Source organism: Ornithodoros turicata, unplaced genomic scaffold, assembly GCF_037126465.1.
Source record: "Ornithodoros turicata isolate Travis unplaced genomic scaffold, ASM3712646v1 ctg00000960.1, whole genome shotgun sequence".
NCBI lineage: Eukaryota > Metazoa > Arthropoda > Arachnida > Ixodida > Argasidae > Ornithodoros > Ornithodoros turicata.
The window spans coordinates 138,372-210,460 of record NW_026999428.1 but is presented as its reverse complement, the minus strand read 5'-3'; the positions used below and the strand labels follow the sequence as shown (position 1 = coordinate 210,460).

Genomic DNA, 72,089 nt, shown 5'->3' with positions numbered 1-72,089 from the left:
TCTAAATTTAGAGATGTAATTATTCACCATAAGTCCATGTCCTCCTTGCGTTGCTCATTCTTGCCCAGCAGGGTGACCGCTCCATCTAGCAACGTTTCTACGAAGGAACCTCGCTGAAGTGCGTCATTCAACGCCCTTACCAGAGACGCTCAAGTACCGTTTGTAGAATTCTGCCTGAAACCAACCAACTCTCCAGGATGGGACAAGCGTAACTTTGTCCACATCACCCGCGTGACCCGGAAACCCCTCTGACTTTTTGTATTGTTGATTGTGTGAGTCACTAGGACTCACAACAAATGTGTGTTGACATTAAGCAGGAGAAGTACTTTTCCCGTGATACTGCCCTTTGTATTACAAAGTATAGGATGGGACATGCGTAATGGTCGTCCACATCACGGTTCGCACAAATAGTACTGCTCTCGTCCTTATAACGAAGAACAGGCACTTCCTATACCGGGATGCTCTGCGAACGACGGTCTTATGGGCCGCTTCGAGTTCAGTGGAGTCCAACATTGCTGCTGCCTTGGCTCTGCTCCGACGTCACTGCCTCGATCTCCTGAGAGGACCCACCTACACTCGACCGACCTGGTGCAGCCCCAGTTCCGGTTCCCGAAGACCCAGAAGATCGAGGAGGGGACGTTATCGCCGGCACGTGGATGTGACACCCGCTGCGGGACTTATCTTGTTTACCTGTGGTGGCAAGGTGCGCCACCGGTTCCTATTGGAGGTGTGGCCTCCGGTGAACTGAATGAAAGCGGAGGGAACCATTTTGCCCGGCTGTCTGCCGTGGGGGCTCAGGCTGAGCACGTTGGTCTGGCAGTCGGTAGGATGTAATAAACCTTGCTGTCTTCTGGTAAGCTGAGCTTTGTTGAGTGTCTCCTTCGTGCACTGGAAAGACAGGCATTACCCCGAGTGTGGGATAGCGATCATTCTTTCCCGCAGTACTGAGAGCCATGTCTAACCCGTACCATAGTAACCCGAGAATACGCAATCTGCAAGAAAAAATAACCACAGCCCAGCATCAAAGAACAATCAAACTCTCATACGTCCCAGCCCACACGGGAATAACGGGAAACGAGTTGGCCGACCAACTTGCAAACGAAGCCCAAGATAATATGACTCAGACACCCTATACAAAAAAATTAAATAAAAAACTCCTGGATGAAGAAACCCTGACTACCTGGCAATACACCTGGGAAAATGACGAAGCAAACAAACTTATTAAAAATGGATATAAAAAATATCACAAGCGACCAATTTTGCACAGACCTCTCACTATGTTACCCAGATGCTCACAGAGCACGGTAAGTTCCCCAACTACCTTAGGAATTTAATATCGACCACAGTACCTGCAAATGTGGAGAATCCGAAGCCGACGTCATGCACTGCATGACTAAATGCCTGGAAAACTCTATACCTAGAAGACAACTGGAACAAATACCGGGGGGAGGAACTTTAACTATAGCGAGCCTACCTAAGGTCCTCGCCTCTGCAACGACACTAGAGATTTTTAAATGCATGGCATAAAACATAATCAACTGGATCAACTTGCCAACGTAACACACAGACACATGGAGGCCTCGCTCCCACCAAACACAAAGGCGGAAGCATCACGCAATACGGCGCGAGGGACAAGGACCTCCATGTCTACACCCACACTATTTATGCGCAAATATACTTCCACTCACAAAAGAGGACCACGACCGAGGCCCCAACTACCTCGCACGGCAATGTGGAGCACCAGGGCCTGCGAAACTACGGCATCCAGGACCCACATCCAACTGGGTTGTCTCATGAAAGTGAAAAAGTGTAGCAGTGTGTGGCAAAAGTATAGTAGTGAAGAGCGTAGCACAGTGAAATCTACAGCAACTCCATGGAACTCACAGCAATGGACCAGCTCCTAACAACTTACTAACCAGTACCCATGTCTAAGTAATTCTGTAGGCAATTAATTCTATAAGCAATTTCACTCAATAAGCAACACTACTCTGTAAATATTCGCGCAGCGTATGTGTGATGTACTTCGACAAGAGTTCAAGACCCAATAAAAATAACCGCTGAATGAGTAGAGTCCAAGGCTGCGGTTGAGCTGGATAGTAGAACCATCACCCCCTCTTCTCTTTCCCTGTCTCTGTCCTTTTTTTATTCTGAAACTCTCTCCCTCTTTTCCTGATCACTCATCATTGCCCTGCGATACCCTGGAGGTGGTACGGAGCATGATGAACTAAAAAAATCGCTTCCGCCTTCCCCTCTTCCTCTCCATCAGAGCGGAGGACCAGCCCCACAGACTGACTCCTTCTAACCTTTCACGCGGACTAGACTAGGACTACGTAGATGCCACCTCTAGAGCAATCCACCGAATCCGGGGGAACGCAGGACAGGATATTGATTGATCTGACAGCACCTGACAAGCACAAAATGGACAGAAAGGAGTGGCGACTCCGAACCGAGACAGACGGTCCCGAAGCGGTAAAACGCCGTGTGCCAAGCGCCATTGCAGGCTAGCCCGACATGCGCCCTACCAGCCCGCGATCACAAGACGCCAAGCAACCTGCGGAGGCACACCAAGTGCCACAGCCGCCGGAGGCTCCAATGGGGAATAGCCCCAAGAGGGACTTGTACAGACGTTTGACAGTCCACATAGAAATGCGTTCGCCAGGGCAGGACTCACGCAGGCGCCGCATGGAGGACACATACTCTCTGAGGTGTGGTGCGCAGACTGAGATCGAGGCCTACTTTGCGAAACAAAAAGCAAAAAACCTGATGTCAGGTATAGGTACATCAGGTATCAGATATCGGTAACAGATCAGATTCCGTGTATTGTCACGTTGTATGGCCAACTGTTGGATGGGACAAGCGAAAACTTGTCCTCATCACACTTCAAAAATAGTACTGTTCTTGCCCTAAAAAACGAAGACCAGGATAAACTAGTGCCTAGCAGGCAGCCCCATGGAGCTACCTATGCAGGTAGCCCCTTTTACACAAACTCTATCTTGCATATCAGATAACAATAATCCAAAGGGAGATCAGAATCAGATTGATGTTGTATTGTCATCAAGCAGGAGAGCTACATTGTCATGAAGCAGGCGGACTACCTATGGAGGTAGTCCCCTTTTCACTGACACTAACTGCAGGAGAGCTAGAGAACTATGGAGGTCGTCGTATTGTCATCATCTGTAGGATGGGACAAGTGAAACCTATAGCCGCTTTTACACAGACAAGCAACAACCAACGTATATATGTATTGTCATCAAGCAGGAGAGCCACCTATGGAGACAGTCCCCTTTCGACAGACACTAACTTCACGTTTACATCAACAACCAGCCAACAGTGAGTAGAGAAATCCAGTTCACCAGGAGAGTGTACTGTCATCAAGCAGGAGAGCTACCTTTAGAGGTAGTCCACTTTAGACAGACACTAACTTTATTGTCATCCAAGCCAGTCCTACAAGCTAGCCTGGGTGATAGAAAAATTCTTTCCGGGAAACAGTACCGCAAGCGATACTGCCCCGACGACCTTGTTATCGTCCGCGCCGTTCACAGGCACGGCCCACCCAGGGGAGCCTGGGAAATAGAGAACCTATATGGAAATCTAATTCACCAGCGTTCTGCTCTAACAGCATAGCTAGCGCTTCTGAAAGATGTAGCAGTTCGATTCTTACGGTGTGGGGTTCCTCATTCCGCGTTCGCCAAATTACCCCGTTGGATCAAACACCACAGTCAGCATCATCAAGATCAGAATTGTTGTGATGAACACATATGCGTGGGATGATATGTGATGGGCTATCCATCCAAAGGAGACGGTTGTGAGACTGTCGCAAGAAGAGTACGAGTCACAGGAAGAGCCATTATCAATGATCAGGCACTCTTCTTGGATAGAACAAGAAACATTGGGCAGGTTGGTATAATAGGACACTTATGAGGGGATACAACCCATTGAGCACCGTGTATTTTCTGTGGGAGACACTTGGGCTTATTGCTCGGTAACTACTAGATCAAAACTGATCTTCGAGAGCTTTCTTGAAACTTCATGAGGAAATGGGATTGAAACTGCGATTATTTATCGCTGTCTTTTCCGTAGAAGTGTCGAAATATTTGGGAAATTCGTCAAAATCAGACATTCAATTTTGGGGACTGCACAGTTCTAATTTTGTGTCCCCCAGACATGTATGTGCCATTGCCCACCCTTTCTAGAATAACTTCGCACTAATATTATGCCTATCCACGTCGCTGTTCCCTCAGAATAATCCTATATGTGAGGTATGTGAAACTTCCTCTCGTGAGCACACTTTCCATCGCATACTGACCGCACATCGCGGGCAGATGGAGAAGTAGTACCGCAGGACCACATAGGACCGCTATTCCGACAGCCTAGAATGAAGTGGCCGTACAGGTGGGAAGTTACGGTCAGTGGACGAACGTAGCTTGATTGAACAAGGAGGGGTGGGTGAAGGGAAACAGTGAGAGGGACTACAGGAGAGTAAGAAACAGAGGGTTCATAGACGGTGCACCTTCGAGAACCGTCTCATTCATGAGGTCCGGGCTGCAGCCAGTATAGTTTTAAGCGGTACATAGCGGGTTTGTGAATTCACCGACGGCTTGAACCGCCTTACAGCGCCGTCAACCCCCTGTGAACCTTCTCCTCTAGGCCACGAAAAAGAAAAAACAAGAAGATGTGTGTACCTCATGAAGTTCTCGTCAACGGAGAGAAATCTTTTTCTTTAGGATGCTGTTGGCAGTGTTCCAGGCAGCCGCTTGCTTGCGTCCGTGTTTTGCCATGTCGTCGTGCCGGCGCGGTCTTAATGGTGGTGTTATACGCGTTTCATATTTCCAGACTGCAACGTGCTTATGTGGAATGACACCGGTATGTACCTGGATATCTTGTTATTTGCTACTTACTACACCCTCACAATTGAATTTTTTTGTCACTGGGATCAAGGGAAACGATGTAGCCTCCGGTGATTTCCAGACTGCAGTGTGCTTGTGAAGGCTTTGGTATGTAGCTGCATCTTTTTTACTCGTTGCTCGCTACACGGTCACCATTCATATTCTTTATCGCAGGGATCAATGGAAAGTATTCTGTTTTCGTTGGCTACCGTTTAGGGCTAGACTTAGGCACGCCGACAAAACTTTGCAGGTTATGGTATCTGGCATCAGGAGGAGCTTGGGAAACGGAATGCAGATAACAGATGAGCGTGGAAGTCTATCTCCCAGAGGCGAGTTTGTTGATGGCACTTGTTTTTCTCTTCCATGTAGATACTTACAAACGGTCACTCCGTCGTTCATTCTGCCAGGTTGAACATACAGGTAATTGATTAGCTCGTTACTTGAGCTTTGTGTCATATACGCACATAGACGTGAACACTGCCTCATTGCTTGCTTTGAGAGAAATAAACGTATCGAAATGACTCGTTTCCTTTGTTTGTGTTTGTGACGGTTGAAAATTCCACGAGAGGGGAGGGTAACTTCTGGAAAACCTCCAAAATGAGAGGGTGATTTGTACCTCTTGATCTTAGCGGGTTAGTGGTACCCTCTAAATCAGGGGTTACATTATTGCATTTTTTTACCCTCTGAATAAGCGGTAGCCAGACGGTAGCAGATATAGAGTGAAGTCATTGTTTCCTTCTCCTGGATAAGGCCGCAATAGTTAATAGATAGGTTTTGATGATGGAAGGCGGATCTGGCACACGGCTTTCAGGAGGTTTATGTACGAGAGGAATAATTTTTTTAAAAGGTCCGAGTGGCCCGCTAAACGGAGACCCGTCACAAAACTATCCTCCCTAAGGCACGCTCAGTAGCCTCCAGGCAGGTCGCGTGCGCGTCAAATGTTAAACAAAGAGCTTGACCCACCTGTGAGCATGAGTGTGTATGGACAATAGGTGTTGAATTCATCACTGGATAAAGGTTGAGAGGTGTTGACAGTAAATTATGCGTTGACACGCTTTTACTTCTGAGTTTCACGTTCTTGTCAGTCACAATGGAAGCCTGTATCACTGATATGAATGAAGAATGCGGTCAGTATATATAGCGCAGAATTTATTTGACACGTATACTCTTCTGCGAGAGCTCAGGGCTCCTCAGGAGAAGGGGGATATTACGTTTGTTACATTACGCAGCGTAGGCATCACAAAAATCGATATGAATTTCAAGTGCACCACATATATGTACTATTCCAGTGTATCGGTAAATACATACCTCGTCTGCACTGGTGTTCACATCGTCAGACGTCACATGTTGAAACACTGGTGCCGGGACTGCAGTCTGTGTGAGAAGTTTCCGACCGTCTGCTGCTACCATTTCGTACAACTCGTCAGAGAAATGGGTTGAGCAAATACGGCTTGGCTTACGTATGTCTTGACCAAGCGCTTGCAACAACTTTCGTTTCCGTGCATTTTCTGTTGGAATCTTGTGGTACACAACGTCCCTTGTCGAAAGAGCACACTTGGTGTATCCCCGAACATTACAGTAGATACCTGGCATCGCTGTCAGGTGAAGCTTTTTCTGCAGGAAATGAACTTGTTTGCGTACACAAACCTCGCAAGGCCACAATAAACGCTGTCGCCGTGCAATATGGTTGGGAGGAGAGCAAACAGAGGGCGCTGACAGTATTTTGGTATACCGTTTCTTCGATATTTTCAAGAATTGTCTCAGTAATTCTTGTGATTCTAAAAGTAGTGTTTATTGGAGATTAGTAGCCAGTCGTAAGTTCATTATGTATTACTTGGGTATCACGTGACAGGAGTACTCCCATCATGACTTTTTTAGCTGTTACGGGGCGCAACCTACTGTCCGATTTAATTTTTCTAATTTATGTTGTGTAATAATTAACCCACTTTGAGCGTTTAGGCTCTATGTGAGGTATCACACAGGCAAACACTACCAGGTCGCACACAGAAACGGGGGGGTCAAATTTCACATTACAGTTCCTTTAAAGAGCTCAGCTGCGACGACATTCGAATCCTTTTGGAAATCTGTCTGAACATTCTACGTGGAAATATCCCACCTTTGACATAACTCCATAACAACATGAAAAAACACAAAACAATCATCCGCTTCCTCGCTTAGAAGTCACTTCATAAGCGCCCCCAGCGGTTGAAAAATATATTAGGGACAACGAGGTGGACTCATTCCTATACTTCCACTGCTCCTCTCAGGGCTCTCAAGTCTCGTCGCGGGAGCCGCTGAGCGAGCGATATCCAAGGCCATCGGTCATGGCTCATAGGATAGAAATAGGTCAAGTTCTGAAATCCAATGATTTGGACAGTATAAAAGTGGGTAAATACTGGAGGTCCTCTATTACTCGCTCAAGCACGCTAACTATCGTCCTCGCCCTCTGGAATCCGTCAGTTCAGAACACAATTTGCAACCGGAACCCAATAAATTCAATTTGAATCTTCTACCCTCTGGCGTTGATAAAGCACACACGAAAGAACTGAAGAAAGTTTTCACCTGGCAAGCAGCTAATGTGCTAGTATATAGAGGGAAGCGAATCAACCACTCAAACATTGTGGCTCTCGTGAGCTACTTAGCATGTCATAGCACGGTCACCAAGAAACCCAGTTGGACCCAAACTATAGAAAAGTATAAGTGCTCTGAAAATACTTCGAACTGGGGCCCATAGGAGTAAATATGGGGCCCTATAGAGAGATCAAGGAGAAAGGGTTAGGTGGACAGGATCTGTAGCTGAAAAAAGAAGATGCTTGCACCCTTCACAGGTCCGACAAGAAGAAATCTACGCAGCGCAACTCATGGTTGGGATTTGTATCAGGCGGATCTCCTGGATATGCGTAAACATAAGAAATTTAACAAGGCCTACAAGCACATCTTAACGGTCATAGATATGCTATTGAGGTACCTGTACATGATCCCCGTTCACACAAAGCGCTCGCAAAACGCAAAAAAAAAGCTTTCCAACAAGTTTTCCCGTCATGGAATCCCGAAAAATCTCCTCATCGATCATGGAAGTGAATTTTGGGGTTCCCCAATTTGTCAGTATATTTACTCCTTACTAAATCACTATGCGAATTGAAGCGGCCTCCTGTGAACACATACAAAGAACAATTAGAGATAGAATAGGGAGACATTTCACTATTATGGGGAAGTTTAATTACATTGACGCGCTGCCGAAGACAGTGGCTGACAATAACAGTGATGGCCAGTAGTTAACTACATGTAGTTAAACTACTAGTTAAACTACCTGATTGTAGTTAAAAAGAAGTAATCAACTACTTGCAGAAATGTAGTGGCAACTACTAGTTAAACTACTATTTCGAGTAGTTAACTACAGTAGTTAGGTTACTGCAGGCGCCAACTACTTCCGATTTTGCCGCAAGCTTTACGGCACGATTGTCCTTCCGACTTTTACCTTGAGCCACTTCTTTGATGAGAACGGAGGTGCAGAGCAATTGTGCCGTGCATGTGTACTAAAACTTCACTTTTATCGCTGCTTGTGACTCATATTTAGGTGTCCAAGAACACTAAAGAATGGGATCGGTGTTGATGGACAACGTTAAGTAGTTATAAATGTAGTTAAGATACATTGCAGTAGTTAAAGAAGTAGTTTTAACTACCTCCCCTGAAAAGTAGTTGAACTACTAGTTAAACTACTCCATCGCGAAGCAGTTATAGTTAAACTACTGTAGAAGTAGTTAGTGGCCATCACTGGACAATAATGACTCGGTACATTCTGTCATGGGAGAAAAGGCAAAAAACGTGAACGCCAAGGATGTAGTAGCTCTGCTCAAGAAATTAAATTGCAAGACTACCCCGCGCGAGCGCAAGTTTAAAGTAGTGGACCAGGTGATGCTCGTGTTATTTTGCGGCGTGTTCGCCAAAGCCTATGATCAAAGGTGGACGGCCAAAGTGTTCAAGGTATCGCGAACGAGAAGCACTGATCTACCTGTAGTGTACTTGAAAAATTCAACGGGAAAAGAAATACTGGGATCATTCTTTGAGCAGGAATTGCAGCCCATCCACAATCTTTCCCTGTACGATATGCAGCTTATATCCACAGTGATTAGAAGGAAGAAACGGGGTATTGCACTACTTGGTTCGCTGGGTCGGGTAAGGCAAAGACAAGTTCTCATCCTCAAGTGGCGCTCCTCCGTGGTAAAGCAGTCCCACGACACTGGGCTTCACCCCACCGGTCACCCCACATGTATGGATTTCTATGGGATTTGTCTTTGTCGCAGGCAATTATTTAAGAACGAAATGGAGGAAGCAGATGACTGGTCATCCATGTGGCACGAAGAAATTACAAACCCCGTGCCTGAAAAACAGCCTGCGGCCCAACTACCGGTGACGCCACCCATGATACAGGAGGCATGGGGAGGGACGATTTCGTTTTGAGCTTCCCAGTTTCTTTTTAAACTAACGAGTCCCCGACTGCCAAACCAACTTTATTTCTCATTTCTAAAGAATGTACCGAACTTGTTCACACAGCGATTATAACAGTTTCGAATTGTCTCGGAGTCTCCCTTTAATGAAACAATGATAGTATAATGACAATTCTGTACTGCATATACACATTCATGTTGGTTGCCTAAGTTCGCAATACGCTAGGTCAGACTTTTGTGCAGCCCCTCAGCTTTTCCCTTTCCCCTCAGACGCTGTCGGTACAGTTCCCTGAGAAGCCAGCCCATGAGGTACATTTCTCCAGGGCGTTAGTTGTGACGCTGCCTTCGTGACCATGCCCACATCTATGAGGCTGACAATGGCAAGCACTTTCACACCACCTCCCTTTTCCCTCATGCAAGTAAAACAGCCTCATTGGATCGCTCTCAAATAAATACCACAACAACTGTACGTGAGGTCCACGTTGCTTTATCATTTTTACCATAGTGTTCTTACCCTTCTGCGAATGCCCCCCTTGTTGCTACTTTCTAATTGAACCCACGCTTTGTCACGTGCTTTCTCCAACCTTTTCCTTTTCTCTTGCGCACAAATGTACAGCCGCAGCTTATTCGCGGCACAAATACTTTCAAAATTTAATCGATTTCCGTACGACAAGGTATTTGATACGACGAAAGAAATCGCGATCCCCATGATTTCTGTTATTTTCAGGTTCGTCTTTAACATCTTTAAAACAAAGTAAATATTCGAAAACTGCAAATACTCAAAATCTCTGCTGTGAATGGCATTCAAGTAACACTAAGTACTCCATCTCAATTGGAATATTCGAGCGGCTCTAGGGAACAACTCAGAGACTAGGAGCAAAGATAGCATCGTTTTTATGTATTTGAGATTGTTAAGAAAGTTGGTCCAATTATCAGTGGATCTCCGTGCATCACTGGATCAGCTTGGATCACTTCCAGTCGTCAATACGTTTCTTCAGTGCTGCAGCTGCGAAAGAAAGAAGGATGCAGATGACTACCTGCGCTGCAAGACAAGCTACTACTACCATAAACGAATCCAACATTTTTCAAATCCGAGTCCGGATCCGAAGCCAAGGAAACTCCATGAAATATAAGCCTGAGCACTGAGTGAACACTCAAGACGACATGACAAAATGACTTAAATTTGGGCCGTCTTGTCATGTTTTCTTCAGTGTTCAAGCTTATTTACCATGGTAAATGATGTAATTGGCGAAGCATTCGCGCTTGTGGATGTCAAATCACGTCATGCACAGTTGTGTCATTTTTCTAATTTGCTAACACCATTTTTTGATGAGCGTAGGGGGGGGGGGAAGACAAAGGCAGGTAGGTAAGTGAACTGAAAGAAAAAAAGAAAGGAAAAGGGCCAAAGTGTCAATACACGGAGAAACAAAAAAGTTTTTGCTTCTTTGTGCTTCCATAAAATGGGGACCTGCAACAAAATCACTACAAAGGTTGTGGTATCTCCGTAATCTTTGGGATGCCAGGAATTATCTCTGCCCAAAACTGTGCAGATTTTACTCAAATGAATTTATAACGAGCAAGTTAACGAAGCAAGCTTCACCTCTGTGAAGCGAGAGGGCGCTGAAAGCAATACACTGCCGACATCATCCGGCAAGAGAGAAAGAAAGCATGCTTCGAAGCAGACGACAATGCTGGGTGACATCACGGTAACCTCCTCTGGACGAACCGCTGCAATATGGAGCTCTGTTTCCTGTTCTTTGCATTTTGGTTTCGGTTTGCTAATGTCCTCCCTTACGAATTAATTACTCGTGCAAAATGAATGCAAATGTTGTACTATTTGGTATCGCGGGGGTGGTTCATGTTCTATATGGTGCTCAACTAATCTTTCTCGAATCCTCGCAAAGTCTCCCTCTCAGAGGCACTATAAGCCAAAACTCCTCACGGAATGAGACACCGGTTCTCATGAGACCACATCAAAAGGAACAGGATCATCTGGGGAAATCAAACAACTCAGGGCAAAACACGTCAGGTATGTTAACCACTGCAACACACCGACACGCCTTTTCCCTTGAGCTAGAGTGCCTCAAGTACATGGGGGACATGTACTTGACCAACCATGCGATTCCCATTCTCTGTTACATCTTTCTCACTTAATTGTCTGTAAACAGCATAGACAACAAGAATTGGCCGAGGAAGACCACAATTAGGGAAAAACAAAAAACGTAAGTCTCTCACGCCTAGAAATTAACGTGTCTGTGTCGTCCCTGACTGAACCTCTGCATGCAAAAAGGGGATAAGTCGACTTATCCCCCTTTTTACTATTTTTGCTACAATGACGTCTACATAGCAGAAAGTACCTGCCAAAGAAAATTTCAAACCATATTGCAATTGATTGGCCTGCTAGAGATTGGTAAGAAACGGGAGATGCACGCGTGTCAATGGGACAGGCAATCCAAAATGCGCACCAATAGGAGGACTCGGAACGCAAAGCGCTGCGGCCTCTGCTCTTGCCTAACAGATGGCGCACCGGTAGCGCTCAGCTCGGGATATGTGAGCCGCTGTTGTCTGCTTCTTGCGGTAGAGCAACGACCTTGAAGCTGACCCGCAGCCTCTGCTCTTGCAACATTGGCGCTTGGTAAGGGCATGTGTGGTGGCGGTAACCTAAATTCCGATGACGCGGCGATACTGCGTAGTTTTGACGATTATGCTTTATGGATGTGTCATTACCAAATTTTTGGCCAGTTCAACATTTCGTTCTTTGCGTGAACATTGTCTCAGCTCACTAAAAAGGAAAGGAATGTTGCTGCTTTTGTTGTACTCCTCACACTGAAATAAATCATTTAAAATAATTGTAGGGCCATCTGTTAGGCAAGAGCAGAGGCCGCAGCACTCCGCCTTCAGAGTCCTCCTATTGGTGCGTATTTTTGAGGCGGAGTCCCCTTCACTCTTGGTCAGTAAAGTCAAGGATAGTCCTATCGGGAGTCTTGGCACTCGTAGAATTTCTGTTGGGGCATGCTGTCGCTTTCCACCAGCTTCCAACACGTTGGTACGACAAACACACGATGCTCCAACAAATACGAGTGGATTTAAAGGAGCATGGAAATCATTTGGAACATATATTTTTCACCGCTTGATACGAACATACTACCTTCATAAACTGTCACGCAAGATATCTCCTTTGAAAAGCACGAATTTCCTGAGAAAATTAGTTTGCAAGAATGCATTCCGCGGCGGCTGTCTCCCCCAAACAGAGTCTGGCGTGCGGTGACGTCAGGCGGCCGAGCACCTCATTGGTTGCCGTCCGCTCCCCGCCAGAATTGTCTGCTGTGTCCGGAATCGTGGCAAGACGCTGTTTCTATTTATTTGCGTTTGACATTCACTTCTGTTCTTACATAATTTGTCTCGTACGTTTTGTATAAAACAAGACTGCGGGCAGTGTAAAAGGTGTGGCTAGGCCTCTGTGTTGCTGTGACGGCCGGGGTTGAGGTGGATTGTACGCGGTTGTGGTTTCTGTTCCGATTGTCAATAGTAATGTGCCTGTGTGTGCAGCATATATATGATACGACTAAATACATTCCTGTCAGTTGGAGATTTATTCCATGTGTCATTGTTGTATATGCTGACAATGAACATTAAAAAAAGAAAATGCTTGTTTGGCCGTGTGTTTGGGGGTTTCCCACAGATTGCTAGCAGATGAACTCTACTGACTTTATTTTGGTATCCATGTTGTTGTGCTTGTGGAGACACTGTGTTCCTGATAAGTGCAAGTTACACAGCTATGCATTCATCGGTCCGCTCTTTCGCCTCGGAGATGCCAGTGTCCATGTGGTTCAGAGCCCATAGTGTTGACCGCCACACGGAAAAATCATGGTGGTCGACGACCTCTTCAAATGAAAACACTGGCCACTGCGCCGCGCTTTCATCACCATGCATTTGTAACCATTTACTATTCACTATGCATTTGTTCACACTTAGCAGCATCACTTACGAGTCTCTGGGACATTCGTGTGGCGAAATCGAAGCTGGCGGAGCCTTAGGCTCCAACTCCATAAAACGTTTTGTCAAGAAGATCAGCCTAAAGAGTGTTCAGTTCATCGCCTGTCCTTTCACGACGTCCAATGAACAACAACGCGTCCTGCTCGGTCGGCTTGCCGGCACCGTGACGCCGGAAAAATCGCAAAAAGAAAGAAAAAGACGGTGCGGCCACATGACGCCAGCGGCTGGCAGCCGAGTGAAGGGGCGTTTCTGCCGCGAGATCCAAAGCTCCTTCGAGCGCCAGGATTGCGCGCTACTCTCAAACTGTTGTGCGAATATGTATCACAGGGCTCAGAATCGTAATTTCTACTTCTCCCGTCATATTTTATTCCGATCATTTCCATGCTCCTTTAAGAAAAATCTTCCCAGAACAGCAACACAAGCAGTACTGCCCCGACGACCTTGGCATGGACGGTTTTCCCAGAAGTTAACAGCAGCACCGTGCTAGAACAAACAAGGCCGGAGCGGGAATCGTCGGGGGAATGTCTATGCAAGCAATTCCAAACAGCGGGTCTCCAGAGGCACCCGCTGTTCCAACGGGTGAGTCACAACCAGATGTGGGCACCCTCACGAGGGCGTGCCTCACCTCACAATATTTGAGGTGAGGTGAGGGCCAATTTTCTGGTGACGTTTGAGGTGAGTTGAGGAAAATTTTCAAGAAAAATTGAGGTGAGGTGAGGTGAGGAAAAATTTATGAACGCACATTTTATGAAAACTTTTCCCGTGCGTACACGGGATATTTTTCCTTCTTTCCACAGCTTCTGTCTCTCATCTGGGCGGGGACTGCCCTCCTCTCTCGCCGCTGATCTAACGCCCGACTTTGCGCGCCATTCGCATACCCGCAATTGAACCTCAATTTCCGCGCAACTTTTATCGGTATAACAATCGTTCCACGAAACGTTTTCTGTGATTGACTAGGCCAAATCCTCCAGCAAGAAGGAAAAAAAAGAATGTTACATTAACTAAGCAATTTAATGAGTTAAATTTCGAAAATGCATTTCAATAGCAAATTGATGAAACTATTTGTATTTGGTGACAAACTAAATGTCCAGAAGAAAGTCGTGTACCCTATATTTTTCCGTTAAGCCGTTTTCTTATAATGGTCAAATGACATGTTTCGTGCCGCACCCTGTATGCACTCACACTTGCGGTATATGCGTTTACATTGGTAGTCACTCAAAGCCAACGCGCATCGAATACACAATCTTCACATCGAATACACAAATAGCTTTAAAAAATTGAGGTGAGGTGATGTGAGGAAAATTTCGAAAAAAATTAAGGTGTGGTGAGGAAAATTTCGGGAAAAAATTTTGAGGTGAGGTGAGGAAAAGTCTAAAAAAATCCTTTGAGGTGAGGTGAGGAAAATTTTTCAATAAAAAATTTAGGTGAGGGGAAAAAAATTGTAAGAAAAATTTTGAGGTGAGTGAGGTGAGGAAAAGTTTTCTCCCAGAAAATTGAGGTGAGGGCAAGGCTAGTGAGGACAAACGCCCACCTCTGGTCACAACCAGCTGGAACCATGGGTCAGGAGTCAACACCGGAAATCACAAGACGGAGTCCTTCTGGAAGAGGGGAAGGGCTGCACAGTGAAGTAGTGGCCGAAGAAAATCTGGCAATTGAACAGCAAGCGCCGCCTTTCAGAGAGAGAGATTATGCGTTTAATGGCACAAAGGCCAAAGAGCGCCAAAACTATGGTAAGTGTGTAGGAGACGATGGTGGGAGACGATGGTGGGAGATGATGATGGGAGATATGTGGGACGATAACAACAAGTGATAATAACAAGTGATTGTGGACAAGTGGACGAGAGAGGAGGATGACGATAACAAGTGAGTGTGGCAGTTAAAAGCTATCTACAAGTACGAGCGATGAGAGATTTACATGATGATCGAGTTGGGTGACAAAGGCTAAAAGCGGAGCAATGCTAAACATCTGTATCTGACTAAGTAACCCACACTTGATCAAAAATTGGATGACATTAGAGTTCAATGTACTCACGAACTCCTTCCACGAGTTGTGCTTGGCCTCCTCCCTTGTGCGTTTGGCTGCAGCACGCTTCCTTTTGTATTTGTATCTGGAATGGAGTGGCGGAGGAATAAATCCTCAACGAGTCTGCCCCTCGAGTCCAAGTCTGAACATCCCCACAAACGGCTGTGTGCATTAAAATCCTCCATAATGAGGAAAGGAGGGCCAGCTGGTCTAAGAGATCTTCAATACCCTGTCGCTGCACATCTGCTGCAGGAGGAAGATATATTGAGCAGGGCGTAAGTGGTGTAGAGAGATTCAATTGAACATCCACAGCTTCAAATGTTGTTGTCAACGGCACCTCAACTGCAGCAACAGACCGGGATGCTAGAATCGCCACTCCACCTGATGATCGCGAAACCACCAGGCGATCCCTCCTAAACATTTGGTATTGTTGGAATGGATTTGTGTGTCCAGAGTTGAAATACGTCTCTTGGAGCCAGACGACAATTAGCCTGTATGCCTCCAGGAGGTCACGCACATAATCAACATTCAGAAGCAGTTCCACTGCATGAAAATCTTTTGTGTGTTCAGTATGTATATAAGTTCTTAGGGTGCTAGCACCCTTGCTGGAGGTGCCTTCGGTGGCACCTTCCGCAGCTTCCCCCTCTGTTGAACTGAGGAATTCTGAGGGGTTGGCGATAACTTGTGCAGTGCGCAGCAGTCATCGACATCCATCGACTGGGGTACGGTTTGAACCGAGCCCTCACCGCTCCCATTCCCTTCGGAAGAGGTACTGGCGACCTCCTTGTGGCCAGCCCTTGGGCAGGCCACGTTTCCCTTGGGGGACACATGAGCTGTGTCCCCTCACTGTGTTGGGAGTGTTGTGTGGGGACTCAGTCTGAGTCTCCACAGATTTCCGAGGTGGCGCCACTCCCATGCGCATAACCTCGGAGTACGAGCGCTTTCTTGAAAAGTGCCTTCGCTGCAGTATAAGAAAGATTCTGCTCAACTTTAACATTTCCTTTTCGTCCTTCAACTGTGGGAAGGACCTAGGTGGCTGCCACTACAGCTAATGCATTTTCACATGTCTGCGACTCATGGTCTCTCCCTGCACACTTTGCGCATGTTGTTTGTCCATGGCATGTCTGTGAGTCATGCCCAAAGCGCTGGCATTTAAAACAGCGCCTTGGATTTGGAACGTAGTGCCGTACATTACAGTTGAGGTAGCCAGCATGTATTGTACATGGAAGAGTGTCAAGTTGGAATGATAGCACCACATGTTTTGTTGGTATTTCTTTGCCGTCTCTACACATAATTATTCTCCGTGCACTCACCACTCCATGCTCTCTGAAACCCACCTCAATTTCAGAGTCTGAGCACATCAGGAGCCCTTCCTCTGAAATGACGCCTTTTACGATGTTTAGTGTCTTATGCGGAGTGACCGTGACAGGTATGCCGGCAATTGCCTTCAGGGACTGGAGGGACACGCTCTGTTCCCTTTCTTGGACCTCCACCTGGATGTCACCAGAGCAGAGCTTTCGCGTAGTGTAATTTTTGCCAATCGTCTGTTCCAGAACTTTAGCAGTTGCAAATGGAGACAGCTTTGACAGTGACTGGATCGATTCATCTGCGTGTATGACAAGGACTCTGGGGAACCATGCTGGCTGTTTCTGGTAGAAAAACTCGGTTGCTGGATTATCTTAGGGTTTGTTTGCCATGTGTGTTGCATTTGTGATTCAATGCGGAGGCCATGCCGCCCACCACTGAGCCCAACCAGGGGACCGTGCTCCGCACGATGGCACGTGCCATCACACTATACCCAGGCGCAGGCAGGTAGCTCTGCACGAGGTTGACCCTTGCTGCCGCGGCGACTAAGCTAGATAGCCCTGGCCGGGCCTTCCAGGACCACCTGTCTATGGGAAGCTGGGGCCAAAGCGGTGGGTTGTTTTCCCGGAGGGGCCTGCAAGGGTCCTAAACATCCTCCCAGGCCACTCAACTGCCAGAATCCACTTTCCCCCAGACACGCCGCCTTTTAGGAGACCACCCGCATATATAGACTTCGTAATGAACTGAGCAGCGAGTACTTTTGTTATGATCTTAACACTATGGGCTTTATAGTGAGTATGGTTATATAGCTGTCCCTCTAATGGGGGGAACACAGAAATGTTATGGTCAGCCTGGTTTGGCAGCGCCATTACCATGGTCAGCAAAGTTTTGGGAGCAACGAAAATTAAGTGGAGAATGTTTTGGGGATCATGAGTGTCTGACGTGTCTGCTTGACTGAGCAAAAAACTATTTTAAAAAATTTGGCGAAAAAATTAGCAACGTAAATTTTTGGACAACGCTGAACACGACGGTATCAGTTTTATACATAGGATACCTTCCTGTTGACTACATGACTAACAAAAAGGCGTGGGTGACCGCCCATATTTTGCAGCATCGGGTTGGCGAGATTCATGTTCGAAGGATTTGCAACTGAGCTCCACCCAACATTGCAAACAATGCTGGCAGTCGCAGCTGAAGAAGCCAATGCAACATGTATAGTAGTACAGTCGCGCCTCGTTAATATGACCCCCGTTAATATGGACGATGCGAATTATGGACAGTTTTTTTTCGGGAACGAAACTTTTGCCATGTATTTGAGTCTCGGTAGTATGCAAACCCGCTTTTCGGACAATGGACAACACAAAATGGTACTAATTCCATAGGACCCTATGTATTTTTGCCTCATTATTATGAACATGTTCTCAGGACGACAACCCCTAGGAGAATCGCATGACGAGGCCTTGTTCCAAATTTCTTTCTTTTGTCACTCAAGAATTCTGGGGGTTATTGTGCCACCCTTCCAGGGTAACAACCTTTACGAGAACACAAGAGGATGACGCGCCCTTCTTCGAAATTTCCCCGTGTCACTGAAGACACCTAAAGGTCAAAGGGAGGCTAGCAGTAGTGCAGGGGATGCTTCAGGAATGGGCATCATGATGTCATAGCTCTTATAAAGAGCAAGGGGACTTTATGTGACTTGAGTTTCTCCCGAGTTCATCATCGAGGACAGATCACATGGCTCGAGCAGGTCTCCAGACGGCGCTCCCGTTCATCGAATATAAGGGGGCAGATCTCAAGCAAATAAAATTGCTGAAATTCTGTTGACTTCGAGATCCAGGAGGTATGTGTACAAGCAAGCACTGATTACTGAGTTTTTTTTTCATAATAAATTATATTAAATATTGGACGATTTGTTATTATGGACAATTCACTTTATGAAAATTTTAGCGAGGAACGAAAGTGTCCATATTAACGAGGCACGACTGTATACCATTTTGTACACTGATATGTTCTACTGCTTCCCTATAAGTAAACATATATCTCCGGCCTCACTTGACCATGAACATGCAGTATGGCCAAGTAGTACACAGTTGCCAGGGTATCAGGCCCACATTCCGAGTGACTCCCTTTTAGTTCGCACTGGACTACATTCGAGAAGTCTCCTTTGAGTTCAAATAAACAGGAATGCGCTGCAGTAATTTCACGCAGGATATGTTAGAATGAGCAAAAGAATTTGCCTATGTACCTCCCAGCATAGGAGTGATCTTGTTTGGTGCTTAATACATTAGTGAACTACCTTTCTCTCTTGTCACGTTTCTCTTAACTCGCTCGCTTCTCCTCTCTCCATTCTATTATTCTTTCTTACTTTTCCTCATGACATGATTGTACGTTGAGTGGCACACAGGATAACATGGCCCACCTCCTCCAATACTCCGTCATTGATGATGCCATTCTCACTCGCCTTTTGGTTCCTCTCAGTTGCATCCTCCCAACTGTTACGGGAAAGTACCCACTTCCTTTCTCCACAACAAAACGTCAGCACAAACGGGCGGGGAGGTGAAGAGATGCTCTGGAGAGCGATGGCTTCATAACGCGCAATCGTGGGAACGTGGTACTTTGATACACGTGTCTAGTACTTATAAATCGATAAGCGATGTGCAGTATTTAAATACATTCTAATTAAAATACTGTTTAAAACAGAAATACGTGTATTTTGATTTTATATTTTAATACAGACTAGGAAAATGTATTTATAATAATAATTAAATACCAATTTTCTAGTATTTGTTCTCGTAAATACTTTATAAATACTCCTAAATACAGTATATACTGACTCATATCAGTCGCCTCGCATTTAAAGCTCAGCTCAGATTTTCGAGTGTTACAGAATGGAATGGTACCCACACGATGTGTTCATAAGGGAACACTGATTATGTGCGGAAAATAGTTATACCAAACTCCACGCGGTTTTTCCAAGAAGTGAATTTTTAGTTTCACTGACATTCCGTCTTGTGGCCCGCAAACCCTGTGTCGACAACACATTAGCGGTCTGCCCGTGCTCCGGCATGGCATGACGTTTGGCTTGGTTTCTTCTGCTGAGCCATCTACTGCGCAGATTGACATTGGGGAAGTGATAAACAGTTCGCTATTAGGACTTCACTGAACCCACGAGGAGTTTTGCTTGCTTCGACTGCAGAGCACTTGCTAGGCCAGTACAGACTTCCTGGTGTGTTTTGTGTTCTGTGCTGCGTGCCGAGAGTGCGTGAGCGTTTTGCTCCCGTCTGCAAGAACACTTCACCATGCAGTTCCAATGTTTCAAACCACAACTTTCCGAAAGGTGAAAGAAAAAGCTATTGACTGCAACAATCGGTTACAACTCCGAATGGGTGCCATCTTCGAAAGCGGCATCATTTCGCTCATCTCGTATCTGTTCATTTCGCTCATACGAATGTTACGGAAGCAATGCGCAACTTGTTTCACAAGAAGCCGAAGATGTCTCGTCCGGGATGCTGTGCCAACCTTATCTGCAGCAGGAGATTGCAGGGGCAGGACTAGGCATCAGATAAAGGTAAGACGTGTAAGTCAGTAATGCGGTGCAAATGCCATCACATAGAAAAGAAAAATACGCTATCTGTCAGTTACTGCTTCATCCTTTAGAGATTAAGCCCCAGATGGTGTATTCTCAGTACAGATTTGGAATTGCCTTGTTTGTTAAATGATTTCGCAGGCATTCTGGCACCACCGAAGAGCTTGCACTCCACGTCTCAACTACCAGCGTCTGGGTTTCAAGCTGAAGGCTCTCACCAGTGCCAACCAGACGCCCCATCAAAGTTAATCTGTTGTTGCTGACGGAACAGTGACACCTGGTACTGAGACATTTCATTTTCTGATGAATCAAGTGCATTACATCACTTGTGCTCGACTTCTTGTGTTCGTATACCCGTGCTGTTACTCACTAGCTTAGAGCAACCGTGCCTGAGCTGTATGTGTTCTTACCCCAGCGCTTTCAGAGTACATTTAAGCAGTATCATTATATCATATGCACGGCAGCACATCTTGTGTATATGAGTAAGGTACACATTAAAATGTTGGCTCAGGTGTTGCATTATGGTCACAAATAAGGTGTTCTTCCAGAGCCCTCAAGGGCAGTTCAAGCAGTTTCATATGTGCAACAGCACATACCTTTTCTCAGATTTGAGTAAGGTAAATCGAAATCTTCCAGTTGATGTGTTTCGGTCATAAATTATGTTTTTCGAGATGTTTCAGGATTACATTCAAACATCATCATGTGTGCAAGAGTACGTTCTCTTTCTCAGGTGAAGTAAGGTAAATCTGTCTGCTTTTGTGTGCTGGCATTGCAGCAGAAGCTTGTGTTGCATTCAAGTGGTATCATATATACAAAAGCCTGTTTGAGGCCTTTCTGTAGCTGCAGTGCTAATATTGTGAGTACAGAGACATTCCTGCAGAACATATCGGAGCATCTTGTGTGCTATTGTTGGTATGATCTGCAGCAGTATATTGATAATATTAATTATGCAATGACTTCAGCTAACATTTATATTCTTACTTCCATGTAAACCTGCCACGCAGATGCCCTACCCTTGGTATGCTTAGCTCAACATTGTACCGAAACAATCCACCTGGAGCATTATTTTTCAATTGGCAGTGGCATTGCTATCACAACACACCACACACTGCATGTCTAAGGTGCGTGTACAATGCATCAAACATATTCTCAGGTACAGGCAAGCTGGTACGCAATTACAGCATGAAACAACTCACACAAAGATCGTAAAGTCATGCCTTTTCCTCCGCGCCTCGGGTTTCATGTTATTATCCTCACATGCAGCTCATTTTGCCTGTGCTGTGCAGCATAAGCAAAAGCACATTGTTTTTGGTCACGTGACACAGGACATAAATACAGTGAAACCTTCCTATGTTGGACACCCGCAGTGCAGCCGAAGCATGTCCTACTTATAGAGGTGTCCGAGTTACAGAATATGACGGCAACAAAAAAAATGGAAAAGATCACAGCTGTGAGAAATGTCCCCCTTCTTCAATTTAAGGTCCTTAGTGGTACCTCTACCCACTCTTCACTGATAATTATTACTGATTTTTTGTAGATTCAATTCCGTTCAGATTCCACTCAATGGCATTACCTCTAGCTTTTCGAGCAGCGAGGACTTTTCTCTGAAGTGTCAGCCCGCTTTTCGTTGCTTTGGTGCAATGCGCATTCAAAGGCTCTACACAAACCGAAGACAAGTGCTCACACAAGGAATTACAATGTGGACTGACAGCACTTGTTGTTGGACTCGAAAACCTAAAGCAACAAAATGCTGAGACCAGTATAGGGGAAAAACCGGGCAAAAGTCAGGGCCACTGGCTCATTTTGGGTCTTTTTGGTGCAAAGATGGCCTGAAATTGAGGTAATTTGGCCAGGGTTTTGTCCGACTTAGCAGGGAAAACCCTGTCCTACTTCCGGGATAGGGAGGTGTCCGACAGAGTATTTCGTCCCCATGTAGTTCCAATGGGAGCCTGCCCGTGCAACGAAATCTTGTCAGACATGGGGAGTTGTCCGAGGTAGGGAGGTGACCAACTTTTGAGGTTTTACCGTACTACCCAGCATTCTACATCATGTAATCTAACAGTTGTTCATGTTTGGATATTTTAACCATGGAATTTATCCTGCATGCACCGTACCATGTCCAAAGACAAACAACTGCTAGACAGCAATACGTACTGTTGCCGTATAGCACTTATGGCTTGCGTCCTGTGATCGGAAACAGTGGTGTCTTCTTTCCGCTACAACCAGTAAACTACAGTAAAGATTTAGAAATACTGTGTCATACCATAAAGTACTGTGGGAAATGGCAGTTTGAGAAACTGGAGAAGACTGTTCTGGAGAACGGGGGACATGTTCTACGGTGAAATTTTTTACAGTGTGTGCTGTACCACGTAATGCACTGCAGGCCCACCACAGTATCGTAACGCTCTGAATACTGATTTGCTCAAAAAAGGAGCGTGTGCGTTTCTTGTACTAACTTCCCCTTATGCAAAATAGTAGAAAAATGTTTTCAGCCAATGGGGAGGGAGAGGACATCATTCTGGACTTTCTTTGATCTACAATGTGTTGTGTGTGACGGTCATTTTGAAGAGTGTAGGTGGTACAAGACTGTGTTCCCACATTCTTGGCTGTGTTGACTAATAACCATAATAAAATAGAGAGTACATTTGTTGCTTCATATATTTGTGTCATGGCAAAGTATGTAGAGATACATCTGTCTCAACATACAAGTGCCACAACTGCTTTTTGTGCCTGAAACATGACAAATAGTTGTCTGTTCAACACCACTAATCATGTGCCGGCCTCCATGACATGTCTGTGACATTCCAAAGTGATTAACATGTCCCATAGTTGTGTGCAATGTTGAAGATGACTGTGTACCTTCTATGGATTCTCGTTTCAAGAAAAGTACTGCGCGATTTGCTAACAGCGCCTGGCTGTAGCTTTACGATTCGACATAAAAACATGACCAACTGACTCTCACAAATTTTGTGATGTTATACTTTTGAAACAACATTAATACGCCGCAGTGGTCTTTTCTCCTTTGTTCCTTCTAACCTAGAAATATTAGGTCTTCGGCATCACCAGCCTTAGTTGCTGAGCATGCAATTATTTACGTTGAGCGCTGCAGTTTCATATTTGTTTCTGTGGACAAGCAAGCCCAGGCTTCCCCATTTTGATAAGGGTATTTCAGCTTTGACAGGGCATTTGTGGACAAGGAAAACATTTGGACTATTGTGTATTTTGCTACGAAGTGCACCGTAAAAGGCAGAGGACAACATCAACCATTTCCACTAAGGTTATTAAATTTGTGATAAAGTACATATAGGGCCCTCGGTTTTCGCGTAAAACCCGGGTAAAGCCCGAATTTACACCCCGATTTGAATGACGTACAATTCGGGTTAAACCCGGAAAAACCCGGAAATTCGATTTCCCAGCGTTCCATGCCGCGAATCTTGAGGCCCGGCCAGCCGGCAGGAACCGCCGGAACCACCGCGTCCGCGCTGAATGACTCATCTCGACTGCTACTGTGGCGTCATCTCATGCACTGTGTACGAAGCTACTGCCACCGTCCAATCAAAGGCTGGCTGCGCCTCTTGGAGATTTACCCGCCCGCAGTTGTGGATGAGACGCGCCGATGGTTTTGATTTATATTGTGAGCAATGGGACGGAAATCGCTGCAGTCTTGGGCTGCCGAGCACAATGACCTCGAAGTAGTGGTGAAAAAGCGAAAAGGTGGGGAAGAAGAGCAGACACTGGTGTGCAAATATTGCAAGATGGAAATGGTGACGTCGAAGAAGCCCTACGGCCGCATCCGCGAGCACCTTGCGTCTGCAAGGCACGTGAAATTAAAGGAAGAGAGGCAGCACCCAACAATGTTTGATGTGTGCTATCGTCAACCATGCTTGCGTAAAGGCATTCTGCGAGAGCGGGATCAGTCTCAAGCAAGCCGAAGGATCTATGGGAGACTTCATCAGAACCTACTGCCCCGCAGCGAAAACAATGCCCAGTGTGACGCGATCGAAATACCTCACCAAAGTGTTCGAAAAGTACATGGAGGATATCAGGGAGGACATAGGTGACTCGAAAGTCTCTGTCATCATAGATGAATTGCCCGACGTGACAGGTGTGCCGACAGTAAACACACTGGTGTGTTTCTACAGCCATAACCGAAAGCAGAAACAGATTTTTCTCATTGATGTAACGCGTGTCAATGCATGCAATAGCTTCACACTCAGCCGTGTCGTGACAGACGCTATGAGGAAAGTTTGCAAGACTTGGCATGATGTAATAGCTTTGTCTAGCGACTCGGCAGAATACGTCAGGAAAATGGTAAAGGACATTCGTGCGTCTGAGGTGGTGGAAACTGTCCATGTGCGCAATGTGCCACATCATCTTCATGTAACTGTCAACCATGCTTTGTCATCAGACACAGTCAGCGTTGTGAGGAAGGTTGTCACAAAGTTTGGCGCGGTGTTCAAACACGCAAATAAGTTACTCAGTGAATACTATGCTCTCTGTGTGGCAAATGGCGTGGAACCGGGCGACGTTAAGCGCCCAGCAGCAGTGGTGCTTTACCGATGGGGGGAGTTTCTTCTCGTGCTTAGAAACAACAGTTGCATTTTGGGACTGCCTCACAGAAGTTGTGGAGCAACATGCTGAATCAAACAACAAGGCAAGGGACATTGTAGACCTTCTCAATGGCCGCAAGGCATTACTGTATGCAAAGGCTGTGTTACTCCTGGAGTGCCTTCGGCCCATCATTGAAATCCAGCGCAACCTCGAAAGCGGAAAATTGCTGCTCCCTGAGTATAACTATCTGTACAGTGTGATGTTGCCAGAGGTATTTAGAAGCATAAAGGAGACTAGTGGATCAAGCCAGACATGAAAGACTCTCCTTGTGATAATGCCAAGAGAGGTGTCCACTGAGGCCAACAAAGCCTGCAAGACATTCTCGCAGAAACTACTAGAAAAGTGAGTGAAGCAGGTCCTGCCCTAGATCAAATGGACATCTGGGAGAAAAGCCACAAGATCTTCTGTAATCCTGACTTCAACACTTACAGGACTTTTTTTCGCTTGCAGCAGATATCAATGACGAGCTGAGGCAGCAATTTGATATGTACATGCAAGAGCCACCCCTTGCAAGCTCGCACCTTCAAACCATTCAGTACTGGGATGCTGTTCAGGAACAATACAGCTCCCTTTCAAAGGCAGCACTTGCACTCCTGTGCATGCCCACGGGCAGCTGCGACGTAGAAAGGAGTTTTTCGAAATTACGGTACCTGCAGCGCCCCGATCGTTCAGCAATGGGCAATACTTTGTTAAGTATGCAGCTCATACTTTACGTCAATGGGAGTTACCGCAAGCCCAAGTGACACCACAATTCATCAGAGTATGTATTTCTGTTGAACATGTGGCCGATATTTCAGCTAATCAGTAATAAACATTCATCTTGTATTCCGTTGGCACATTAAGCAGCCTTTCTGTCGTCCTTCCTTTTTTCTTTTTTTTAAACCCGAAAACATGCTCACGCACACTATTTCACCCCATTTTACCCTGTTTTGCAGCCCTTGATATAGCACCCAATTTTTACCCCCCAGATTTAAAAAAAAATAAAACCCGAAAACTGAGGGCATATACCTTTCGTCACCGACTGATTTGGTGGCAAAGTTACTTGAGTGGCAGTTGTGCAATTTTAAGCGCATGTTTAAAAAAAATTAGGGTATGGGAAGTGCAGCCTGGTTGAACACGTGGAGTACACAATATAATAATTGGGGGTTTACCTCGCGAGACAACTGAGTGTGGAATACACAGCACAGTGTAATGTTCCTTATTCTGGCAATGTTAGCATGGATCAAGAAGTGGGAAATGTTGCACTACCCTTAATAACATCTGTTGGGCCCAGCAAACAGGATACATACAGGGTGTCCCAGAAAACGTGTCATTGAATTATAATAAAAAAACTACACCACCTAGAGTCATGCGGTCAACGGCATTTGTTCTTACTGGGTTTTTGCCACCTCCTCATGTGAATGTCGTGTAACGTAAGTTTAATTATGTAAATTTTTGCGAACTGAACTCGGAAATTTGCCTAGTAAATGTCACTTTTTTACCCCACCAATGTGAAGAGCGTGTCTAATTTACTCAAATTAATGATAATTGACAGGGATATTCAGGAGTTATCCCATCGGAAAAAATAGGCGAACCTCACGCTCTACGGAGGTCGCACAGAATAGCGCACGATGAATTTTTCAGCGCAATCTTTGTCAGTCCGACGAAAGGAGGTTGGAAACCCAGCCCACCCCGGCATCGAGCACTGCGAGCACTGCGAGCGATTGCGCTCAAAAAGACATCGCGTGTTATGGCCCGGTGCTCCGAAAAGCATGACATTCGGCTATTTTTTTCGATGGGATAGCTCGTGAATATCGCTGTCAATTATCATGAATTGGAGTGAATTCGGCACGCTCTTCATATTGGTGGGGTAAAAAAGTGACCTTCCCTTGGCAAATTTCTGAGTTCAGTTAGCAAATATTTGCATAATTAAACTTGGGGTACATGACATTAACTTTACAAGGTGGCAAAAACCTAATAAGAACAAATGCCGTTGACCGCATGATTCTAGGTGGCGTAGTTTTTTTATTATAATTCAATGACACGTTTTCTGGGACACCCTGTATACCCTGATTGCAAGACACTATGCCTAACTCAAAAGCAATACGAGATCGACCCGTACGTGTTTATTTGCGAAACTATTAAGAATGAAATACGGCCTGTGTGGTATAGAACAATGCGCACACTCAAGTAAACATGCAAAAAATGCGTATAAGGGCTCTCGATCTACATGCCGTGATGCGCTCTACGAGATAAACGACACACTACAAAAATACATCCAACACTTTTTGGGCAGGGCAACTCTAATGAGCACTTTCATATAACCCACGAATGGTTCAACGAATGCAGTTCCAATGGTCACGATACATTCCTACGTCGTTCATTGCGGTCACGCTATGATGCTGCAGAATATATGTGTCTCGTGTAACAAGCTTGGCAACTGCACGATGTGCATAGGCAGAAATACGGTCTTCTTTTTCTTTGAAGACCAGTCCTCTGCAGGTACAGTCAACCCACATTAATATGACCAAGGCCGTTCCCGCAGATTTTGGTCATAAAGCGAACTGTCATATTAACAAGCATCATGGATGATGGTGCACATAAGCCGTTCATAACTGTTTGGCTTTGTCTAGTTTATTGAACGTGAAAACACTGCAGGCACGGTATTTCATTTATTTTATTTTACCGACACAATTTACTAGGTATTTACAACCTTACACTTCATTTACAGGTTATTGACGAAATAAACCTGTCAAAAGCGTCTGCTTAGAAAAACTGTCAATGTGCAGCTTTTCCACAGACTCAATTGCACGGGCAATGGCAAATACATTCTGGGCGTCCTTATGTTGCTCGAAGAACCGAAGAACCACTCTGAGCGCTTCACAGCCCGGCTGAGAACCCCATACGCTTACGCTTTACTCCCAACATGCCAAACCTCCTTTCCATACTGATATGAATCACGGTACTGGTCAAGTGACCGAGGCTGACCATCTTTTAACTCTTGTTGCTTGCACTAAAGATAGCAGTGAGACACCTCAGAACTTGGTTCGTGACTTTGGCATTCACTGCGTGTGCGTTTTCCCAGAATCATTTAACTTTTGGGTCAGCCGGATGACTCAGCCAGTGGTGGACGGTCACAATAATGAGAGAAGACTACACGTGTTCTCCCCAGTTTGTCTCCGGAATGTTGGTCACAGTCGGATTATCGAGTTGTCATAATAACGAGAGGCCTTTACATAGGACCTTCGTTGGGAGCAAACCGTGCCCCAGAAAAATGGTCACAAAGTGAGGATGTCATACTAAAGAGTGTTATATTAACGAGGGTTGTATGTATATGCTCAAACGACCACCAAGTCTCACGTTGTTGCTCAATCGCTCCCGTTCCTGCACTTGTAGTAAAAGAAAAGCAGCAAATGGGTCGACGTGAATGGCAGCTGAACGGTTGAACTGCGAAGTTCTCGAGCACATAATCACAATTTCACGCCGAAAATGTTGTTGAGGTGAGTTTGCTGTTGTTGTTTCCATCGTTGAATGTAGTTCTCGGGATTACCTCGGACAAAACGCTTATCGTAGCCGGCGGCCATAATTGGATTTCCTCGCAAACGGGACAAGACTCCAGGGAAGCCAGAGGAAGCCTCAGCTTTCATCCAATCAGAAGCACGATTCTCTATCTACGTAGATGGAGCAGGTTTTTCCCATCTACGTCACAAAAATGGCTGCACCCATGGCTTGTTTTGGTTTCTTTGATTAATTAATTTTTGTAATAGGAAGACAAAATTGAGAAACAAAGGCGCATTTCGGGGCAGTTGGATGTGCTCGTTCGGAATATCACAACTGTTTTAACACATCAAGAAATCGGCTTAGCTGACCTTTAACCTTTCGGGAAGAAGGACGAGTTTGGGGTGCATGTGACAAACCATTTTAGATGGCAAGTTTTTTTGCTGTTGTTGGAGACAACGGCTGCGACTACCCAATTGCCTTGTTGTACCAAGCATCTTCGTAAAATTTAATACAGTTAAACCTCGATTTAATGAAGTCTGTGTTTAGCTTCCATACAATGCTATGTATTCAGGTGGCCTGCATAACGAAGGTATTTGACCCAAGCTGTCCATGTTACGAAGCTTCCCACGTGAAGAATTGAGAAGAACGTGCCTTTTGTTCTGTGGATGCATTGTGCGGAGCTCCGATTTGTCCAAGGCCAAAAGGAAAAGAGCCAAGGGCACGGTGCCAATATGCTCTCCTCTGTTCCCCTTCCCCATCTTGTCGGCCTGTTGCCTCTTCCAGTCTTCGCTGCGGACACCGTTCATTTCATTCTTTCTTGTGGTGTGATGGCCTCTACATCGTGACATTATGGCTAAGAACGGCACAGAATTAAGGGGAGATGTCGAATGTCCAATTTTGTCCAAAAAGTCGGTTTTTCAAAGTGTGCATTTTTGTGCTCCTTGCGCCGTCACTTATCATGTCTCGAAGTACTCCAGTCAACTTCCGACTAGAGTTTGATTAAATACTTAATTTTTATAACGCGCACTCGCAAAAAAGTGAGTAGAAATTACGCTCGGCAGGCTCTTTCTGTTTTGCCAATTGTGCGATAACTTTCCCACCGATCGGCATCATCTTGATATCATTTGAGAGAGGAGAAATCCAGCTGCCCGATGGCCATAGTTTCGCACTTCTCCGACAGCAAATAACGGAGCGGGGCGTGATCGATGAAAGCAAAACTCGGAAAGTGATTGGCTCACGAGAGTCACGTGGCCAGCGCGCGGCCCTCCTATTGGTGGAGGCGGCGCGCCACGTTCAAAATGCGCGCTTTCCTCGATGTTCCGTGCCGCGTCGGCTGTTCCGGGGAGTTTGTAAAGCACGATGACATTGATTTTACGTAATATTAGGCTCTGAAGAAGCTGCGTGACTAGAGAGGCTACTGTCCTGGTGGGTTTTGAAAGGCTGCTGTAGCGATTTGTGACAAATAGAGCAAAATACATTTCGGAGCTGGTTTTCTCAGCTTTTCATTTGCATCTGATTGTCATCACGGCAAGCTTCACCATATCTGTACGATTGAAGATAGAGACTTCCTGCCTGTCGCATGGAGTTCCAGACATATTAAGGGGTGTAATAAAGCTATTAGTTATTATTTATTTCATACAAAAAATTTTGTAAAGCCCTTTTTGTCAAGCAGTATATCTGTAGAAAAACAGGACAAGGGGTATTCAAACTTTGGCTAGCAATAAATGAGATAGGGAGAAAAACTAACAGCTTTATTGCACAGGGCAGGCCCTTAGTAATGTTTTGACATAAAAGTATCATGAAATTTCAACACTCCAAGACTCCAAGACACTTCAAGACTCCACGGCCATGCCTGCTCTTGTCTAAGCTAAGAGAAGGTGGCGGCGTACCTGAACACATCGAGCTACATGACTTCCTGACTGCAGACTCGCAAGTGGTGTGTACAGAAGAACCGCGTGAAGAAGATATCGGCGCAGGGTACAGCAGACGACAGCAATGACAGTGACACTGAGGAAGTGCTCTCTGTGCAGACAGTGTGCCAAGTGCTAGACGCGATGCAGACAATCAAGAGGCGGCACTGGAGGCTGTAACAACGTATGAAAGAAGAGTTGCGCCGACGTTTCATACTGTTAAAAAAAGGCTCACGTACTTTTTCGAGAGGAAATAAAGATATTTCCACAAGCAGCAAGCGCGACATTCTTTAGCGATCTATATAACAAAGTTCTCTATGTAGCGAACTTTAGTGATGAGTTTATCGACTTCGTTACATTGAGGTTTAACTGTACAAGCGTTTGTTCATCGCCACCTGTTAAGATGCTTGTCTCCTTTGCGAATCTGATTCTACAGCTAAACATAAGATGCCTAAAGATGCAGTCTTCGAGAAACTTCTAATATTAAAATTGCCACGATAATCTAACAAATACAGTTGAACCCGTCTATATCGAACCCGGTTATATCAAATTATTGCCTATATCGAACATCTGAAACATCCCCTCGAAAATAGCATGTAAATGTATAGGCGTGCTGTACGTCTACATCGAACAGCAGGCACCGCTGTCATCGGCTATATCACACTACCGCTGGAATCCTATGACGCGCCCTTAGTAACTTCCGCACATTTTTCGCGAATGAAAAGGACAAAGCGCGGCTTGGAGATTAGGGATGAAGTCATCCACACGAAAAGGAGTTGGAAATGAGGGCAGGCTGCCAACGGGAGAAGTTAGTGACCCCACGGAGCTTTGTTTCGCACGCTCCGAAGCGAGAAATCACGGGGTCATGCTACCTTCCCCGCGCACGCGACCTGCAATGGAATCGTCCATGCTGGCCGTGCGCAGCGTGTGGCCGAGACGTGCGCAATGGCGACTGGCGTCGGAGCATTCCTTTGGTAGTCGACACCATTTGAAAGTTGGCACGAATCAGGCAGCTATGGACGCTAAGAAAAGGAAGAACCTGGACTTCGCGACCAAGCTCGACATCATCCGACGTGTTGAGAATGAAGAAAAGAAGTCTTCGGTAGCAGAAGCATTCGGCATCCCACGGAGCACGCTGAGTACGCTTCTTCGGAACAAGGCGGACATCAGAATGAAAGCAGCAGGACAATCTCGTAAGGGAGCATGACGCTTGAGGACGCCGGCGTTTGAAATGATCGAGAAGGCGCTGTATGCATGGTTCTTTGATATCCGGGCCAGGAACCTTCCCGTAGATGGACCAACGCTGATTGAAAAAGCCAAGTGCTTCGCAGTGGCCTTTCACGACGAGAACTTCAATGGCGGTACGGGGTGGTTACAAAGATTCAAGGATCGCTACGGGATAGTCGGAAGGACAATTTCAGGCGAAAGCGAAGCTGTGAACGCCCAGGAGACGGGGAAATGGCTGTCGGACCAGTGGCCGGAAATTGCCGCAAAGTTCTCACCTGCGGAAATATTTAACGCGGACGAGACTGGTCTGTTTTGGCAAATGCTTCCCAATAAGACTCTCGACATTTGTGGAAGCACATGTCATGGAGGGAAACTCAGCAAGGTTCGTGTGACTATCCTTTTAGCAGCGAACGTGGACGGGTCTTGCAAACTCCGCCCGTTCGTGATTGGAAAAAGCAAGGCTCCACGATGCTTCAAAAACTGCAGAAGCCTTCCCGTCCAATACGGGTTCAACACTAAAGCATGGATGACGCGGCAGCTGTTTTCGGAGTGGCTACAAGCATGGGACAACGAGTTGGGCAGGTCTAATCGTCGCGTATGCCTTCTCCTGGACAATTGCTCGGCGCACCACACGACATGCAAGCTGCAGAACATTGAAGTGAGTGTTTCTCCCACCCAATACGACGTCAAGGCTTCAGCCCCTTGATCAGGGTATCATAAAGGCATTCAAGGTAGGCTACCGGAGGCGTCTGCTTCAGCGCCTCCTGATTAATCTTCGGATGGGTGTGGACCTCAAGATCGACCTGCTGGGTGCCATACAAATGATGACCAGTGCCTGGAATGATGTCAAGCGTGAAACAGTAGCTAACTGCTTTCGCAAAGCGGGCTTCGTAGCAGTTGCAGACGAGGCGTGTGCGGATGCCTTGGACGACGATGACGACTTCGAGTACGCTCTTGCGACGAGCTTCGAAAGGTCGCAGAGTTCCCAGAAGCCGTTCCCACTGATCTGACGGCACATGATTTTGTAAGCGCTGACGACAATGTGCACATTGTGGCAGAGATGACGGATGCAGACATCATAGCGGACGTTGCTGGTGACGACGGCGATTCAAGCGGCGATGAAGGCTCACTGGGAGGTCTTAACAGCGACGATGTCATGCCCACAGCCACCGAGATCGCTTCGGCTTTCGTCACTGCTGCGGGGCAATAGAAGGAGCTGGACTTTCTCATTTAGGAGGCCTCGAGAAGATCGAAAATTGTGTAATAGACTTCATGGCTCGCAACAAGAGACAAGCCCAACTCACGGAGTTCTTTCGACCCGAATAAATGTTGTTAACTGTCCTGTTGCCCGCTTTGCTTGTGCAGTTTCTGCTCTCGTTCATGCAGATCGGTAAGCTCCTGTTTCATACTATCCCAATTAAATGGTAATTAATATGGCACACGCGCATGTCTGTTAAAATACGAATGCTTTATATATTGAATTATCGATATATCGAATTATTTGCCGATCCCCTTCGAGTTCGATATATGCGGGTTCGACTGTAAATGCTATTGTTCGTTGCTGACTTATTGTTATTATCATCATTATTTCTGTAATTCCAGATGATATTTTCCACACAGTATTTATGGTGGTAGTTACGGTATTTAAATACTGTATTTATATTGTGTATTTAAATACTCACGTTCAAAGTATTTGTGAAGAGCATTTCAACATCCCTTTCATCGAAGTATTTTGTATTTATATTTAATTATTAAAAAAATTATTTATGCGCATCCCTGAAATCGATACACAGTTGCGTTATTTCTTCAAAAGTTTGGAAATAGCTTTCAAAAGTGGAAATGGCTCAGAAAACTTTCATGCCAAATGGCTCTTTAACATGTAGGAAGGTATAATGCAAGTACCAGGATGGAGCATGTCCTCCGTGAGTGGCTGTCGGTTGAAAGGGTCCGTATTTGAATTGAGCAGGTGCCGTACTATGGTTTCCTTGTCTACCACGTTCCCACTGGGCAGGATGACGGGGTCCTCCATTAGCGTGTCCATCGAGGGATCTGTCGCAGAAAGGTGCCAAAAAAGTTTGAGCAAGAAAAAAAAAGTACCAAAAGTCTGGAAACTTTTAAGCATGTGATCAACGACAACAAGGCTGGCATCCAGCAGGAGCAAATAAATCTGTAACAGAATTGCCAAACTCATAACACAGTAGAATCTCAATGATATGAATCTCTCGGGTTTGTAGAAAATATTTGCATTATCAAAAATTCCTACGAGCATGAACGAAATAAATAAGAGTACCAGAAATGCATACAAGTAATGTATTTCCACTCTGATCGAGTAAATTTTTAAAAGTTGCCTTTCCCGCAACATCCATTTTACAGAGGGGTAGTTTCATTTTAAATCGAACAACGTGTGAAAGTCATATTTTTTAATTCGCCTAGAAAAAATATATGTTAGATGACAGCTCAAACGAGGCAAATCGCGCCACATGCGACACTCGTGCGTGGAGTAGTTTCCGCGTGGGAGAGGAGGGAAGTCTGAGGCACGCTTTCTTCTGGATCGACTTTGACGGGATCTAGCACCGCTGATTTTTTGCCTAGGAACTGGAGGTTTTTTGTGATTATAGGCTGCACCATAGACACTGTCAACAGCCACCCACAGAATTCTGAGGACCACAGATTTTCTCTTCAAAAATGCCAAACTTGGAATAACATCCAAAAAGACCAAACTTTGTTACCAATTCGCTCCATGACAGAACGTCTGAGGACATCGAGCGTAGTGCTATTTGATAGGACGTTGAAAGAAGGAAGGGAGTTCATTTTTCTCGGTCGAGTGCTTTCTGTCTTATTAGCTTGAGAATCGCACATGGTAGGCGAAAATTGCCAATGTTGCATCTCAATTTTCTCAAAAATGTCATCTCCGATTTCCTTGATTATTTTTGAAACAGTGGCGTCATGCCTCTACTTTAGACGCCAAGTGAGACAATCTTTTATTTTTACCCAAGAGACATGCAGCGATTTTTTTGGTCAGGCAGGGTCCACGAGACTGCAGCCTTGCGCCCCATCCACGAGCACGCGGTATGCTACACGGCACTCTTCTTTGCTACAGGTCTCCCGTTGACGGAGTAATCAATGACCGCACTGCATGAGCTTGTTGTAGTGTCCCCAGAGCATCACTTTGCGTTTACCCAATGGTCTCCCAGTTCCGTCAGGCTCATTCAAACCCTAGGAGAGTACATGAGTTCCCTGTGCGCCCTTGACGAGAAGCCCGAGTCCTCGAACATACCAACAAAGTAGTGAGAAGAAACAAAGCGCTTCATAAAGATCTGCATCCAGTGGTAACATCGTAGCTTTTGTTTCAGGTTGCCACCAGTCCTCCAGGCAGCGTGAAAGTCACATCCTTTTCATTTGTAAAAGAACGTTGTGGAAGTTTCGAAAAACATTAAATGTGCCCATTGCGAGACCCCTGCAGATGATGGCTGGAACCATTGCATTAGCATCATGCGAAAGCTTTACAGGACCTTTCATATGATATAAAGTGACTGGGTTCAAGCGCATTTTTCGTCCGCCTAGCATAGCAAAACCACGAGTGGTATGCGACAATTTTGCATGTTTGATCTTAATTATTTCTAAAACACTAGAATATTTTTCACGATTTATTCCACAGGGGCAGAATTATCCTGTACTTTGTGCTGCTGGTAAGGTAGGTACCTTTTCTCTTTTTGATTGAGATGCTGGGCTACCTTTCTGTGGAGCGATTTTTCCACACAAAGGAGCTCCTCGTATGTTTACGAGCGCGCTTTGCTTCGTAATTTATTGCCCCGATGTTGCATTCTGTACTTATTTTGCACTTATGGTACGTATGTTTATTTTTTCCTTTGGAGACGCAGGGCAGTACTTTCGTGGGCGTCTTGAACTTGCTATTACGCGCTTTCATGGGAGTTGCACGCACAACGTGTGCGTATGCACGTGCGCATATTCACTATTCTGCCGCACATGTGCTTGAGGCAATGCACATGCGCACGTTATGAGGCTGTTGTGCGAGTTCATATTAGGAAGGCAGAACTACGGCCACAGGGGACAGAGGAATTTGTGGCCGCCTGGTTGCAGCCGTCTCTTAGCTTGGGCGCAATAAGTGATAGTTCCGAAGATATGCATGCTACCTTTAATTAGTTTTATGGCCCGTAGCGTTATTTCGGAACCACGACCAGTACTATATACAAAACCCGTAAGACCGCTGTGATGACAGTATGTTGCTGCTCTCAAGTATAACACGTTCGCCCTCCACGAGCTGTGTCAGTGCCATTGTGGGAAAAATTTCCGACAGAACGCACCTCCCTAAAATCCTCACCTAAAATGCCTCATTTCCGGTAGCCGTAGGTACCTTAAACCCTCGGTGTGGTCTTCAGTAATCCTTTTGGCATCCATGCGCTTGAACCCAGTCACTTTATATCATGTGAAAGGTCATATCTAAACCTATCGGATGATGTTAATCCAATGGTTGCATCCATGACCTGCAGGGGTCTTGCAATGGGCACATTTTACATTTTTTGGAAACTTCCACAGCGTTCTTTTTCCAATGAAAAGGATGTGACTTTCACACTGCCTGAGGGACTGGTGGCAACCTGAAACAAAAGCTACGATGTTACCACTGGATAGAGATCTTTACGAAGTGCTTTGTTTCTTCTCACAACTTTGTCGGTATGTTCGAGGACTGGGGCTTCTCGTCAAGGGCGCACAGGCAACTCATGTACTCTCCCACGGTTTGAATGAGCCTGACGGAACTGAGAGACCATTGGGTAAACACAAAGTGATGCTCTGGGGATACTACAACAAGCTCACGCAGTGTGGTCATTCATTTCTCCATCAGCGGGAGACCTGTAACAAAGAAGAGGATGAAGGTCGCGTGCTCGTAGGCTTGACATTGTACAGAATCCAAATTTATTGCCTTTTCTGGATGAAATGCAGCATGGAAAATGAGTCGTGCGCTTCCAGGTATTTCTTGTTCTGTTTGGAGAACACCATCAGACGGAATGAGATGACCATGAGCGACTGGACTGATCATAACGAGTCTCCTCGAGAAATACGGACACAATGTACACGTGATCTGCCGTGACCTCCCGTCATGGATAGACATCACTGCTTTAACTGCTGACCGCCTTTCCCCTTCGTGGGGATGCCCCAACCAGCGCCACCTAGATACAGAAGGCCTGCTTATTGCCTCCTTTCCCTCCTTCGCTGCATATATAGTGAGAATCTGTTTGCTATTGCGATTCACTATTCTGCAAATTCAAGAAGCCACAAACGATTGCAGCTTACTTGGAACCTGCAGACGTAAAATATTTAGACAAAAAGTACAAGGCGCATTCCAGAGAACCAGGTTTGAGAAAGACTGGGGCAATTTTCCCATTTAGTACGCGGGGAAGTACAATCACCACTCACAGACGACAGTGGTTCATCTTCATGGCAACGACCTGTGAAAACATGTTCGTGATTGGCTGCCGCTGTTGAAAACACGATCCTGATTGGCTGACTACGTATTAGTTGTTACGTCAAGTCGACGATCACGCAGGCTCTCTCTATCTAGGCGGTGTTGCCCCAGTCTACTGTGAGACACACATGCCGGATTTCCGATTCTGCAAGAGTACGTGCAGCTTTTAAAGGAAAATGGGGCTGGACAGCCCTGTCTGTACAATCAGGAGACTGAAATAAAGTCAGGAGTTCCACGGATAATCCAAGAGGCTTGGCTGGTATGCGTAGAGTATCTGGCGCAAGCAAGGAAGACACACACGGCATCTCGCCTGTTCGTATCACAGTCACCATGGTCCAGAAAAGTGTTTTTATTATCCCGAAACGTAACCTGTTACACAGACCTAGGGCCTGAGGTTTTCGGGAATTTTTTTTTTGAAAATTTCGGGGCTAAAAATCGGGTGGAAACATGAGCATCCAATTCGGGTGAATTTGGGTGCAAGATTTCTGGTATTACATGATACAGGTAGAAGTCAGGTTTATCAGGCTTGCTATACATATCACTTCCTGCCTTCCTTCCTTCCTCCCTTGCTCACCTTTCCCAGCCACCAATACTATGGAGCAAACTTGGCTCAACCCTGCTACAGTCAAATCTCGTTACAACGAAACGCGATATAACGAAATTCGCGATAGAGCGAAATAATTTGGTCACAGAGATCAATGTATTTTATCTCCCCCTACAACAAAGTACTTTTTAGCCGCCGCCTCAATACAGCGAAAGAACGAGATGAGGTTTATGACCCCAAAGCAGATTCCAGGTCACGAAAACAAAGGGCGCAAGCTGAGTCTAGGGTTGCCACCAGGCCGGTATTATACCGGCATGGCCGGTTATTTGCTCTCTCTGCCAGTTGCCGGTAGGAAAGTGATACCGTCAACACCGGTGCAATGCATGCATCTAATCCACGGCAGTCATGCGCGGATAAACGCACTGCGTTCTCACTTTCGCAGGCACGGAGGCAAAGGCTCTTGAAAATGCCAATATAATTTTTTTTCAGTGAAATGGTGCAGTCTTGCTTTCTATTTTTCACGCGTTTTACCGGCCGCAGGGAGAACTCCGATCGCTATATGCGGGCAAGCGCTTTCGCGGCGATCGTTATATCGATGTTTCGTTTACATGTAGCTCAATGGGAGAGCTGATGGGAACTAACAATTCCAGCGCAATATCGGAGTTATCGTTCTATCGAAGATCGTAATAAACGGGCTCGACTGTATTTAAATACAGCTTTATGCAAATTTATATTTAAAATACACATATCCCATCCTCCCATATTTCTGGGTTTTGTGAGTTCCACATTGATAGCCTCCAGCGATGAAGGGTATCTTGGTTAGAGGCTATAGGTCACTCATCCCGTGTGTTCGGGGATTTCCGTCCTTCTAGAAAACCGCACAATGTGAGAATGAGGGCATCGTCACCCCTGTTGCTTCAGTCTTGGAAGCGGGGAGAGAAATGAGAACACCAATTTGGAAAAAAAATGTGATTCGGACCCTCTTGCGTCACTTGACAAAGCCCGGTGTCTCTTCTACTCATTCACTGCGAACTCAGGACAATGGCTGCAGACAGTTTTTGACGGGGAGTTTTCACTGTCGTCGCTCAAGATGGAAAGTCGATGAACATAAGCAGAGGAGGCAAGCAAGCTGGTGTATACTACTGAACAGAAACATCTCCTTGAGTTCGATGAGCAGCGGGGGACTGGACAGAGGACAGAGAGGGGACAAGAACCGATGACTACTACTCAAAACCACCAAATGAACACTTTATTCAACACAGAGAAAGTAGAAGAAGCGATAACGAGTTCATTATCTGGTTTTGAGTCGTCATCGATTCTTGTCCCGTGTCCGCCCTGTCTAGTACCCCTCTCGCTGATCCTCAGACTCGAGGAGACGTTTCCAGTCAATGGAAAGTCGGCCCACGCAAGATGCCGAAACCATCACACTACATCACGGAAAAATAAAGAAATATGTGGGCATTGTGTGCAGCAGACATGCATCCACAGGCGGCTCCATTTATACACTAATTTAAAAGATAATTTAAAAGATAATTTAAAAGAATAATGTGTCCGTACGGCTCAAAGTATTTACGGAAGTAGTTACAATATTTAAATACTGTCTTAATGTATTTATATTTTGTATTTAATTTCTTTCATCATAAAGTATTTATAGGTAGTATTTAAATACATGAAAACACGTATTTTGTATTTATATTTAAATACCCAATGATGAGACAGGACTAGAGTCAGACAAAAGGCATCGTTACCGTTTTGAGGCTGCGGGCAGAATGACTGTGTGTCATCGCGTGCCCCGTGACAATCAGCTGTTTTTTTATTATTCACTGGAGAAGAAGTGGAAGTCAGTCGAGGTCCTGTGTTGTCGGACATCAGCTGGCGAGGATGGCAACACCCAAAAAGTGTATTTATGTCCATCCCTGGCACCAACACACACGTGTGGGAAACACTTCGTTCGCGCGGCGGCCTACGTGACGAAATCAGCCAGATTTTCTTGACGGGGACAAACATGTCGTAGCAATGAAGAGCCTTACGGAACACTCACTGCCACAGACGTGCTTGGAAAGTATGCGGGATCGCTACACGGTATGGAGAACGCTGCGGACCCAGACAACACAAAATCCCGGGGACATCCCACATTGATCCCAAGCGTCCGAAATGGATCCCAATGTTCATATCCGAAAATGGACCTCCGTGGGACTCCCCTCGGATATTTATGGAGGGACATCCGTAGCCGTATATCCGCAGAAGGTCCTGTTACGGCTGTTTTACGGATTGTCCGAATCAGCTCCGTGATGGGATGATGCATGGGTCATGCATTGCATGGGAGAGAGAAACTGGGGACGATGTAGTACTGCACAAATTCGACTTTCTATGAATCAACTCACTTTCTGAAACCAAATAAGTAAGAAACAGAGACACTACCTTCACGGTGACTTAATACGCACAGCAATTTCTCATTTCACTGTTGTTTGTGTACGCAATCGAATTAAACTTAGGCATCCCACCCTTGATTCCGACTCACAAGTGAACAGCGCTTTCGAATGTGTAGAAGCTTGCGATAACTCCCATGAGCTGTGTATGTTTTCTGTTCGGAAGTGAATGCCACTTCATTTTCCATGCTTTTTCTTTATGTGAGTGACCCAATTTTTCGGGCTCCAAACGCTGTGCTTATTTTCCCTTATAGGAAAGAAAGCGAAAGAAACAGAAAGCAAAACCACTGGCGACGGTGGCAGACGTTTACAAAACTGCAGAAAGGCACTTTATATTCTACTACAAAGCGTATACTGACTTCTGAAAAATAAAAAGTGACACACGCTGCACCCCAGAGAGCTCCTGCTTATGTCCGTGTGCCCTGGTTATGCCCGCAAGGTGTTCGTTCGTAGGAAGTTCGAAGCCCAGCCAAGTTGATCTCCATAGTATACTTGCTGAAGGAATTTCAGTATTCTGCGGATATTCATATCTCCGTGAAAGTACATTCGATGGACATCCGTGGGACAGAATTTTCTGACTAGGAAGCGCAAAAGATACATATATTTTATAGGCCATATGACACACATGCATATGTTGGCTTTTTCAACCTAAAGATGAATAGTAGCCAAAAAAAGGGAAAAAAATATCACTGGGGTATAAAAGAAGGCACGAGACATCCATTGCAAGTCCTGTCTTGCTTTCGATATGATCCCACATGACATCCTTGGAACCTTCATAAGACATACTTCGGAGTTTCACTGGGAGTTCATACGGACTGGTATCGAACGAAATGATGCAGTCCCAGGGATGTCCGTGCAGTCCGAAGGCAGACGTCTGGGACAGGCTTGTGTTATCTGGGGAGGCTTTGGCAGCGTACGAACAATGTGTGACAGCACATCTTCTAGGCACGACATAGACGCGAATAACCGTCTATTTCACGCAAGCACAAAATGCTGTAGGTGCTGTTTGGCGCTGTACTTGTAGTTGTTGTAATTTTTCAAGTAGAACTTTTCCGTATCGTAGCGGGAGTTATCGACGCTTATGTACAGCGCGCGCACTTGCGAAGGTGTGATTCATGACCTTCAATTCGATACAGTGAGTTGTTTGATACAACGAAAGAAATTGCGGTCCCCGTGAGTTTCGTTATATTGAGGTTCGACTGTATTATGGATAATGCAAATAGGTTTTGGCTTGCGTTCGTTTCGTGCTTTTATCAAGACCCACTTCTTGCCTGTTCACTTCTTGCCTGTGGGCTGCCGATACAGCTCACGGGTGAAGTACATGACACTGATGATGAAAGAAAAAGTGACGATCATCGCATCCACAAGACCTGCAATGTGCTCTAAGCTCCTGCCGGTGATGCAAGCATCGAGGAGGGCTCCGCACACACAGAACAAACCTGTTCTGAGAACGGCTCGTGCAAATCAACAGAGTGAAGATGGCAGCGGTGATGAATCTGCACACCTGCTGTCATTTTCGGAGGTTTGTTAAGCCAACGGGCCGTGTGCAGCGACGTGATGGACTTAGTAGCCCATCTTGAACAAACAGTGATGTGCGATGTCATTTTCGGAAAGCGGCTGGCAAAGATAAGCGAGTTCTTCGGCAAATAAATACATTTTCTTTCACCACATGCCCAGGCAGAATATTCCAAGGACCCATAAATGACTCAGCTCCACTGGGCAGTCCGTCATGCGTAAAATGCCAGCAAGGAGTGACTGTCTCTGTGACCTGAAGTGGCGACACTCCAGCAAGACGTGACCGCTGTTCTGTTTGAACTATTTCTTCATGACAGTAGATGCATTTTGTTCGGTTCTTTCAGGCTGCATACTGGTAGATTCCAGAAGGTCGTTGTAATTATCTTTTCGTCATGAACATCCGGTGTTAGTCAATCGTAGTCGGGGTGCTTTTAGCGTTGATGCTTCCATGACCTGTGTTGTTAACAGGCCTACATGCTGCGACGTATTCGGTTTGCCGAGTTCGAACACCTGCTTAATTCGAATTTTTTTTCTTCACCCAGACAACTTCTAATTAATGAGATTCTACCGCACTTCATTTATGTGACGGTGTTACAAGTTTTCACCTGAGAAGTGCTTCCTTTCTCGTATCCGCGTCGGAGTAGGAGAAATAAGCGTCAGGATTCTGAAACGTTCAGCGATTAATCGACAGTTCTGCTTACTCTGGCTCCTGACTCCTTTTTTTCAGAATCATCTAAGCCACAGTGTTTGTCCGACGATTTCTCTACGTGCGTGTGCATGCTTGGAGTGCGTGTGACCCATTTTTTTTAATGCACGTGGAGACTTTTCGTCGGAATCTGTCGAATACTGATATTCGCGTGCAAACACTTGTGGTCGACGAACATGGCAACATTGGCACACATCAACCGGTCTGCCCGCGTCCCATGCCTTTCTGGTGGTCTTCCGTGGGCGTTTCTTCATCGTGTGGAGTCCGCGGCATACCCACGACGTTTTGATGCTAGGGAAAGCGCATCCCTTGCGGCTGGGTGTCACCCTCATCCACTGGTGAACCTCCCCTTGGAAAGGTTCCGCACCGCATGACAAAAGGACCTCGGTTTGGGTAGAAATTCGGTTTTACCCGAATAATGACAGGTGTGATTCGGGGAAGACTCAGGGGAGAACCTCAGACCCCCATACGTGGCTCGCTCCAGGCCAGGACTTAGATAAAATTTTTATCCTCTGTGATCGTATCATAGAGATTCTACTGTAGAGTCTGGGCTCCAACACAACGTTCACTCCCACAAACAGAAGACAGGATATCTCAACAGCCAGAGCAACTACAGCTTTTCCCGGTGTTATTAATCCTCTTGTCGTACATTTTAGTCCTTATGCCATATGACATTTAATCCTTTTGCCATCGGAATTAATCGTTCTTTCATTATTTTTAATCCTCGTTTCACATAATTTAATCCGTTTCTCATATACTGTAATCCAAGTGACTATGTGTGGGCTATATGACTTTTTTGTGCGTATTTTGGGACAATTATGACCATATGTTCGCATATTAAACATGCTTTCGCTAATATTGTGGGTTTCTGCACCATAATGGGATACTGTGGGACTGTCAATCTGGATTACGGTGTTGTGGGACATCTCCCATGTCTACGAGTATTACCCATCGTTTTCATTAAAAACGTGTAATGGGATACTGCGGGACTCTGTATATGGATTACGATATTGTGGGATTATTCCCGTGTGTACAGATATTACCCACGCGTTTCATTAGATATACGGGTTTCTGCACTGTATGTAATGGGATAATGTGAGACTGCCCATCTTCATTACAATATCCTGGGACTATAAGCAAGCCTACGGTTATTCACAGTGCTTTCCATTAGAAACGCGTTTTTTCCCTGTAACGGGATACTGTGTGACCGTCAATCTTAATTACGATATTGTGGGACAATTTAAATGTTTATGGGTATTACCCATACTTTTCATTCAAATGCAGGTTCCTGGAGCATAACGGGACAGTGTGGGAATGTCTCTCCGGCTTAGGATATTGTGGAACTATTCCCATGTGTGCGGGTATTACCCACGTTTTTTGTTATATATGTGGGTTTCTGCACTGTAATGTGATACTGTGGGACTATTCCCATGTGTGCGGGTGTTACCCATGCTTTTTGTTAAATATGTGGGATTCTGCACTTTAATGGGATACTGTGGCACTATTACCATGTGTGCGGGTATTACCCGTGCTTTTTGTTAAATATATGAAATTCTTTGCTGTGGTGGGATACTGTGGGACTATTCCCATGTGTGCAGGTATTACCCACGCTTTTCGTTAAATTTGTGGGTTTCTGCAGTGTCATGGGATACTGTGGGACTATTCCCATGTGTGCGGGTATTACGCATGCTTTTTGTTAAATATGTGGGATTCTGCACTTTAATGGGATACTGTGGGACTATTCCCATGTGTGCGGGTATTACCCATGCTTTTTATTACATATCGGATTCTGCACTGTGATGGGATACTGTGGGACTATTCTCATGCTAGCGGGTATTACCCATGTTTTTTTGTTAAATATGTGGGATTCTGCACCATGATGGGATACTGTGGGACTATTCCCATGTGTGCGGGCATTACCCATGGTTCTTGTTAAATATGTGGGATTTTTTATTGGAATGGGATACTGTGGGACTATTCCCATGTGTGCGGGTATTACCCATGCTTTTCATTAAATATGTGCGTTTCTACACCATAATGGGATACTGTGGGACTGGCAATCTTGATTACGATATCCTGAGACTATAAAGCATGTCTATGAGTATTCCCCGTGCTTTTCATTAAAAACGCAGGTTTTTGTACTAATGGGATACTGTGGGACTGTCAATCTGGATAGCAGTATTGTGGGACTATTCCCATGTCTACGGAATAAAAATGTGGGTTTCTGCACTGTAATGTCATACTCTGTGACTGTCAATCCTGATTACGATATTGTGGGGCTATTCCCACGTCTACGGGTATTCCCCGTGCTTTTAATTAAAAACGCGGGTTTTTGCGCTGTGATAGGGCTCTGTGGGAATGTCAGTTTGGATCACAATAGTGTGGGACTATTTCCATGTCTACGGGAATTCCTCATGCTTTTAACTCAAAATGAGGGTTGCACTGTCATGGGATACTATGGGACTGTCTATCTAGATCACAGTATCCTATTACAGTGCAGAAATTCGCATAATTAATGAAAAGCATGGATAATACCCTCACACATGGGAGTAGTCTCACAATATCCTAAACCAGATAGACAGTCCCACAGTATCCCTTTATACTACAGAAACCCGCATTTTGAACGAAAAGCATGTGCAATACCCGTAGAGATGGGAATTTTCTCAAAATAGCGCAACCAGGATTGACAGTCCCACAGTATGCCATTAGTGCAAAAACCCGCATTTTAACGAAAAGCAGAATACCTTTAGACATGCTTATAGTCCAAGGATATCGTAATCAAGATTGCCAGTCCCACGTATCCCATTACAGTGCATAATCCCACATATTTAACGAAAAGCATGGGTAATACCCGCACACATGGGAATAGTCCCACAGTATCCCATCACAGTCCAGAGTCCCACATATTTAACGAAAAGCATGGGTAATACCCGCACACATGGGAATAGTCCCACAGTGTCCCACTACAGTGCAGAGTCCCACATATTTAACAAAAAGCACGGGTAATACCCGCACCCATAGGGATAGTCCCACAATATCCCGTCACAGTGCAGAATACCATATGTTTAACAAAAAGCATGAGAAATACCCGCGCACATGGGAATAGTCCCACAGTATCCCACTACAGTGCAGAAACCCACATATTTAACAAAAAGCATGGGTAATACCTGCACACATGGGAATAGTCCCACAGTATCCCATCACAGTGCAGAATCCCACATATTTAAGAGAAAGCATGGGTAATACCCGCACACATGGGAATAGTCCCATAGTATCCCATCACAGTGCAGAATCCCACATATTTAACAAAAAGCATGAGTAATACCCACAAACATGGGAATAGTCCCACAGTATCCCATCACAGTGCAGAATCCCACATATTTAACAAAAAGCGTAATACCCGCACACAGGGGAATAGACCCACAGTATCGCATGATGGTGCAGAAACCCACATATTTAACGAAAAGCATGGGTAATACCCACACACATGGGAATAGTCCCACAGTATCCCATTAAAGTGCAGAATCCCACATATTTAACAAAAAGCATGGGTAACACCCGCACACATGGGAATAGTCCCACAGTATCACATTACAGTGCAGAAACCCACATATATAACAAAAAACGTGGGTAATACCCGCACACATGGGAATAGTTCCACAATATCCTAAACCAGAGAGACAATCCCACACTGTCCCGTTATACTCCAGGAACCTGCATTTGAATGAAAAGCGCGGGTAATACCCATAGACATGGAAATGGTCCCACAATGTCGTAATTAAGATTGACGGTCCCACAGTATCCCATTACAGTGCAAAAAACGCGTTTTTAATGGAAAGCACTGGGAATAACCGTAGAAATCCGTAAACATGGGAATAGTCCCACAATATTGTAATCCATATACAGAGTCCCACAGTATTCCATTACAATGCAGAAACCCACGTTTTTAATGAAAACGATGGGTAATACTCGTAGACATGGGAGATGTCCCACAACACCGTAATCCAGATTGACAGTCCCACAGTATCCCATTATGGTGCAGAAGCCCACAATATTAGTGAAAAGTATGTGCAATATGCGTACACATGGGAATTGTCCCAAAATACACAAAAAAGTCATGTAGCCCACACATAGTCACTAGGATTAAATTGCATGAGAAACGGATTGAATTATGTGAAACGAGGATTAAAAATAATGAAAGGAGGATTAATTCCGATGGCAAAAGGATTAAATGTCATGGCATAAGGATTAAAATGTACGACAAGAGGATTAATAACGGCGGAAAAAGCTGTAGTTGCACACCACTTTTTGCGCAACGTTCCAAAAAGCAGAAGCACTTACCACGGAACTCATCGGAGGCATCACTGTAATTTATTTCTCTGGCATCTCGCCTCAACTCCTCGACCCACTGTGCCAGATGCGCAAACTGCTCCACTTGAGCTGTAGTCTTGCTGGGGACAGCTGCGTCGCGAAACAGCGCGGCACTGTACGACCGTTTGTCCCGTCCCACGGCCGCACGGAACGAAGGGCAGTCCAGGTGAAGGTAGTCTGCTGATCCAGCAGGTTGTGTGGCTCCCAGTCGTACTTCTCGGGGTTCTGCACCTTCAGGTCCTAACACTTGGGCCCGCACAGCTACTGCAGATTGAAGTTGAGCATGGCAGCCAGCCTGTCAACCAGTTCCTGTGACAGTATGTATACATTTTAGGCCTGTGCGAATATTCAAAATTTTCAAATATCGAATCGAATAACTGTATATTCGATTCCATTCGAAATCGAGTAGCGATATTCGAATATATTTGATACTTTTTCGAATAATGCACGTTGTCTTTATCAAAATGACCGCTGTGCATGCGTAATCCGTTTGCCTTTGTAACATCAATTGAAAAACGCACGTCAATCCTTCGATTTACGTACAAAATTTTTGGGGAGAAATCGCTGAAAGGAACAACTGCAAAAGCTGTTTTCCGAGATGGTCTCATCGCCATCGCGAGAACTGCTGCGCACGCGTCTGTTCAATGACTGCTGGAAGTTGCCTTTGCGTCTGTGCCCGGTAACTCGTAAGTGTGATCGGTGGTTTCTTGCCGACTTGAATGGCAACGGCTCGTGCTACTGATGAACCCGATGGGGCTCAAAGGAGCCTCGTTTTTCGTGCGGTGTAATGAAGAGTCAAAGTGCTCAACATGCGGCGCCTTGTTAAAGACGCCGACAGCAACGACAACTCCGCTTCTGAACCATTTAAGACGACATCCGGCCGAGTTTGAATACTTTAAAGGTTTGAAGTCGCAAACGGCAACCGTTGATCCCGCAGTGAGGAAGCTGCATGCACAGGACGACAGTGCATCATTGAGTGGTTTCAAACCAAAACTAGCACCGGATTCCTCGCGGGCTCATTTGATAACAGAGAAGGTTGCCTCGTTCATTGTAAAAGGCATGCATTCCTACAGTATTGTTAAAGAACAGGCGTTCAGGAGTCTTTTGAACTGCGTTGTTCCCGAATATGTTGTGCCAGCACGTACAACTTTCTCAAGATCCATCGTGCCTGAAATGTTTAAGAAAGCTAAAGAGCGTGTGGAGTGCGAACTGCGTTCAATCTTTGACGAATCTCCATGCAGCTATGCCATTACAACAGACGGCTGGACCTCAAGACAGTTATGTTTCCCTAATGCTTCATGTACTACGAGAAGATTTCATGTTGCAGGAATTTTGTGGTAGCATGCCGACATATGAAGGCTGAGCGTTCGACAGAGAACTTGAAGGTTTTACTCGAAACCGTCATCGAAGAATGGCACATTCCCGCCTCTCTTCCGGGCTACATTGTCACGAACAATGCGCGCAATTTTGTTGCGCCCGCACCAAGTGGACGAGCGTAGCATGCTTTGCGTTACAACTTTGTGTGCATGATGCGAAGAACAGCACACCTGGATTTCAGGACATTTGTTCAAAGGCAAGGGCAATTGTTGGGTACCATAAGCGAAGTTCCCATGCTAGAGCAAAACTGCATAACATTCAAAAGGCAATGGGTGTAAAAGAACTCAAAGTGGTTCAAGATGTGCCCACACGTTCGAGCAGTGAATTCCTCATGCTGTCACGTTTTTTGGAGCTCCGAGCCGTTATTGCTGACCTTGTGTACCTTGCTTCCACTGGTGCTCACGGCACCCTTACTGCTGCAGAGTGGCAGAAGGCATCTGCTTATGTGTCTGTCTTGAAGCCAACCAACGAAGCCACAACGTCGGCATGCTCTGCGACATATTCCACACTATCAGGAGTTATCCCTCGTCTGCACCGTGTGCACACTGTACTTGAAAAACAACTGGCATGTGGAGACAATGAAAGTGACACCTTTGGAAATAACTTGCAACTATCCTTAAAAACAAGATTCCCCAGTTACAAGACAACTCCTCTTTGTGTTCCAGCTACTGTACTTGACCCGAGGTCCAAAGATATCTGTTCCTTAACTGGAACAGAAAAGAGCCACATCAAGACGCTGTCATGCGTTGAGAGAGATTTTTCTGACCCTTTGGAACTGGCAAGATTTCCTGCTCGTCAAGAGAATGTAGAAGGCATGGAGAAGGCGGCATGGAGAAGGCATGGAGAAGGCAGCTGTGTGGGGCATCTTTGAACAACTGGCAACGCAAAAAAGTGCGTACCTTCCAGGGGCACCAATAAATGACCAGCTGTGTCAGTAAGTCACCCCTTCTTCCTCGACAAGAAAATCCTTTATCATGGTGGGGTACAACCGGAAAACAGAAATACCCCCTTCTTGCAAGAGCAGCCCGAAGGTACCTCTCCATACCAGCGAACGACTTTTCTCTACCTGCAGCAGCACTGTCACAAACCGTCGTTGTGACCTCTTGCCTGAACATGTTGGACAGTTGGTTTTTCTCCACAGCAACAAGGTCTGACTGCCAGAATTCAGGCAGCTTGAACTGTAGTAGCAGTTGTATTTGTATTTTCTGAATTAAAGCGTGTCATGTTTTGGTTACCCTGCGTTATCTGTTGTATATTCCAAACGATTCGGTTCTACATTTATTTGTATTCGATTCGGTGCTCCCTCTACTATTCGATCCGTATTCGATTCCAACTGAAAAATCACTACCCGCACAGGCCTAATACATTTCAGTGCAGCTTTCGACAATGCAAGTGTTGAGCACAACGGTTAGGACCTGACTTTTTACCCGATTACGCCCGATATTTACCCCCCTATTCAAATAAGGAAAAATGGGGTTTACCCCAATATTTCCCCGAAAACTGCTAGACCAGGGGGATCCGAAGTCATCACTACTAAAACAGAACTTTGGAAACAGTGTTGTAAATGCATAAATATATACTCATACAAACAGTCAAATCAGAGTCCCTGCTGCATCTTACATGCATGGACTCTGTCTATTGATGTGCAGTGCGTGTTATGCCGAGTAAACTGATGATTTACACCTGATTCAATCCGATTCAAAAAGAATTGGGTTGAATCAGGTTCAGTTCAACCCAATTACACCCGTATTATTCAAGCAAAATATAACCAGAAAAAATCAGGCCCTAACAATGGTGCCCAGGAGAGACGGTTAAAAATCCTAGCTTTTTCCGGTGGAAAATTTACTTTTTTCACAAGGTGGGACTTAAAAATCTGCAGGATTCCACGGGCAAAAGTATAACAAGGAGAAAAAAAAAAGAAAGTGTGGCAGTCTTCTGAGAACGCACAAATGCACACCAACTATACATGTTTTCATCCTTTTGTAATTTTCCGATGCACGGAGGGAACTAGACTTTAATAGAAAATGGCGTACAGTTGGCATGTAAGCAAAGGAGAGGCATAGAGGTATCCACACACACAGTAGGAATTGGATTCTTTAAGCGCATTGTCTGTGTATGTACTTCACAGTAGGCACCCATTCTAAGAAAATTTTTACCACATTGAGAAGCCATCATGTGCATCGTGAGAAGCTTCTTCTGTAATAGTGAATGGCTGTGTCAGAAAGATCTGACAACAACAGATAAAGTGGTTGGATGCTGAAAATGGCTAAAGTTACATTCGTATGCTCTTTCGCTGTATTTTTGACGGTATATAGAGCAGAGCCCAGTTTTGTACATAAATATCACAGATAGTAATAAAAATCTCCATTCCAACGACCGCTACATTCGCCTCTGAGGAAACAGCCGAGCTGGGTCTGAAACATCGGGTCCTGTGCCTTGGTTGGAGATTTTTGTTATTCTCATTGTTTTTACCCAACCTGACGCGCTTGTGTTCAAGATGTTCACATATAAATATCTCAGTACAAGTACAGTAGAACCTCTTTATAGTAACTCCTCTTGTAGTAAAACTCTGCTTATAGTAAACGAGAACTGCGGTCCCGATAGAATCCCATACATTCAATCGCACACCTGATATAATAAAACTCCTGATCTAGTAAAATTTCATCATGGTCCCAGAGGGTTTACTACAAAGGGGTTCTACTGTATCAGCATCTGTATGCATTGGCATACAGTACATGTAATGTGTAAAGCCCCTAGCTTTCTGCGTAGAAAATTAATATTTCCGTCAAGTAGGGTCTGCTCGCATATTCCGTGAGAAGAGAAAACGAGCAAAATAAAAAAAAAATTGTTACACCATTATCTCCAACATGGCAGGCTCACACTGTGCGCTTTTCAAGCCTTTTGTAACTCTTCAGTTCTCGAAGAACATTCAATTCACCTCCGTCAGTTTCTCTGGGCATTTCTGTTACTACAGTGGAACCTCGCTCAACGAAAATATCTTAAACAGAATTACTGCTATACGTAACAGAACAACAGCCGCGAGGTTGGTTGGATTCGTATTAGTGGAATGTAAAAACTTTCTCGTTAAACATCCCATGTGCTGGAGCAGACATGCATAGTACATGTTATACATGGGGGAGTAGCGAAACTGAAAAATCCTGCACCTCCAACAAAAATACATCTCAACAGACACAAAATTTTAGGTTGTTCAAAACAGCAGAGTTCTAAGTTATATGTAGAACAACCGAATGACAGTTTGGCATTGGTGACACAAAATGATATTTTGAAAATCACCATCAAAATTGCCACATTAAGATTTTCGTGGCATGCCTCATGAATATATACTGCCAATACAAACAGCTAAACATAAAGGGCTGGGCTGCCTGTTCAGAGGGAATGGAAAGCACGTCTTTTTGAGAACGCCTTCAGCAAAATTGGAATCGTTCACACAGTGGTGGTGGGTAGAACTGGATAGGAAGTTCGGCAGAGCCAGACGCAGGCATGCCAACTTTTATGCTTTTATTTTTTTTGCGTAAACTGTTCTAGTTCTAATATTTAAACATAGTTTCACAGGGACATTTAGTGGGCTGAATTATGGGTGCCGGCAGGATTTTGTCCTGAGGGGGGAGTGACGAAAATGTGTAAAGAGTGAGGGGGTTTTGGGAGAGGGCATTTTCAGTGAGAAAATCTGGAAACACAACAACTGAACGATTGCAGTTTAAAATACACGTTCAACACTCCAAACTGCTACACAGCATACCACGGTACAAGTGAAATTTGCTTTATTTATGTTATATTTACTTATATATTGCCACGAATCATCATCGCGAAACTTCCAGGGCAGGCACGAAACGGTACATCTCATCCCGGCGCGTGCTGAAGAAGAAGCAAGAAGCTTCCAGACACATCGCCTGCTCTCTCGCAAACGCACGTGCTGTTTCTAGACTTTTCGGCGCGACGTTTAAATGCTTGTGCGCTCCAAGCTGGAGCATTCATTCTTTGGACTCAGTTGTGTTCAGAGAGCTATCACTCTTGTGTTTTGCTACCAAGTAGTCTAATAAACCGTTCGCTGTTTATTCGACGACTCGACGACGACATTTATATTACATCATATATTTACGCACAAGACGGGATTTTACGGATCTCCATCTTTGCACTGGTAGGCTGGCTGAAACATTTAAAGTAGCACAGAAGTCATTTTTAACACCCAGTTTTCTTCCTATAAAACTGTTAAGTTTGCCAGTAAGATGCCCCATGCGAAGTAATTTACACCACAGAGTCATAATTATCGCAGAAATTGAATTTAAAATACGCCGCAAAAAGCGACCGTGCGCAACAGTGGTGAAGAGCAGTACCAGCCTGCACTCTTAAAAATGGATCTTCTATCGTGTCTTCTACAGAAACCCGAAAAACGGTAATTTTGGGGTTTCTACGTAGAGACCACGCGAAAGCGCGGGGAATGACGTCGCATCACGTGGTTTCCCTCGTAGAAGCCACAAAAGTGGCGTCTGTTTTGTGCTTCACAGTTTCCTCCTTTCCCGGTCATTTCCCCCTCCCCGCGTGCTACTGCTTCCCCTCCCCCCGGCGCAGGCTTGCCAGGCATGCTTGCAGTCAACAGAATTTGTTTCAAAGGGGATTGACGACTTTATTTCGGCAAAGTTGTGAAATTGTGGCAGTGACTCTACATCTCTTTGTGGGGGCGGTTGATATGGCAGTTGTCACCCGTTGTGCAGCGTTTCCTCCATGCTTCCCATCCTGGCCTCGAATCGGAATTCTGCTTCCAGGCGTAACTGTGACAAAGTAAACGACGACAAAGACGCATTACAAAGTGGATACGAACAACATTAAGTGTAATAAAAGTCACTATCGACAACAGTGAAAGGGTACGAACTATAGCTTATACTAAAACGATGATAGGTAGGCAGCGAGGAGAGAAAAATGGTACATTGGTACCATGGCAGTTCCAAGTATGTAGGAGGAGAGATCAAAGAGATACCTTACTGAATGCGGTCATGGTCGACAGGTGATTGTTAGCATTGGACGCATGTTCCGGGTAACACTTGTGCCGTGTTCCGGCTAATATCTGTCAGTCTTCGGCATGAACCGCACGCACATTCCCTCCAGGCGGCACGTTGAACACCAGTGAAGTCTTCGTTGGTGACGTCCATACCCACTGCGGCCAGTTGAGACAGAGAATGGTTACTCAAACCACGGCCGGAACGAGCCCCCGAATGACAAAAACATCCTGCGCCATACACAAGCGTTAGCGCTCGTGAAGTACACGTTTAGAGGCAATTCTAACAGAGCTACAAACCGGATACAGCTGATAACACATTAGCGTCTCTCGAATACCTTTACAACTCAACTTCTCAAGCATCACCAGATAACTTTCGTTGACATTCTGTCACGACCGCCATGACACTTCCATTCGCACCTGCACCTTCCAAATGCTCGTTAGAAGCGTGGGGAAATAACAGGTAGCCACTACAATAGTAGTGCTGCTAGCATAGTTATCGCAATAAAATTTATTAAACGGAGGTGTTTTACCTGTAATAGAATCCCAGAATCAGCAAAGCAAGGAAACGCTGGCGGCAAGGCACCGAAGAAGAGGTGTGACCAGTGCCGCGCCACCAGCATGTCTGGCCCCCGTCGCATAGTTCACGTGATTCCGGTCCTCGAAGCCGGTCAGGTGATCACTCCGAGCCCATAGAAACCACGGCAAAAATTTAGACAACACGAAATATGCTTCACGACGTCCGATTCCTGGTCACGTGATAAGCGTGTCTTCTACACGGCGTACGCGCCAAAAAAAGCAAGACAATTTTTTATGGTATTTTCTTTTCTCCCGGGTCACGTGGGCATCTGCCGTCTAAAACTTCGGCCTTGAGCGTGAATCTAGAAGACACGGCAGCTCTTGACGGCACGATAGAAGACCTATTTCTAAGAGTGTGCGATCTGCCTGGAACCTCGCGCTGACGCTATAAGGAGAACGTTTGCTGATTGACCTAGAGAAATGTTGTCTGCTACTCCGCTGTCGTCTGCTACTCGGCTGTTCGGGGTTCTGATAAAGCCTTTCTCCTTGCCTCAGTAATGCTTCGGCCGCTCCTTCTATCCCCAATTCTCCGGGAAAACTTGCAAAACAGGTTTACGGCGGCAAAGGGACAATGCGCTGACCCCCACCGACCGGCAAACCAGAACGAGTCTCCTTATGCCGTCATCGCTGACGTGCCATCGTACCTCCTCATCCTCGTTATAGCTGGAGTGGCGAGTTAAGGGTGAAGGCGCGGAGCTACGTTTATGCGAGTTTTTTTCTGGGAAACAAATTGCACACATCAAAACCTTTCGCGCTATTCAGTATAATGACACACACACTTTCATCAGATGTCTCAATCTGAAATTTTTTTGGATGGCCCTCTGTACTCCTTTAACCATTGCATACTGTGCAAGGCACTAATGGCTTTGAATCAGCACTGCATTTACTTTAATGCTTACTGTTCATCAGAGTGTGGAAGGGGCATTCATCGAGGTGCCTGCATCAAGCATGCAAGAAAACAAATTCCGCAAAATTGACTAGCGCTATTAAGTGTCAACAAATTGAATTATGCGCGCCGTGGCTGGGTGCTATTTATGAATGACAGAGTTTTGTGCGAGTGGGCCAAGAACAAGGCGTAATAGAGCAATATTTACCTTCAACATTTGCAGACGGACACTCATGCTTTGACACCGTCACAAAGAAAGCGCTTATTCTTTTCTGAGGCCCGGACATATAGGTGACAGAGACAGTACGATACCAATGACAATTAACAACACTGACGAAGAAGGAAGGAGGAGCTGTTTTTCCAATGCCTCCTCGACAACCACACACATCAGACAAGGGAGATGTGTCACGTGTTATATCTGGCGCGAAAGATCGCCGAATTGAGGGGTTCCAAGCATTTTTATTCTGCATTTTTCCTTTGACCAAAGCAGCCCTCTTCTCACATATTTTAAGGGGCCACTAAAATGCAAAAACAAGTTCACTTCAAATTACGTTACACGTTACGTTAATTTCGTATTTGTTATCATAATTCAAAACTTTGATTCCGTTACGGAGCTACAGTCGAAATTATTCTGGACTCTTTCTCGCTTCGGTGCTAAGTAGTTATTATTATTATTAATTTCGTGTTTGCGCCGCGAAGAAACAGCGGCTATGAGCGGCATACAGAGGTGGACAGATGGAGAGAGAACAGGAGGAAGGAGTGGGGGACAAGGGGGTTTAGTGTGCGTCCTGGGCAGACTTCAGGGGGAGCTGTGCCGACATTCCTCTGGAAAGTCTTGGGAAAACCTCAGACAGCACAGCCGCTGGTAGGATTCGAACCCGTCTCACCTCCCAGTCTCGGCGTGGAAAGCGAGCATCTTAACCACTATGCCATGGGAGCTGGTCGGTGGTAAGTAGTGAATGTCGTTTTAGCTTGTGCATCTCTGTTCTTAGCCAATGCACGCACGTGCCACGCCATGAAGCAGTCTCTGTGAAAAACATAGTGCGCCTTGCCATGCGGACTTGCGTTGCTGTCCGAAGGATATGAAGATAAATGTTGTCGGTGGAACATTCATGAGAACTGTTGTATGCTACAATTCAGTGAATCGGTATTCAAAAATACAGTACTTCTCATCATGCCGTGCATATACGGAACACTATGATAAGGCCCGTTGCAAATCTACACGGCCACAATAGGTATGCGCATGTTTCTCCTGCTGTCTCATTGGATGCCGCCAGTCTTTACCTCCAGGGGATCCCATTCGTTGCCACCAAAGACAGCTCTGTTTTCATTGTGTTTTTCTTCTAAACGATAGAGCTGTGTCAACTAATCTTGCTTACATTATACTAACTGAAACATCGATTTCCATTTGAAAGCAAGTTGTTTTTGCATCTTAGTGCCCCTTTAAGACTGTGGTGCGGTAACGTAGCAGGGGTTCTATGTAAATTTTTCCCCTCCCAAATGCACTACCAAAGATACAAGCTTTTGTGGACCTGAGCCCCTCTCCCCTATTACGACTGCAGTGCATGGACGCTCAAAGGCCACCAGTGTGGAATCATTTCTGCTCATGTCTTCTCTCTTTCCTTCTTTGCACCTCTTGTGTAATTCTTTTTCTTACTTACGTTTGAGCCCTTCCTACCGTGAGAGCCCAAAATGCAGCACGGACGTTTTACGGCCCTATTTTGTTCGTTCACAGAATTCTCCTTTCGCGGCCCTCCCCAGCGTTTGCAAGGTTTCACTTGAGGGGTGCGAACGGGAAGTCATACCGCAACTATCGGGGACCGGCCGATGGGTAACAATAAAGCTTGAGGCGCGAAAATCACCAAACAGAGACTCCGACAAGCACAACTTGACAAGATGAACTTCGGGATTTGTGACGGAGATAAACGCAATAGAAAGGGTGTCGGGAAGATAAAGTAGATGCTAGAGGACATATTATGTCCCAAACTTTTATGTCAATACTGTCACTTGGTCAGTTTATCTGCTAATAAATCGTGGAAAATTGAAAAAGCGCCACTGCCTCGCATTTCTAATTGACTACACCTGTGTTCCAGCTCCTTCTGTCAGACGGCAAGGTTCACCTTGATGAACCCTGTATTTCCAGGTGTTTCTCAAGAATTACCTAAAGGACTTTGAGAAATTCTATTCCTCTTTACCCTTGTCCCTCAGTACTCTTACGTCAGGGAACAGGCAATTGTGCAAACATAACCTTAGCAGTTTAGTATTCAACTGACCGGGTGTAAAAAAGGCTCCTCGATATCAGTGGTGAGGTAGTGTAACATGTCCACTGTTTCCCTAGCCAGGGTGAGGTAAGACCGGCACTGTCGTTCATCCTGTTGGAGCTGCCTCTGCCTTGTCTGTTGAGCACTGCAGGATGACCCGTCAACCACTTCCTGCGTCTGATGAATACGCTTCAGAGACTCCAGGGACTCGTCGAGCAGGAGCATCATGTCTTTCATCAGCATGTTAACAAAGCTGACAAACTGACGTCCGTCAGACGCCTCACGCAGAAGCCCCTCCTTGTGGCAAGGGCTCTCCCACAGGCTTTTGATGAGAATGCTGCGCAAAGGACGGTGATTGGTAATGTTTAGCAGCAGCAGTGCTGCTCATCACAAGCAAGCGAACATGAGACGCATGACAAGTTCTAAAAGGCAAAGCTATAATCCAAACTTGTCAGGCAAAACAACAAAAAGAAGAGCACACACACAAAACAGTTTTGGAAATGTCACTCTCTGGAGGCCATATCCTTGCTAAATACAAACCAACAACCAAGAATAGGCAAAGTGTAACGCTCGCAAGTGAATGAGATAAGCTTTTCGAGGAGTGAAACATTGAAATAAGTAATTTAGGAGTTTAGTTACATAGGTTATTTGAATTTTTCGGTCTCTTTAAAAACTTACCTACAAACTCTATCATAAAGGATAACACGTAATTTTTTTAAAAATATAGACATCGGGTCCACCATGCAGAAAATATTGACATAACAGGTACTAAATGTAAAGGTCATTGTATCCACAGACATAGAAGACAAACCAATGGGGTGTTCCTTCAAGAACGGCGTCTTTCTTCTACGTAGCAGACGAAACGTGTACACTGCAGTGCTAGTTAAAGGGACCATGAAACGATATTTGACAAGCCCACGATCATTTTTAATTAGCTCCCCTGTACTAAAGCATTCACTCTGTGAAATATGAAGTTGAAAATCGTACAAATATCGAAAATATTCTATATTTACCACAGGCGTGAACGGCAGCTGCTACGGCCCGCCTCCGAGGCGAGCTGGCCGTGACATCATACACAGAACATGTTGCCGATTCGCGGACGGGCTTTTGTGAGCAAAGTGCGAAATTTACATACAAGCTTGTATACTACGTCATGAAATATGTTTTAATTTGACTTGGAGACAAGATCGTAACTAACCGTTTACACAGAATCCTACGAGAAATGTAATAATGTAATATAGCCGTTGACTGTCAGCATGGTTACCGGAGCACGTTTTCCCCTTTTAACTTCATCTTCGTCGGTGACATTTTATGAGCTGCTGCATACCAAACGATCCATAGACGCTGTGTGTGTCGCATAACCTCTTCCTCCATGGCTGATAATTTGCCTTTCGCCATATTTCAAGTGATTTCGACGGCAGATATACAACGTCGTTGTTGTCCAAACCGAAACCATGCACCCACGTGGTACGGCGGGGTGTGTCCTCCTCGTCGTTCACAGTTGGCTGAGAGGATTGGATGGCGATGACGTAAGCCCACTTCGAAGGCATATATCCAGCGGTCACGCCCTGCTATTTTTGTCTGATAACTGCGCCCCCGTTGTACTGAATACGGCCAAAAGTCGATGTGTGTACGATAGTGATGGATCATGAGAACGGTTTCCTGCAGAGTACTCAGATTTCTCAAAAATCATTTCATGGTCCCCTCCCCTTTACACAACTGGGATGATGAAACCCAAAAGGTCACTTCCAAACTTTTTGTTATGAGAAATCACGTAAGCCCATGTAATCATGTAAGGAGTGCTTGAACCGTAAAGTCATCTCGAAAAAGTGGCAGCATCTCGGTTGTTGACCAGAAGTTCCTTTTTTTCAATATTCATTTACGCTTAACACTGAACATGACTAATCCCCTTCTATGATATCCTGGTATACAGGGTGTATGCTATAAAAGGTCAGTCACATTTTCATGCAAGAAGTGATACCTCCTTGTTGCTATACCTCTATCACGAAAAGACTTCCTCTGCCTCAAAGTACATAATTTATGCTAGAGGAACCTACGAAACGATTGTGGTTACCTAGCACTGTGTAACAAAATAAATATGACCATGCAAACTTTCACCTCCATCCATCGGTATTGCGCATAGGAAACACATGAAGACGAAAGTTTCCGTGGTCGTGTTTATTTTATTACACAGTGAATGGTAACCACAATTTTTTCGTAGGTTTCTCTGGCATAAGTGATTCACTGTATGGCAGCACAAGTCCGTCTCTCAAATAGATATAGTGTCACGCGCGAAAATGTCACTGACCTTTTATAGCATACTCCCTGTATTGTTGATGATTGCCACAATGACAACAAAATATTGTTTAATATGTGAAGCAGTGAAGGTGCTGCTAGAATTTGATGTGCAAGGCATAAGCTTAAGAGCAAATGTTAATGAAGGTACACGCACTTATTGTGATGCAAAATAGCCGTTTTGATGTGCTGGAACTTGATGCCAGTGCAACGCAATGGTTAGCACATAGTGCAATGAAAAAGCACACCTTTTCAAATAAGATTACAAAAACTGTGTTCACTGGAGACAAAATATTCTTTGCATATTGGACATTTGAACAGCAATAGTACAAACAGTCTATTAAAGGGACGGCCTCGTACCCCCTGCCCCTTTCATAAAGTGTACAATTCGATTGCCTTTTGTTGAAAATGGAATACTGCTAATTTACCCCACAAAACGTGCCACAGATATTAAATAACCGAATTAAATTGATAAAGATTGCAGAGCATGCCGCGATCTGTGTTGGCAACAATAAGAACGGCCACGTCGCCCTACTGGTAAGTCCGTGATAGGATACAGAAATCGTCTGCTTCTGAGCGTACTAGTGCATCGGCGTGAGCAGACGACTTTCAGAAGTTACTGGGCACCGCAGCAAATCTCGTACATTTTCTTTCAGTTCTCAGGTGAAAAATGCGCATTCTAAGTAGTGGCAAGCATGGTGGTTCAGAACAACTATTTTAATCCTCAGAGACAAGTTAAAAGTCGCAGAAGAACCCCATCCACAATCACAAATCTGAAGTCGCTGGCAATCGGCGCGCGCGGTCGCATTACAGCTCCGACCAAAAACATATTACGCGCGCTTCCATTACACTCCCCGTTGTACACTGATCATGCTGCAAAATGAAGTGTCGCTGACGACGTACATGGAGAAGAAGTACGTGTTTATTTAAAAACTGCATTAAATACTCGCGGAAAGAAAACACGTGACTTAGCTTTCACGTATCCGATTGTGCGCCACATTATGGGAGACCCCACAGTTAATGCTCGGACTACATTCTCCGCTCGCGGAATTATACGCCTCCATGTCCCCATTTCGAGAGCAAAGGGGATTACTCAACCCAAGGTGCTTCTGCAAGTTACAATTACCGTGACAATGACAACGCACCCGCAGCCGACGTCATACGTGACGTATGCATGAGAGAAGCGCAGCTTTCGTCGTCTGCTCTTACGGCACGTTTCAACAAATTCCTCGAAAACGACTCGGTTATTCCGAATGAAACTTTGACGTGTGTATGTGTACAGTACTCGTGAAACTAATTTTGGCTAAGTTTCGGAATCGCCCCGGCTGTGCGAGACCGTCCCTTTAAACACATGTGGCTTGTAATGTGTATCTCATGTTTTGTCTTGTGCCTTCCTCCAAACTCAGGGAACTGTTACCTTCTTCGAATCTACACCTGCTTCCGTTGCATTCTACTCTCATGTTTCTCTCTGTTTGCCAAGCCCTTCAAGCATGATGCTTGAGTTTTAGCCTGAAGTTTTAGGGTTAACCCGATTCTTCCCTGAATTGAAGGTTGCCTCACTAGGGTGACCCCCAATTTTTACCCGGCAAACTGCCCTCACTGAGACATTCCTTTGGTATGTACACCACCTTGTGTTGCGGCAAATGTAGTTACATCACGTTTGTACCAAACCAGTACAGTTAATTTGAGTAAGTGAGCCCAATTGATCCTCAAATTCAGCATACAGGAAGTTTTTCCACCCAAATTTGCGTGAATTTATAGCACGTTTATTTACACGATTTCTACCTCCCTCCCAATTTATAAAAAAATATTTCCTGAAAACTTCAGGCTGTAAGTATGATGTCTGTAGTGGTTATGCCTCCACTTATTGCCCCAGGCCTGAAAGCTGCCAAGAAAACAGTTTGCATGTTCCACACTGGTGCTATCTACAAGGCCCAAAATGCTGTTATGCAGACTGTGATTTCCTGCACCTCCCTCCATCTCCTCCCCCCAGTGTTGTTAAAAGCATTATGTGCATCAATTATGCATAATCTGTTGCCACTAACTCCCGAGTACATATTAAATTTATTGAAATTTGATGTGTGATTTGATAAGTAATATAAATGGTAGCCATTGTCTAGTAGGTCCTGCAACAACAGATGATCATAGCAGGCCGCCATCATCACACTATATCTAACATACGAACATTCGCATACGTTCCAATTACTGCTCGAGTTGAACTAGTTAATAAGGATACTACAATACGGAATCTATAAACAGTTATTTCACTGCTCTGATGTATTAACACATTTGACACTTATAGGCACCTGGTGGTGATACGAGATCGCCACCATTCTGGACCACGTAGCGAGCGCCATTGTGGTAAGTGAACTAAGTTCAGCACAAGTTTTCCAAAGGCGTATCTTGATAGGAGCTTAGAATATGAGGCATTTACAATATAAACGTCCATAAATGCCTAAAATCTGCATTTTCGGGTTGCCTGCCATTTTATTGACTGTGCTGGATTGTAGTCTTTTAATGTTTTTAGGTGCTGTAACAGCCCCTTTTTGAGGTGGAAGTGCACCTTTCTTGCTTATTCTGATCTGCATTTTGCTTTTCGCTTCTGCATGTCTGCGCCTTCTATTCCTTTCTGCGTTTAGTTTCCTTCAGTACCTTGGATTGCTAGGAGGGTTTTGTGCATATCTCATCAAAAGATTTGGCCTGTCAAGATCTTGGGTGGCGAAGAACTAAAAGTATTATTTCATATAGTTTGGTTCCTGGCCGCCTTTGCATTCGTGTACCACAGGGCAAGGTTTGTACAGTACGTTTAAACGGGCAAGCTTTTCCGGAAGGGGCATTCTCAAACACCAACAAAGCAAAGGGGTGTGCCAGGTTAATTATTTTTTTATTTTACTGCCTATTTTGTTGTTTCTGAGCACCAAAACACCTGCTCATTTCTGTCGCTTTTAGTGCCGAAATTTCCGGGACCAAATGATGCTTAGAGCCTGAAGTTTTAGAGTTTAACTCGATTCTTGCCCGAATTTGCACCCCGAATTGAAAGTTGCCTCTTTAGGGTGAAACCCCCTCACTCACACGTCCGTGTAGAAGCGCATGAAGGCTGGGGCCAAGTGCTGCCAGGACTCGCGCGTAGGTGATGCCCGTGGGCTGGAAACAAACAGCGCTTCCACCAGCTTGGCTGTCAGGTAAGGATTGGCCATGGACTGTAGTGAGGAGCACACTAAAGCCACCAGCAACTGCACCAGGGCTTAGTCACAATGGCTGCCCACTGTCTGTGGCTGGTACCTTTGTGACCATACTACTGGTACGAATGAGGCTATCCACTTTTCTTTTTCCGTACTGGATAGCAAAGAGCAGCAGGTCTGCGATGTCTTTGACAAACCACTCTGGGTGCTCGGCGAACAGCTTCAGGCGATTCAACAGGCGATGTGCTGACCTGAAACAATAGCAAATAAGTCAGTGTCACACCTTCCGAAGTTTGCACGCGGTCTCAAACGAGAGGTTAGGAGCCACTGCCGTATCAACTGTGGCCACTCTAACTTGAAAAAATATTTTGTAATAAAAAGAAACCACGACTATATGTGGTGTACAGGCATGAACACATGGTGAGCGACAAGCAGGAAGCAGCAGGGGGACAGGTTAGTACGCGTCCCGGGCCGACTTCAGGGGGAATCGCACAGACTGGAAAGTTTGCCAGAATACCCAGGGAAATCAGTTGTAGGATTCCAACCCACCACCTCCCAGCCCGACCTTGGCTACCACCAATGAGGTTTCCCCGCTCGTGCATGTCACTGGTTTAAGGAAAGAGAGCGATGATGATGATGATGATGAGGGGAGCGTGCGATGGCCGGGCACGAGTGTCATGTGCTTGTAACATCATTTGCGTCCCCCATGATGTTATGTATCAAGTGGTGTTACGTTTCACTCTCGGTACCTCAGGAACCCCTTGTGGTGCGAGTGCCCCAATCATTACAAGAACAGCGCAAAGCATTGGCACTGGAATGCAAGTGAATGCCAACCAAACATACCATATGGCACTTTTACAAGCGCTGTGAGAATACTTGACATTTTGAAAAGGAATCCCATATTTTCTGTATTCGTCTTTGTAGCCTCGTGTATCGATCGGATTCAAGTAATTTACGTTTGTGGCTTTCGAAAACAGTCCAACCTCGATATAGAGAAACTCACAGGGAACACAGATGGGTAGAAATCCAGCGAACCGGTAGAGATGTAGGAAGGGAGTTGCCTAAGGACAGAAGCCGCCGATATTTCGAACAGAGACTGTTCTTCTGGGCACCGTCCTCATCATTGGCATGGTATTTAAAGGGTTAGGTGTGACGTGTTTAAAGGTTCATGCGAATTGTGGGTCAACAGCCTGGAGGGAAGAAAGGGTCCGTACGGGATTCTACGGCCGGAGTGAATGGCTGCTTTATTAGAGTATGGAGGGGATTATGTGAACATAGTGATCTAGGCTACAGACCGGTTACAGAAAAATGGAAGGTTCACGAACACGTGGACGAAACGGGACAACAGACAAGAATTGGCAAGCATAGTGAAAGATAAGGAGGTTAGTGGTTACGTGGGGAAAATTCCAGAACAAGCAAAGTTTTTTTTTAAATCAATAAATATATATATATATATATTTGTAATACAAAGTTGTGGCATGCAATAAAGCAAGCAGAAAGCAGTTGTCATGCAGAACATAACAGATTATAATAGAGGTAGAAGGGAAAAGCATATTTTATTTGTGAAGTGTTTCTAGAGTGCCTTGTGATTTGTTGATACCGGACAGGTGAAGAGCGTTGAACTTGTATACGAGGTAAGACTCCCTATCACGTCTGTCACGTGTGGATCTAAACCCGGTTTCTAGAATATATAGTTTAATGTTGTCAAAATTGTGACCAGGAACGTTAAAGTGGGACACAGTTTCTCACAGGGAACACAGTTTCTTTTGTTGTATTGGGCCTGATCAAATATGGCAGGCAGTTGTGGCAGAAAATACAAATTATTTTCCTATACCGGGAATTTCTTTACATAGGGTTAATTATATTGAGGTCCGACTGTTCCAGATTTCCCAATTTCACGAGTCGTGTGCGCTAAGCCCATGCAGCGGGTTCCCGATGGGTGTGCAATGTAGTGGTGCATCCCACGCTCGTGACGTTGCACACAATGAAATCACCAGGTACGATAGCAAACGATTTCTCGACAGTCAGACAGAATACATATTCTTTGATTCCACTTTCAGTAACGAGCCTCTACTAATGAAATGCACACAACAGATGGCAAAAATTTTTATGCGACAAGTCCATATAGAACACGTAAGTACATGAAAAAAAAAAACACTTATATGATACACAACTATGCAGCAGTGGCATGCATGGGTTGTGTGCATCTGCAATCCCTGTATGATCAACACTACCAGCTATTGAGTGCAGAGTTCTTGTGTGTGTGTTTGTGTTGTGCTCACCTCATGTGGTTGGGATATTTGAATGTTGAACAAGGAATCAATGATATGCACACAGAGGCTGCATATGCACTGCTAACGCCACCTAGATACAAAAGGCCTGCTTAATGCCTCCTCTCCCTCCTTCGCTACATAGATATTCAGAATTCGTCTGCTACAGCGATTCGCCATTCTGCCAGTTCAAGAACTCTAAATGATTGCAGCTAACTTCGCAAATTTGAACCTGTAGAATAAAAGTGCAACAGGCTTTCCAGAAGATTAGTCTTGAGAAAAATATGGAACCATTTTGCGCTTTACTTTGTTTTTTTTCCATTTAGTATGCGAGAACCTTCATTACTTGCAGACAACAGGGGCTGTCCGTGTGTCTTACGGTGCAACACCATCTAACTGCTCTGTGGACGTCACTGTTGCCATGATAGAATGATCTGAGACGACCTGGGACTCTGAATATCTACAAATATCGATTTATCAAAATCGAATATTGATATTTCAAATATTGATACATTATCAATGTTCACAACAGACAGAAGTACACATTTCAGGGATACTCAGATATCTTCCATAAGAACACGGTTACTTTACCGAAATTTTTCAGACGTTGGTAGTACTGAATGGGAAAAACACTGATTACCATATTTTCTCAAACCTAAGATGACGTCGAATATAAGACGACCCCCAAGTTTAGGGTACACGAATTTGAAAAAAAAAAAAGTAAATAGGGATTGGGAGGCAGAATAGCAGATGGAGTCAATGCACAATACCGTTTATTAGGCCTGTGCGAATATTCGAAATTTTCTAATATCGAATCGAATAACTGTATATTCGGTTCGATTCGAAATCGAGTAGCGATATCCGAATATATTTGATACTTTTTTGAATAATGTGAGAGGGTTTGCAATGGGTCGGATCGTAGTGCTCCGCATATGGGCGGCATGGTAGTCACTGCTGCATTTTTCAATACCTATTCACTGAATTGTAGCCCACAACAGTTCTCGCAAATGTCACACTGACGACATTTATCTTCACGCCCTTCGGACAGCGGCGCCTGTCCGCTTTGCAACGTGCACTATGTTTTTCCCCGGGACTGCTCCATGGCATGGCACGCGTGTGCACGTACGACTAACTACACCGATGCAAGAGTTGAAACGTCGCTTACTGCTTTGCGCCGAAGCAAGAAAGAGTCTGGTATAATTATTATTGTAGCTTCAAAACAGAATCAAAGTTTTGAATTATGATAACAAGTATGAAATTAACGCAGCATGTAACGTAATTTGAAGTGAACTTGTTTTTGCATTTGTGTGCCCCTTTAACAGTTTTAGAGAAAGAAAACAGGATGTTTAAAATGACTTCTGTACTATTTTAATGTGTGTTCTTGTTACGTAGGCTCGAAACTAACTTGGGCTCAGCGGTCTGTATGAGACTACATACAGTAGTAAAGTAACATTTCATATGCTTACAAAAATAAAAAGGAAACAAAAAAAGAAGAAGAAATAAACACTTGTTGGTGTGCCAAATTTATATTAAAAATGTATCTTGCAGTAGATTGTCACGAACGAGGGCTCAGATCATGAACCTCAACATGTGCGTGGTCATTAGTTTTTAAGTTGGCATTAGTTAAGTGAGAGCTGTTGGAAAATCATGGGCGAAGTGGTGTGTCTAACGCTTCCTATGGAATACCGGGGACCTTTCAGAGTTTGCAACTGTATATGGTCCACTTATGCAATTTTGCTGCCACGCAGAAATAAAGTTCACAAATAGGAACCACACAGCAATAATACTGACGTGGAAATCTTATGACACATAATTTTAAGTTGGTCATTTTGTCTGGGATGTAAGGTGCAGTTTAGGACCGGGACTTCAATATTTTGCAAGAATATTTATAAGTTATAAACATCCAGAGATTGAGAAGTTACCCGTCAAAAATAACTCATTACGAGTTAAGTTACCGCAAGAAAAATGTAACTAAGTTAATAACGAAGTTCTTCAGCCTGAAATGTAACTCGCAGTTGCGGAGCTGCTTGAAAGAAAGAAGGAGTTACTTCCAGGTTTACTTCCGACACAAAGCAGCACTATACACAAATGCAGCGCACGTGAGCAGTTGAATTAGATCTTGAGTTGCCTGAGGAGGATTGCAATACATTTAGATAGTTTTCGTTTATGTCCAACGATTTCATTGCTTAGCATCTTACTGTGTGGGCGCACAATGATTCAGCTTCATTTCAATGGCAGCGGTTCTCACTTCCTGAATAGAATACTGTAATTGACTGAATATCACGTTCTGTGGCAAAGAACGTTTCTAGCAAAGAAATAAGTGGTCATTACTGAAAATTGAAATAAATGTAACTTGGAACTAAGCTGAACTTACTTTGGCAAAGTTACTTGAAAATGGAACGAGTTCCTCTGAAAGTTACCATGGCGCAACAGTACCGAGTTAAGTTACAAGTTACAAAAAAAAAAGGAGTTAGTTACAGCAATAAGTTACCTCGAACTCAAAATATCAAGATGACTGCATAATAGTGACCCAACTGTCAACTCCTGAATGTTAAAAGGATGATTGACTAATATAATGGAGCATGCACTGATGCACAAAGTACTTCAAAATTGTACTTAATGTAAGGTATCTAGCACATGTTATACTTTAAGTACAGTACCAAGTACCATACTACAAATATACCTAAAGCAAAACACAATAGTCCTTTGCTCCCCCCAAGGTACTCTTACGCACCCATCAAGTATGTTGCAATCTCAGATTGTATCGCTTGACGTTTCAGTACTGGGTAGTCATGAAACATGAGGTAATTATGTTTCAACTGTTATCTAGAGAAAGCTTTTATTTAGCATTTTGGCAGAGTCATGCTGTAAAATATGGAAAGTTTACACCTGACTCATTAACATGAAACGAAAGAAATCATTTTGCAACCCAACTTTGCGTTTTTATTGCCAATTGGGTATGTGAGTATCTGAAAGGAAAGCACAGAAGAAAAGTACTTAGAGTACAGAGTAAGGTACACAGATTGAAGTATACCCTAGGAGTAAAAGCACTGAGCAAAGCACTTAGTGTAGTACTTTAGTGCTTGGTACTGCAAGTAGTTCTCATCACTGAATGAAGGGCATCATTACTTTGCTACTACTGACTCCTATTGCAATAAAGAGTACTAGCTCCTGTGGTTTTGAAACTAGAGTTCTGGATCCAGGTAGGAAGAATTTCTACCAGCAGCTCCACGAGAACCAGAAAAAAGTGCAAGATACAAAGGGGGGGGGGGGTTTCAAGGACTGCATAAAATTGCATGGTACTCAAGGATTTCAAGGACCAGTGGGAAGGAAACATGCACAGAGACAAACAAGCTAAGGAATCCATGAGCAGGGAATCACAATGCAGAAGACAATTGGACGGATTAGCGGACAGGATGTCATGTGCACATAGAGACGTGAGAACTAAACTGTTCCGTGCATGCCAGCCTTTTTATTTTGTGTTTGTTCATTTCTTATTAGTGTCGTGTTGATTGTGGATATGTGTTGCATTGTATTACTCATCATTATTAATTTATCTGTTGTTGTTTTTGAGTATGTAATAATAAGCACAGATACTCACAGCAACGTGCGGTTGCCAGAACAGCACTGTCATTCTCTTGACCTCCTTTTTAAAATAAATGTGAGTTCGCCGATCACGTGACTTGATTACGTCGTTGCACCACGTGGTGTCGTGGCGTCACTGAATCACTGAACGAATCTCTTAAATGAATCACTAGAATAAACTCAATCAAATGAAAAGATTCACTAAAAAGAGTTGTTCTGCCCATCACTACTTTTCCCAGCCCTGAACAGCCGAGTAGCGTCACGCGGCTGTTGCATCCTGATTACCTCATCATGTTGCAAACCGGGGAAGGCAGAACTTTTGATAGTAACGAAAATTATGGAGGCCGAACGAGCCGAAGCTGGTGGTGGGACCACTGCGCCGCCACCAACACTACGTTCTCACTTTTCACCTGTCTTTGTTTTTGTGCTTGTTTTTGTCAAAAAGGTGCAAGGGGCAGAGCAAATGGACTGTGTAACGGGTGCTGCTTTCATGGAAAGTACAATGGAGTCCCATCAAAGCGGAAAAGTGTATGGGTCGAGTGATGCGATGAAACTTTAGTTGCACCATGTGAAGCTCTTGTTGCGCAACCAGAGATGCAGAGTCGATCGCTTCACAAGCAATTTCTCCTGCAACTCTAGCTGCAACCTATCGATAAGACGGCTCGGCCTTGCAAGCACGACCAATCAGGAAGACTGCCATGTGTCATTTATTGCGGCGGCAGTACGCGAGACGAATCGATGATGATCGACGATGAAATTATCACTGACGAGTGGAAATTATGCAAAATTATCCAAGTACGGAAGCCAGTGATTGAAGTCGCAGTACAATGGGACGAAAATTGATGCGCGATCTCGGTGACCACTACGGCATTTCGAGATGCTCACCGTATAAACGGAACCTATTTGGTGCAACTTCCGTTGCGTGCAACCGTAACAGGAACACAGCTGCAGCAGTTTCATCCCGTGAATCCACCCTAAGATCATTTGTCACACACGTTTGCACTATGTCGTAACTTTGTAAGGAAACAAACATCATCTATTAATTGACTCAAGATGCAAAAGTGGGCCCACCTTAACGAAATTGACTGCCAGTACGTACCAGATCACTGCTAAGACATTGCCAGCAACCACAGCTACCACAGGTAAAATTGTAAAATACCTAACTTTCTTGAATTTTCAATATTTTACAACATTTTTAATACGTACAGCTGTATTTAACTAAACGAATTGAGCGGGTGCCCCCACCCCTGCACAATATTGTAACGCCAGGCTTCAGTAAGGGTTACTTCTGGGTGTTCTGCGACAAACTCCCTTATGTGCCTGCGAAGGTCATCAGATTGGGTTACGCAGGCCGCCTGCATGAATGCGACTACATTTCCATTAAGTATCCTTGTCCCTAAATATTCTGATGTGTTTTCCTGAAGTAATTTGCAATTGAATGTCTTAGCGAGGTGAAGCATCTCTAATGCAACTGAAATATCAGGATTTTCAAACGAATCCGACGTCCCGTTTGGCTGACCTTTCCCCGTTTTTTTTTCCCTTTTTGTCTAATAAATATATCCCCCCCCCCCCGAATACATGAACTGGATAAACTTGCTTACTGCTTCAATGCTAAATCCAACAATCATATATGAATGTGGATGGTGTTTGAATATCTCTTTGAGAACAGACGACCTTGATGCGAGTATGGTCTTATGTACAGCGAAGGTCTCTGTCAGCGTTCATGCAGAGCTGCCTGAGGTCTTCGACTAGGGCGTTTCCAGATTTTCTGCGCTTATGTCCATTTAACACCCCCAATAAGGAGACAAGTTCAATACGATCTTCATATTCTTAGATGTAATGTTGCTCCACCTGACCCTTACTCTAGACAACATTACAGGTCTTAAAACTTCGAAGTTCTCAAAACACGGGATTGACGTCGTGTCTAAAACGTGGTCGCCAGCCACAATATCGACTGCGTATTTCGCTTTCACGTTTTTGTTTGCTGGACTGTAGAGCAATTCTAAGTACAATACCAATTGTGCTCTCCTGAAACGGCGCTGTCTTTTTAAGGTAAACCGCCACTTAGTGTCCAATTGTTCAGTTTCAAGCCCCGGCGGACCCTGAAATTCATAATTTTCGCCTTCTAGGGATACAGTGCATTGGGAAGCTCCCACTCATGCCGGCTATTTATGATACTGGGTGTACTGCAAGCATGACTTACACTGAGCGGGCGCTTTGACATTGTTGGGATGGGTACGGGGTAGGGGCAACACCGCAGTCCTAATCGAATGTTGTTCTCCAAGAGTGCAGGACCTCTTCTTCTTTGGCAAGGGAGATGGATAGTAATCCCGCGGCTTCTACGAAGACAAAATGATGAAAAATACATGCAATTTTACTACTTTACGGGCCAAAAATTGTTACCGATTTACAAAATTTGTGAATTTTGATACGAAATTACCTCTTTCCACGGGATCACTCTGGTTTACACTTCGCAAAATAAACTCATCGAAATTAATCGCGAAAAAATCCGCGGTACAGCGGCTAGAAGGGCTAGAAGGAGAAGTGTGCCGGGCGCTAGGGAAGCGCAAACCGCAATGACAAGTTCAGGCGTCGCAGAGGGCGCTGCAAACCACTAGGCGAGTCGGGTCGCGGGAGCAGACGCTTACTTGTCAATTCAACGTGTATCGTTTCGAGCATTTGTTTGTTCAATTTGTGTCTCTTTGGGCGCTTTTGTGTGTCACCTAGCGAAGTCTGGGTATCCAGTCTTCACGACATGGTCCATGCCACCGTGAGGACGAACATGAGGTCCTCCTGTTCCGACCACCGAAGGAAACTATCCGCAGAGAAGAGTCGACGCGTAACGTAAAGCGCGCGGAGAAAGGACTGACAATTGATTGCGTTGTGTGTGAACGGTAATTAGAGGAAGGGTATACCATGAGGATTCTTCGGCACATCATTGGCGACGAAAACGTTGAAATTCCGAGGGACAGGTCGCTGCTCACGGATGATGCCGTTCCAGCCCTGTTCCGGACGCGCCGAAGTATTAGACGAAGAAAGTGCACCCATCAAAATAAACCTGGATTCTGGTGCGCAGGTGCACAACTTGAACCCGTTGTGCATCAACAGTGATGGAAAACGAATTTTGCAATCTCTGTCAACGTACGGCACATGAAAGAATGGTGAATGACATGACGCATCACAAAAAAGTCAAATGGAATTCCGTGTCCAAAATTCCCTTTTTGCTACACCCAGACTTAGTCTAGCTGGACTGGTTACAAAACGGAAAAATTGCCGTATGAAAGCTGTATGCAGTGTGGCCGTGGACTGGCCAAGCTCATTTCAGTGCTGGAAGCAACACGTTATATTTTTCCACTCAGAAGCTCTACGCCCGCAGTGGTGGCGGTGGTGGTGATATGGCTTGCCGTTGTCGGCCTCACGTATGTGGGCAACGCCCGCAGTATCTTTGACTTTATGCAAGTCCTTGACCAATCTAAGGCTTGAATAAATTGGCTGTGACGTGCACTGCAATGAACTGATTAGACGTGTTCTTCAGATATTTTTAGTCACACGACTGCATTCTCTTACAAAGTCTCTTTTTTTCTTTCTCTCTCAAATTTTCTTCAATAAGGAGAATGTGTCAAAAAGAGAGCGACGGGAGCATTTGAAAATACGCTTGAACGGAAATCAAGGAAATGTTTCCGTTCAATCGTACATGTATACACCAGCTCGCTTGACCCCTCACTTATGTTCAAGGAAAATACGTTATTTTTGCTTGAAAATGTGCCATTTGAAAATATTCGCTATGACGTCTCCGTAAAATATAAATGTGTTCAGTACTGCACGATCATGACTCTATTTTTTTTCTTCTTTCTTTGTTTAAAAATTGCGCGTGCTCGTGTTCTCATAGTTATCGCTGCATAATTAAGAGGACATGAATCAAGTACCAACAAGATTCTTTTTCAAGCTAACGTGAAGTCCTCAGGTTTAGTGACAAACTCCGCAACTTTCCACGTCGGAGCCCTTCGGGAGGTAGTTCGCCTATAGGGAGCCTCCATCGGAGGAGGAGGAGGAGGAGTGTCGTTGGGAGGAACCCGAGAGGTCTGCCTGCCTGATTAGGCGGCATGTTTCTCGGGAAGGGA

The 72,089-nt window shown here is 44.9% G+C and overlaps 2 protein-coding genes across 8 annotated transcripts; one reads left to right on the top strand and one right to left on the bottom strand.

The window, feature by feature from the left end:
- Positions 1-15,382: 15,382 nt before the first annotated feature.
- Positions 15,383-70,302, bottom strand: LOC135375965 (ubiquitin conjugation factor E4 B-like). 7 transcript variants are annotated; one of them, XM_064608597.1, is made up of 8 exons: positions 70,172-70,302; positions 62,214-62,364; positions 62,004-62,131; positions 56,649-56,973; positions 46,490-46,828; positions 33,375-33,521; positions 30,225-30,419; positions 15,383-15,438 (listed from the first exon to the last, which is right to left on the bottom strand). In XM_064608597.1, the coding sequence occupies exons 2-5, from the start codon at positions 62,223-62,225 to the stop codon at positions 46,781-46,783; spliced, it is 513 nt and encodes a 170-aa protein (XP_064464667.1). In that variant the 5' UTR covers positions 62,226-62,364; positions 70,172-70,302; the 3' UTR covers positions 15,383-15,438; positions 30,225-30,419; positions 33,375-33,521; positions 46,490-46,780. The 7 variants fall into 7 exon arrangements, with proteins under 7 accessions (XP_064464667.1, XP_064464669.1, XP_064464668.1 ...); XM_064608599.1 differs by lacking the exon at positions 70,172-70,302 and adding an exon at positions 69,068-69,225; XM_064608598.1 differs by lacking the exon at positions 15,383-15,438 and having other exon boundaries at positions 30,061-30,419.
- Positions 31,477-32,178, top strand: LOC135375956 (tigger transposable element-derived protein 6-like). Its single transcript, XM_064608587.1, has one exon. It carries the CDS (start codon positions 31,477-31,479, stop codon positions 32,176-32,178), a length of 702 nt encoding a protein of 233 aa, XP_064464657.1.
- Positions 70,303-72,089: the final 1,787 nt, after the last annotated feature.

What these genes read in the sequence shown, in the direction of transcription:
- LOC135375956 (XM_064608587.1), top strand. Translation starts at nt 31,477, where the DNA reads ATGATCGAGAAGGCGCTGTATGCATGGTTCTTTGATATCCGGGCCAGG.
- LOC135375965 (XM_064608597.1), bottom strand. An exon ending in ATGCGCTTCTACACGGACGT is followed by an intron (nt 56,974 to 62,003) that starts GTGAGTGAGGGG and finishes TCCTTTGCGCAG; the next exon opens with CATTCTCATCAAAAGCCTGT. An exon ending in AGGAGCCTTTTTTACACCCG is followed by an intron (nt 46,829 to 56,648) that starts GTCAGTTGAATA and finishes ATACTGTCACAG; the next exon opens with GAACTGGTTGACAGGCTGGC.